The following is a 72,089-nucleotide window of genomic DNA, read 5'->3' on the forward strand; positions in this document are numbered from 1 at the left end:
AAGTGCACACTCGTGGAATTCTAAGAATGTTTGTAAGACTTTGGCTGACAACTTCATTACTAGTAAGGGAAAGTATATCTTAAGAGGCTTGAAATGGTACCTAGGATAATGTGGCAAGGAGAGAGGTAGATAAAAGTCTACTGAACACTAGTACATGCGGAGCATGAATTGAAACAGACATGAATAGTATGGGATGCATGTGTTGTCTACTCTCTTAGGTGTTGAAGGAAAACAAGGGTCTAAAAGGTCAAAGAAAACCTTATTGACATGGAAGTGACTATAAATTAATGAATTAATTGGCTTCTCCTCGTCGACTCTGCAGCTCCGACGGCTCCCTGCAAATAGCCATCTTCACCCTCTGCACGCCTTGGGACACGTGGTCAAAAGTTTGGATTAACCATAACTTGAACACCACTAATCCAAAATGAGCGCTTTATAGCTCTTTAGATTCCATTTTTCAAGCGCTTTCCAACGATAGGTCATATGATAGGGTTTTGAGAAACTTACAAACATGTTATCCATGTCCCCTTTTTTAAGTATTCAAAAATCGAAATTGGGAAATTCCCAAATTCACTAATATGGAGTTCAACACGCTTTTCGAGCATGGGATACACCATAAACGCATGAGATATGATGATGTTGTGTGATACCCAATGGAAGCATATGATTCCACATTAGAATTTATGTGATCAAGCATGATCAAGTAACATGCTTGGGTGATGGTTGTTAGAACAGAAACCCACCAATGATGTGTAGTGTGGGGCATTCCAAGTTGATATAACAACAAGCCGATAGTGTGGAATCGAGAAGGTATAACCCAAATTCCCATATCCAATGGTATATATATATTCGTTGTGTGGTTGAAAAAAATATGCCATGCTATGTTTCCTTTTGTTATCATTGGGAAAGTTCTCTTTAGAGTCTTTATCATCTTGCTCACTTTTACACATGTGTCGTATAATGGATTGGTGACAATATAGCATGATGAACTAGCTTTGAATGTTTTTAAATTAGGTACCCCATGACATGATATGGGATTTCCACTATTTTTATTATAAGTAGATAAAATTTTATATCTTGCCATGTGTTGAAAAAATGAGTGTTATTTTCTGTATGTAGATGAAAGTACTCTTCTTATGAAAAACTTTACAAAACTTACTGTGCTTTTCTCTAAAGCTAAAGTTTGAAATTTGAACATGGGAATCCTTGCATTTGCCTAAGGAGACGTTATATGTAGAAGTAGTATCAATTGTTATTATCTCAAGCCTCAAATATGAAAAGCAACCCATAATATATTCACTTTAAAGTGTAAATTTCAACGCACCCTTCTTCCAATTTCAAAGCACCTTTTTAGTGTTTTGAAAACCTAGCCTTGATGGATTTCTTCTTCTTCTTTTCTACTATGGACAATAGTTATATATATATATATATATATATTTATTTATTTATTTTCCAAAAACAATAGTTATATGTATATTTATTTTGGAGTTGGGTCGGAATTCACCCCTTCTCATCAAGGGTAGAATATCTCCTTCGAAACCTTCAAATATGACATGGATAGGGGCTCGCGCCTAGATATATGCATTACTTGCTTCAAAAAAGATCTACAAGATGATTAATGCAAAGAAGAGATTAAGCTCTAGCTAATCATGTCGTCATTGTCAGGGTCACAATCTTCCATGAAGTGCATGCAGCCGTATTGGTTGACCACTTCGATGGGGTAGGTTGGCCGGCATCACGGTAGGACTGCATGAGATTGAGGTGGTCGTTTTGAAAGTCGTTAGTCTTGTGAGGATTGTTGGGCACCCAGCGGGGGAAGAAGATGACTGGATATGGGCATTTGGGTTATACCTTCTTGATTCCACACTATAGGCTCGTTGTTATATCATCTTGGAATCCCCCATGCTACACTTCATTGGTGGGTTTTTGGTCTGACAACCATCACCCAAGGATGTTACCTGTTCATGCTTGATCACATAAATGCTAATGTGCAATTATATGTTGCCATTGGGTATCACACAATATCATCATATGTCATGTTTTTCTTGTGTATCACATGCTCCAAAAGCATGTAAGATGCTTTTCTACCATCATGTACCTGTAAGGGGCCTCAATATTTTTTCTACCTTTTAGGAATCATGAATACAAACTCTCAAGGAGAAATGTCACAAAAAAAAAGGAATCTTTAAGAGTATGATATCACAATTATCCTAATTTTCATTCCAAAATCAAATATAATTCATAATAAGCTAGATCTACTACAAAGCCAATCAATTCATCAATTTATAGTCACTTCCATGTCACGAGGGTTTTCTTTAAGCTTGTGGGCCCTTGTTCCATGAGGGTGCACTTACACACCTTGTTCTTAGCAAAGGTGTATACTTACACACCTTGTTCAACAAAGGAATGAACGTGGGGGCTTCATTTCCTTTGTCCTTTGCCTACGTGTTGTTTAGGGAAAGGTATATGTTCTTGTTTCCATGGATCATGTCACTAGGTGGGTAGAGGTCAAAGCAAACTGCTTCAAATGCTAAGGAGGAGTTGATGTTTATACTCGTTTTGGTTGCCCATTAGAAATCCTTTATACTTGGAGACTAGACTTTAGAGGGAATTTTTTAGAGCGTTTGATGGCTCAACTCAAAGTACAACACATAGACATTGTTCTCCTTATTATCCTTAATGTATTATTCTTGTTGAGAAGACCAATGATACTTTTCCTAGGTCTTCTTCAGGGAAGGTTATTGCCACAGACTATGCCACTAGCTGGGCAAAGGCCAAAGCCACTCCGAATGCTAAGGATGACTAGACTATGGTTAAGTGTTTTTATCTATGCTCATTATAATTACCCATTGGAAATCCTTTCTGATTGGGGAGGACCAGTATTTAGAGGGAATGTTTTGGAGGGTTGGATGGCTTAACTTAAGGTATAACATAAACATTCATCCCCTCATTAATATCCTCAAGGTATTGGTCTTGTTGAGAAGATTAATGGAATTTTATGTAGGGATCATCTCTAAAATAACCCAAGCGAAGAAGAGGGATTGGAAACATTGGTTTCCTTTTTATTTATGGGCTTAATATAAAATCATTTATGAGGAGTCATAGGGTTTTACTACTTCTCATCTAACTCATGGTTTATCTATGTGTTCGTGGACATAGATGACATTATTATTACTATATATGTTCATCCTTGTTGAGATATCGAGCTCATCTAGTGAGGCGGTGGACACTGACGACCCGCCTGGGGGATAGGCCCCACACTTACACCACTAGCATGGTTGGTGAGATAATGGGTGATATGCGGCTAGTGGGATGACAGGCTGTGTGACAGCCATTCTAGAGATTGGCATAGTTATAGCGCCAGCTCATTTAGTTGGGTTCACACTATAGAGAACCCGTGTATGTATTGGTTGAGTACCTTTCATATTATTGTGTACTCTTATCTTGTATATGGTGTGTTGAGTGTTGAGTGAAGAAGAAGAAGATTTCAGCCTCTCACCTTGTGTGTTCTCTATTAGGGTTTTGTGAGTGTGTGTGTGTGCTTGCAAGAGTTCAAGCTCTCTTCCCCCCTGCATCTTTTCATGGTATCAGAGCCTGGTTCTTCGTGCTAAGGGCTGAGCTGCAAGCAAGAGAACCACAGGAAGCGGTACGAGGGTAAGAGCTGCAACTACTCTTCCCTATTTGTGTTGGTGACTACACCCGTGTGGGGAGCTCGGGAGGCACCGCAATGATCTTTGATTGAGGAGCTTTCTTCGCGAGAGTAAAGCTATAGGGCAACTATATTGTCCTATCGGACTACATTTTCTGGGCCGAAAAAGCGTTTCGCACACATCTGGACCTCCGTTTTTCAGAAAGCAGGCGATTTCGAGCACTACGGGTAAGTCACTGATTCTCTGCAGAACTCTGTTTTAAGAACTGCAGGAAGACAGATTGACTGTGCAGACACTGTGGGTGCTGCAAAGAGGTCAACAGTTGCCATTGGGTGTATGCATGCACATTGAAGTCACTGGTTGTGACATTTGAGAGTACTACAGTACCACTGCAGAAAATACAGCAGTTTGTGCAGGAAAAACCAAAGTGCTGTTTCTGGTAAAATTGTGTGTCTGGCAAGATGTCAAATGATGGCATAACACAGATTGTGGCTGAGAAGCTTGATAAGAATAACTTCCATGCTTGGAGGTTCAGGTTGACGAATTTCCTGATGGGAAAGGGCTATTGGGACTACATAGAAGGTGAGCATGAAGAGGCACCCGAGATACCGGACATAAATCCGACTGCTGCATATGTGAAAGAGTTTAAAGACTGGAACCAAGGAGCCAGGAAAGTTATGTATCGGCTCTCCATTAGTATACAGGACACCATGATTGGACACATTCAGGATGCCAAGTCCCCCAAGGAGGCGTGGGACACCTTGGTAAAGCTTTATGAAACAAATACCAAGGCACATAAGATACAGTTGAAGAATGAACTTCATACTGTGGAGAAAAAGAGCATGTCTGTGAATGACTATGCATTGAAGATAAAGGGTATTGTGGAATCCCTTGCATCTATTGGTGTGTCAGTAGATGATGATGATAAGGTGGAGGTCTGTCTACGTGGTCTCGGGCCACAATACAAGGCATTAAGATGTCTATTCAGACTCAGGAAAACATTCCCAACTTTACAGATTTGGTGTCTATGCTGATTATAGAAGAGAAGAGCTTGGGTGAAGACCAACAGTCTTCACAAAACAAAAACAGTTCAGAGCAACAGGCCTTCTACACAAGTTCAGGAAGAGGACGAGGTAGAGGAGGCCGTGGACGCGGTCAAGGAGGCGGTCGAACAGGTAATCAGAATTATGGCCAGCAGCAGGAACAACAACAGTCCCAGAATACACTGGCAATAACAACAACAACACACAAGTGGAAGAGGCAAATTCAGAGGCAGTCAAAGAGGCCGTGGAAATTGGCAAAGGCAATATAATGATGCACGTGAATGCTATTATTGTGTGGTAAGCCTGGACATGTGCAGGCTGAATGTTATAAGAACCAGGCTGACATGCAAAATGGAAAAGTGCAGCAGAACAACTATGCATCCTCAAGCAGAAATAATGAGGATAATGAAAGGTTGTTTGTTATGCAGCATGTCGTGAATGCCATGTCTGAAAATGTTGATGCAGCACAAAAAGATGATGTATGGTATGTGGATTCAGGTGCTTCGAACCACATGACAAGTCATGGGGAGTGGTTCAAGGAGATGAAAAACCTGGAAAGACCAGGTTTTGTGGAAACAGGGGATGACACTACTCATCCAATTGCCCATGTTGGAGATGTGCCATTGTCTATGCAGGATGGCAAAGTGAAGTACCTTGCAGATGTACTTCACGTTCCGAACATAACAAAGAATCTGGTTTTAGTTGGCCAGATGATTGAGCAGGGTTTGCAGGTTCGGTTTAACCATGATGGTTGCTATGTCGAAGACTTTAAAGACAAGTGCAGGCTGGTTGCAAAAGGTAACAGAGTGGGCAGAATGTTTATGTTGAATGTAGACATGCCTGAAATGAGTGCTGCGATGTTTGCAAATGGTGCAGGAATTGTTGCAGACACAGACATTTGGCATAAAGAATTGGACATGTGAATGTGCAGAGCGAATGAAGTCTATGCAGACTAAAGGAATTGTGACAGGGCTGCCAAAGTTTAAAGTGGAAGGTATGCAGAGAATATGTGAAGCATGCCAATTTGGAAAGCAAACAAAGCATGTATTTCCACGTAATAGATATGTGAGCAGAAATGCACTAGATGTTGTGCATTCAGATGTATGGGGTCCTACGAAGACCGTGTCTATGGGAGGCTGCAGGTACTATGTCACATTTATTGACTACCACACAAGGAAAGTGTGGGTATATTTCATGAAGGAGAAAAGTGAGGTGTTCACTGACTTTCAGAATTTCAGAGTTTTGGTTGAAAAGCAAACAGGGAAATATGTTAAGTGCCTAAGGTCAGATGGAGGGGGAGAGTACTTCTCCAATGAGTTCTCTGAATTTTTGAAGCAGAATGGTATTCGGAGACAGTTTACATGCAGATACACTCCGTAGCAAAGGCTGCTATGGCAGCATGTGAGGTAGCTTGGTTGAGAAAGCTACTTGCAGATTTGGGTCTATCAGTGGATAGACAAGTTGTCATTGTCTATGACAACATTAGCAATATACAGTTGGCCAGGAACCCAGTCTTTCATGCTCGCATGAAGCATATAGAGGTCCACTACCACTTCGTCAAAGAGAAGGTCTTGGCAGGAGAACTTGACCTTGTTTATGTCAGCACAGAGGATCAGGTAGCTGACATCTTCACCAAAGCATTGGGTACAGAGAAGCTCTGCAGATTCAGGGTTTCGCTTGGTGTACATGAGATAAAGTTGAGCTCGAGGGGGGGAGTGTTGAGATATCGAGCTCATCTAGTGAGGCGGTGGACACTGACGGCCCGCCTGGGAGATAGGCCCCACACTTACACCACTGGCATGGTTGGTGAGATCATGGGTGATATGCGGCCAGTGGGATGACAGGCTGTGTGACAGCCATTCTAGAGATTGGCATAGTTATAGCGCCAGCTCATTTAGTTGGGTTCACACTATAGAGAACCCGTGTATGTATTGGTTAAGTACCTTTCATATTATTGTGTACTCTTATCTTGTATATGGTGTGTTGAGTGTTGAGTGAAGAAGAAGAAGATTTCAGCTTCTCACCTTGTGTGTTCTCTATTAGGGTTTTGTGAGTGTGTGTGTGTGCTTGCAAGAGCTCAAGCTCTCTTCCCCCCTGCATCTTTTCAATCCTCTTATCTTAGGCAAGATGAGATCTGGTGACACACTTAAGGGGTGAGGAGGTTGATTCTTTTGCAGGGGAAGGTGCGCTATGACGTCTTGTGAGCATCTATCCCCTACATTAAGGTTGTCCCTTGCGGGATAGTGATTTTGTTTTACTACTTGTGGATTAAACTTACTATAATATTTTGATGACTCATCGACCAATTTCTTACTTGTATGTTATGCATGGATTTAACACTAGGGCTTTGACAATATCCAATTACTTATACCTTTTTTGCTATGGTTCAATGCTTTATGTAGCATTCATTTTCATTTACATTCTTGAAGAGAATCTTGTGTAGTGAGTGAATTGTATGATTTCTTGAAATTCTTCATTTATTTTTTTGTGTGAAGTATTCTATAGAGGTAGGTGGAGCATTTGGTTGGGGATCCCCAATATAATCGAATCTCTTGTGAGCATCAAGGGAAACACTGCTTGTTTCTTGTCAATGACTACGACTCTATGTAGTCCAGTTTGCGATTAAAATCCATTGATTTGGAATAGGATTTGAATTTAGGACCATAGTTATTTTGATTGATGGCTAATTTGTAATGTTATGAACATAAAGCCTTCTTATTATGAGAGCCGTTTCACATGCTTTGTTGTATCCTTTAAATAAGAATTTCTTCACCACATAATGTGTATATCTATACGTATATATACAACAAATATATATATATACAACATATAGGCATGTTTGATACACTTTATAAAACTTAGTTAAGTCAACCAGAAAGGATCTATGCCCCTTTAAATAAGAATAATTTCTTCACCACATAATGTGTATATCTATACGTATATATACAACAAATATATATATATATATATACAGAAAGAGTATATGTTAGACTATATAGTATATGTTAGACTATATATATATCATCGATATATATGATGGAATTAGGTTGATCTCTTATAGTGATATATATATATATATATATATATGTTACATAGATATACATGGATATGTATATCTATATATACATATGTATATATATTTATATATCACTATAAGAGATCAACCTAATTCCATCATATATATCGATGATATATATATAGTCTAACATATACTCTTTCTGTAAGCATGCTCTATACTCTTTATAGATGCATAGAGTATTGAGTATGCAAGATCTATGCATGTATACTCCATGTTCTATGCTTTAGAAATACATAACGAGAGCATGGTTTATGCATGCATAGAGTATAGAGTATGCAATCTCTATACATGTGTACTCTATGCTCTATAATTTAGGCATGCATAGAGAAATCATAGTTTATGTATGCATAGAGTGTGTATGCTCTAAGCATGCATAAAGATTATGAATTCTCTATGGATGTAAGTTCTAAGGTTGCATACATAATGCATAGCTCTTTATGCATACTCTATATGTACTCTTTTTTTAGCCATAGAGCTTGCATACTCTTTATGCATGCTATTTATCCATAGAGTGTGCATACGCTTTATTCATACCCTTTATGTAGCCATAGAGAAAGCATGCATAAAGAGTATGCATGCTCTATCTCTATGCATAGAGTATGAATGCATAAAGCTTGCTCTCTTTATGCATGCAAAAATAAAAACCCTACCATGCAAAGTGAGAGATTAAGCTTACTAGCAAAAATGAAAACCCTGCCACCATCTATGAGCAGCTACCCTTAACCAAAACACTCTAACTTAACCAGCATCTCGGACTTCAACAAATAGGTTTGTGAGGTAATCTTTCTTTCCCTTCCTTTTATTGCTTATTTGGCTCCCCATGGAGTGGAAAAAGTAGGATTGTTAAGGTCTTTGAGTTAATTCCATAGATGCAAGTATGTGAAGTAAAGAAATAATTTCAAAGTCGAAGTGAAGTTAGGGTACACTTGAGCAAGTGGAAGAACTTGGTCTATATCTAGGTTACATGTCTCCTACAAGGCATCTTCAAGTCATAAAATATGGATTTCGTATGTAACGATGGAAATTTATGTACTACAACTTGATAACCTATAAAACAATCCTATATGGCAAGCTTAGTTAGATAACTATAGATAATAAGCAAGCTTTTATTCAATGTCACTAGGTTGATTTTCCCCCTTGCTTGGGTTTCCTAAAACATAATCTTCTACTGAGTAGGCTATGGTCTCAATGTATCCTAGCTATGGAAGGGCATAGGTACTACAAATAAGCTAGCCAAGCATCTCATTCCTTGAAAATCAACGATAAACCTTGGGGGGTTCACCTAAAAATATGTAAGTATACCACGTGAGTTCAAATTAAGGGATCTTTTAATTAAAAATTTTAACGGAAATTTATAGAAATACATTTACAGAAGGGGCTTTTTAAATCAATTTTGAAAAAAAAACCTTTTGTCCATAAAGAAAAATAGGTCATTTTATTCATAAAAAAATTCACATGTAAGGGGGTTTTTTAATACCCCTTAAATGCACATAATACATAGGGTTTGTTAGTAGTGCACCTCCCGAGCGATAAACTCACCTTCTACCCAGAATCATCACAAGGTAATATCGTCTCATAAAGTGGTGGGGTGAGTGCAAGGTAATGCTCTTGCCTCCATTGCTCACTTGACTCCTCTTTCTTTCTCACAAGGATAATCACTATTCTCTACTCTCACACTCATGAACACAAGCATAAGAGAAACATGCATTGAGAATGGATCTCTATCTCCTCTTAAGTCTCTCTTTCACACCAAAGACATAGGAGAGCAAGGAGATAAGACTGGACTCGATTGGCACAAAGGGGGATTATGTCTTGCATTATGAGAACGTTGATATTTATACAACTAGACCTTATTCACCCTTGAGCACCCAGAACTTAAGAAAAGATGAAGTATGTAATTACAAGATACATAGTTTTGAGGCCTTGCTAACCATTCTCATATTTAAAAATATTGTTTTATGACACTTATTATGCTATCTCGCTTATGTAATGGTGGAGAGATGCTAGGTTAACCTCAAAATGGGGTTAATATCCCCTTACCGTTGGGAGATTCCATCCTCGAAATCTATTTTTGTAGGGTCTATAGATACTCTTTGTAGAGTGGCTCTTCCTTGTCTAGAGGTACATGAAGGGTTCAATGAACAAAATAGAGTGACCTCAAGAACTTGGTATCAAATAATATTTTCAAAATTGGTATGCATACACAAGGGAAGACAACGTCGTACATATGATACCACTAAGAGAACGCCTTTGTGGAGGTCAAAGCGCATTCCCTCATGATTCTAGTAGTTGTGGGACGTAATCATCTTGAACATCAATAAGAAGGATGAGCATCTTGAAGAACTGCATAGTGGCCACTATTGTTGGATTGGCAGGGAGATTGACTTCCTTGCATTTACTATGGTGAACATGAACTATCATTGTTTCTTGTAAGCATAGGCATTCATGAACGCGATAGTGTGGATCTTGAAAAAATCAGCAAGCCACCATGGGTTGGCAGACCTTGAGCCTTTTGGCACATTTGACCATAGTGTCTCACGGTGATCCAACTACACCAACTCTCATGATTCTAGAATCTCTCCCACCAAAGGGTATGGTAAGCCTGTAGCTTGGTACAATACCCATATTTTCAAGAGGGCTTGGCACATAAGGTAGAGTTTAAGGAAAGGATTCTCTCATAATTAGTTGCATATTTTGAAGTTGGGAGATATAGGATTGGGTCCAAGGTGGAACCTGCGCCGCATCATGACCTTGCTCTATTGAGTGGTAGCATAGCTAGCCATCGAGGGGTTACTCTTGGGGTCAAGAGTGTTAGTTGGGAAATCAAAAGGAGAAGATGGAAAGTTGCTCTTGGTAGTTAATGATGCTGGAACATGACTATTATTTAGTACTAAAGCACTCTTAATTTGTATTTTCTCTTTAAAAATGTATTGATTTCCTAAAATTGGATCCTTGATACACAAAATATACTATGTAATGATAAATATTAAGTGCTTTGTGAGTGCTATTTATGACTCCTACAAGCACAAAAAATAATCCACCTTATCATGCTTCCATCCCAACATGAATATAGGGATGAAGATTGTCCATAAAAATTTTAAAGTTGCACCTCATCCACCTATATAACCAAATCCAAATCAACCTGGTCCTTTTAGAGTTTCCTTGATGGAGCTTATAGAGACCCAGGGTGGAAAAAGCTAAGGCCAAAATTAAAGAGGTGGAGGTTCTAGCCTAGAGGACAAAGCCAAAATTGAGACAAAGGTTAAAAAATAGGCCACTACAAAGAGAAGGAGAAATATTAAAGCTAGGAGAAGGCACATTACCATACATGATTTCTCCTTAAGAAAATGTGACAAGCCATGTGACCTATGTGATAATTTGAGAAACATGAAGTTTAATATTAAATTTCCACAACTTTTGCATTGGAGTTATTCTCTTAGGTAAAATAGGTTAAAGGAGTGAATAAGGAGAAGAAAGAAGAAAGAAGGTAAGATTAAGAAAGGGTGATGTAATGCCAATTTCCAATATGCATGTGAATGGTATGAAGGGTGTAAATATAAGGATGTAGAAATTGATCGCATGACTAAAGAGATAATGGAAAGTTTTAGGTCATAATGTGATGTGAAAAAAGGTGCAATAAATTGATATAAAGAAGGTTCAAACCGTAGTGGTATTAGTGACAGTTGAGGTGTCTTTCTTTTCATGTATTTGCTCTCTTAAATGGCACAAAAGAAGGTCAAGTTGTACCCTCTTGTCCTTGGGAGGCCTTGGTTGTTTCAATTAAATCTCACTCACAAATTAGGTTGAGGGGGCTTCCTCATTGATGATAACAAGATCAAGTACAAAAATCCTCTACAACACCATGACACCTCTAAGATGTCCTCTTCTAATGGATGAACACACTTCTTTAGGAATCGATGGACATTCTCTCTAAAAAACTAAAGAATTTTTTAATGATAAGATGTTGTTTGAAGACCTTTCTCATAAAGATGAAGAGGAGTATGTGAATGTGTTAACGTGGTTTCATGTTTACCAATAAATATGAGTATTTCTTGAGATGCTATTAAAGGGGTAGAGCATCACATCAATCTCGAGGAAGGCTCCAAACCTATAGTTCAAAAGTTGATGAGATTGGGATTAGTTAGGGGGGCACGGCTGAGGTCAACAAGCTGAGGTCAACAAGCTTTTAAATGTATAAATTATCTTCCCAATGGAGGATTTTTCATGAGTTTTAGTTGCAATGGTTTCTCCTAAGGAAAGTGGCAAGTGGGAAATTTGTATGACTTCAAACCACTTAATGCTTATATCAAGAGAAGCTGTTTTCCCCTTTGCCATTCTAGGATAAGATCTTAAATGAAGTTGTTGGGTATGAAAGGTACATTGTGTGTGATGGTTTCAAGGGCTATTTTTAGATCTATATCACAAAGGAGGACCAAAGAAAAACCACCTTTTGTGACACCTTTTCTTTTCGGGTTACTTACAAGAAGGTAATGCCTTTTGGGCTTACCAATGCAATAGCCACTTTGCAATGGTGTATGAACCATTCTTTATGCCATATTTGTGTAAGTGTTTCTTGATTACTTTTATGTTTATAGTTCAATAATGACTCGTATGGAATATATTTACCTTGATTTGAATATTTTGGATGATTCTTTGTGTTCTTTAAACATTGATAAGTGCCAATAGGGGAGAAGGAGGTTACCTTATTGAGGCATGTGATCTCTCAAAGGTATAGCAATGGATCCTGACAAAGTCCAAGCTATTGTAACTATAGATTTTCCTTGCATTCCTACATAACTCAAGTCCATGTTGCAGAAGATTAATTATCCTAGTCATTTCTTATGTGATTTAGATCATGTAGTTCATCATCTTTATCAACTCACTACCTAGGGAAAGGCTTTTGTGTCAGAAGTTGAGCATTAAGTGTCTTTCAAGGAAACCAAGGAGCTTGTTTCTAAAGCTCTAGTATTGACTTCTCCTAACTGGGTAGATGATTTCTATGTTAGTGTTAGTGCGGGCACTCATGCAATAATGGGTGCTACTCTTATTTAAGAAGGACAAGGAAGATCTAAGTAGCATATCTACTTTGGTAGCCTATCTACTTTCCTAGCAAGCAAAAGATGGCTAGTGAGCTTCACTATTCAAACATACAGAAGATATATGTATCCTATCTATTTTGCTAGTAAGTAAGTAAATCATGGCTCATGAGCTTCATTATTCATACATAGAGAAGATGGTCTATCAATGATCTTTGCGGTAAGCAAAATTTTGGTTGCCTAACCTCTTTTTTTAAAGTTCTTCAAAACTTATGCCTTTTCTAACCAAGAAATTTGAAACTCATGGTTGGTTGTTTAAATGTCTAGCTTCAAGGGTATTTTTATTTTCTCATTGAAGAGACATTCTAGATTATCTTCTTACTCATAAGGAGATTTAAGAAGAAATGTGCAAGGGTAAGAAGGCTCCCCCTTCTTTCAACAATAAGAGGACCATACGAAAGGTGCACTTGTTTTGTATTTTGAAGGGGCTTTTCCAAAGAATACAGATAAAGGTAGGATTGGGGTAGTGCTTAAAGATGCAAATTCAAAGGTGCTTGTTAAGAAGGCCAATTGTAGAAGAAATCCACAATAATAATGAAGTCTGAGTACATAGCCTTATTAGTTGGACTTCAAAGATTTGTTGATAATGGAGTTCACTAGTCCGTAGTAGTATGACACTTGCAAGGTCCTTAGTAGGTTAAAAGGCATGCACTTAAGTTCTTATATAGTCAGGTAATAGCCAAGGGGATTCACTCTTAGAAAACTTATGATGGTAGCTCATAACAAAAGCCAGCCTCCCATGGATGCAAATTCTTCTTTGTGATAAGGATGCTCCTAACAAGGTTGCTACGCCCCCTCCAAACTCACAAGATGACTCAGAGTATTCCTCTATTGGGGATACAGATGATAAATTTGTCGTATACTCTGAAAATAGATAGAACGACCTTGAAGATGTAGAAAAAATGATAGTAACTGAAGCCAAAGCCGTGTATCAACAAACGATCCTTCAGAAGACCCAAAACAAGCCAACTGAGGAAAAGCCTACTCAACAGGATAATTAGGAATTTTAGGAATGTTTTGTATTGAGGACATGGGCTCAAAACAACAAACGATCCTTCAGAAGACCCAAAACAAGCCAACTGAAGAAAAGCCTACTCAACAGGATAATTAGGAATTTTAGGAATGTTTTGTATTGAGGACTTGGGCTCAAAACAATTTGTATCTCAATGCTACCTTAATGGAAAATATCTTGTGACATTTTAATTTATCTTTGTACTCGTATTATACTTTGCTCTCTCTCTCTCTCTCTCTCTCTCTCTCTCTCTCTCTCTCTCTCTCTCTCTCTCTCTCTCTCTCTCAATTTTTTTGTAAATTGTTTTTAAAGCTGTCTTAAATTGCTAAAATAATGAGGGGTTCAATAAGAATTTTGGATATTTAAAAAAATAAAGATATGAGAAAAAAGCTCATATCAAGAAGAATCTTTACAAAATGAAATGTACTAATAAAGATCTACAGGCTAGGGCTGCTGGGGCTCCATGCCCTCAGGATTCTCTGTCTCTGGCCCTGCATCCACATCCTTTTCCTGGGTCTTATCTGTGGTAGAAGCCTTCTTGCCTGCGAATTGAAGCTTCTTCTTTGGAGTACCCTTTTTGCCAACCTTCTCAGGGGTTGCTTGCTTAAAGATAAAATGCTTAAAAGGTGAATGCATAGGCATTCTTTTCTTCTTTGATGTAGAGGCTTCACCTATTGGACGTGGCAAGTCAAGATCTTTTGGTGTACATTGTTAAGTATAATATTAATCGCCTTTGCCTGCACGCTCCCACAACCAAAAATCAGGCATACCAAGAGATTGCATTAAAAATAAAAATGGCACAAAATTGAATATTGTAAAAGACAAGAAAGCAACAAAAATGGGAGAACAAGTAACGTAACTTACATTGCTATTAAGTTTAGTATACTTGGAAAGAATGAATTTCCATACATTGGCAATAACATGCCACCCACAGGAGTGTGAATCCTTTTGAAGAGGAACGGGTTGGTTTAAAAACTTATACTATGTCTCCTTTTTTAACTGAGGATACAGAGTTTCAATGGTAGCAACAACTTTCTTAGATACCCTATAACAAAATTTCAATGTTCAAAATTAAAAGAACTCAAGTAGTATGGTACAAATCATACAAAGTAGTACTTACAATTTACATTGTCCATGCATTCTAACCATGCTATTCATTAATAGAACTCGACACTTTACCAAATTAATAATGCAGCCACTCCAGTGCCCTCTGCCATTTGAAAAAAATGAATCTAAATAATGATAAAAACTATAAAATAAATATGTGAGATTATATTAACAACAATGATGAAACATAAAATAAATAAAGTGGGTGCTTACTTCTATACATATGGAGAACCGCAAAGCAGCACGCCCTTGGATTCAGTCCTTTGAAATATGGAATAATATCTAAGGTGGTCCTTCTGGGGTCCGAAAGGAATAATGACGCAAGGGGATCACAAATGAATATCTCCTTTGCCTGGTTTGGTAGAAGGGATTTCAAAAGTGTCCTAAAATTAAAGAAAAGCTTTAGAAAAAAGGATAATACACATACAAAGCTTTAGAAAATACAGAGCCTTATATGGATGAAAGAAATATAAACCTTAGTAATCATCTTCCATTGTGAAGGATACATTACAAATGAGTTGCCCAAGTACTTTTGCAAGCCTCTCATCATTCTCTTTCTCTAACTATAGAAGGTTGGATAAACTCTCATCCACTTCAGATTCTCTTACATCAACATTTTGTTCTCTTTCCTCGCCCTTCAAGTCTTTCTGTCTTACCAACCTCCGAGTGGGGACGTGACTTCTTCAACCTTAACCTCATCTTTCTTTTTTCATTTAAAAGAAGGAGGAATAGCTAGGATCTCAACTGCCTTTCTATCTCTAAATGGCAAGGGCGTAATAATTTTATCAAACCTATACCTAACCCTACTCACACAACTATCATGATCTTTCTTGTGGGTTCGTCTGAGGGAACTAAAGGAACTTTTATGACTGTCTCTTTTGTACGAGCCAGCATCAACGATATTGAAATCATTAAAAAAGAGGATTGTCATAAGTAGACATCGATCAAAAGGGTGCATTGCAGTAAAGATAGAAATCACAAAAAAATTTCCCATCCACGGTGCGATAAGCATGTTTGTTGTTAGAGAACAAACTTCCATATCGCACCGTGGGAGGTGAATTTCAGAAGCGTGCAGTAGTAGAGATAAAAATCACACAAAATTTCCCTTTTCCCTTCCATGGTGCGATAAGCGAGTTCAAACAGAGAACAAACTTTCTTATCGCACCGTGGAAGGTGACTTTCAGTAGAGATAAAAAATAGTACAAATTTTCCCTTTTCCCTTCCACGGTGCGATAAGCGAGTTCGAATGGAGAACAAACTTCCTTATCACACCGTGGAAGGTGACTTTCAAAATGGCACATGCACTAGAGATAAAAATCACAAATCACATAAATTTTCCTTCACGGTGCGATGAGCTAAAGAAAATTCCTTATCGCACCGTGGAAGATGACTTTCAAAAGGGTGGAGAAGAGATAAAATTTTCCTTCTCACGGTGTTTTCCTTCCACGGTGCGATAAGCTTGTTTGGACAGAGAACAAACTGCAGAGTGAGAATGCTCCATAAGAGCCTTTTGTTTTAAAAAGTGAGTCTATAGGATGAAGAGGTCATGGACCTTTTATCTGATGATGACTGCATTCCAAGCACAGTGTTCGATGCGGCTCTGATGAAGGCATCTACAGTCATTGATGAGGGTTGTTCTATGTAGGGGGAGGGCTCTATGTAGGGAGAGTGCATAAAGTCAAATTTTGTCATCCCAGGGCCTCCCTCTTTCCTTATAAATTGGAAGAGTTATTTGCTTCTTTCCCATATTCAAAAGCTCTATAATTTTAGGGAATATTACAGCCTGCTCGCAGTTATAACAGATGGTTGACTTGCTTGAGGCCTAGACATGATGGTATTTATCTTATAATTCCAAGGACCGTGACTACCCATATATACCAAGGGTATAACTGCAGCTCTTTACTCGCAGTATATACGTGTAAATCTAAGACCTTAAAATTATAAGCAAAAATGCTATCCAAATGATGAATTCGAATGTGGTTGATATGATTTTAAAATTCTGGTTGAGAACTAATGAGTTGATTTGGATTCTGATTGAAAAATGATGATTCCTGAATTTTGGTTGAAAAGCGATAAGCTGAGCAAAACCACAATGAAGTTGAATGGGATGAGTCCTAGTGATGATGTTCGTAATTGGAATGACGATAATGACTTCAGCAAATTACTATGAGACTAGTGGATTGTGCTGACAGATTACTACTATTAACACTTGACCCAGTGGATCAAGTTAAGGGATGATAAATTAAAAACCTGTATAATTGAAATTCCCATGGAGGAATGTTCAGATGGAAATTTCGGTCTAATGGACCATTATTGTGTTAAGGACATGAATGATATGATCTGAATGAATTGTTATCTGATGATGAGTTCTATATAAGGGATCTTTATCCCAGGATTCTATTGGGATGACCAGACTATAAGGAACCCCAGAATTAGTTGGATCTTAAGGGAAAGAGTTGTCCTCTAGTTTGCGAGATGAGGACATCTCGCGTTTTTTAAGTGAGGTAGGATGTAAGATTCCTCCCTCTAGCTTCTGTGGTGTATAGGTGTAAGAACCTCCCCTTCTGATCTTATAATTATTTCCCTCTATGAAATAAAAGAAAGATCATGTTTTACCCTATTTTGGCCTGCAGAGAGAAAATATCTAGAGGGAGGTAATCCAAAATTGAGATATTTTTGGATATAAAAATCCTCCTAGTGACTAAAATGGTTTCCCCTGAAACGGAAATTCAAAAAGAACTTTCCAATGTGCAATTGGAATTAATTGAAAATAGGTATAAAGGACCTTAGCCTAAGGATTTAGATTTTTAGAAATTTTTGGATTATGGTGTGATTAAGGTTCCTATGGGCCAATAGGATCAATCCAAGTGTGGGGAGGAGATAAATCCAATTTATGAAAGAAAAATACCCAAAAATGAGTAAATGCCCACATAAGATGAAGAGTTGACTGAGTACAAGGTTTATTAGGAGAGGGGTCATAAAGCTCCATACAAAATTGAATATTGTAAAAGACAAGAAAGCAACAAAAATGGGAGAACAAGTAACGTAACTTACATTGCTATTAAGTTTAGTATACTTGGAAAGAATGAATTTCCATACATTGGCAATGACATGCCACCCACAGGAGTGTGAATCCTTTTGAAGAGGAACGGGTTGGTTTAAAAACTTATACTATGTCTCCTTTTTTAACTGAGGATACAGAGTTTCAATGGTAGCAACAACTTTCTTAGATACCCTATAACAAAATTTCAATGTTCAAAATTAAAAGAACTCAAGTAGTATGGTACAAATCATACAAAGTAGTACTTACAATTTACATTGTCCATGCATTCTAACCATGCTATTCATTAATAGAACTCGACACTTTACCAAATTAATAATGCAGCCACTCCAGTGCCCTCTGCCATTTGAAAAAAATGAATCTAAATAATGATAAAAACTATAAAACAAATATGTGAGATTATATTAACAACAATGATGAAACATAAAATAAATAAAGTGGGTGCTTACTTCTATACATATGGAGAACCGCAAAGCAGCACGCCCTTGGATTCAGTCCTTTGAAATATGGAATAATATCTAAGGTGGTCCTTCTGGGGTCCGAAAGGAATAATGACGCAAGGGGATCACAAATGAATATCTCCTTTGCCTGGTTTGGTAGAAGGGATTTCAAAAGTGTCCTAAAATTGAAGAAAAGCTTTAGAAAAAAGGATAATACACATACAAAGCTTTAGAAAATACAGAGCCTTATATGGATGAAAGAAATATAAACCTTAGTAATCATCTTCCATTGTGAAGGATACATTACAAATGAGTTGCCCAAGTACTTTTGCAAGCCTCTCATCATTCTCTTTCTCTAACTATAGAAGGTTGGATAAACTCTCATCCACTTCAGATTCTCTTACATCAACATTTTGTTCTCTTTCCTCGCCCTTCAAGTCTTTCTGTCTTACCAACCTCCGAGTGGGGACGTGACTTCTTCAACCTTAACCTCATCTTTCTTTTTTCATTTAAAAGAAGGAGGAATAGCTAGGATCTCAACTGCCTTTCTATCTCTAAATGGCAAGGGCGTAATAATTTTATCAAACCTATACCTAACCCTACTCACACAACTATCATGATCTTTCTTGTGGGTTCGTCTGAGGGAACTAAAGGAACTTTTATGACTGTCTCTTTTGTACGAGCCAGCATCAACGATATTGAAATCATTAAAAAAGAGGATTGTCATAAGTAGACATCGATCAAAAGGGTGCATTGCAGTAAAGATAGAAATCACAAAAAAATTTCCCATCCACGGTGCGATAAGCATGTTTGTTGTTAGAGAACAAACTTCCATATCGCACCGTGGGAGGTGAATTTCAGAAGCGTGCAGTAGTAAAGATAAAAATCACACAAAATTTCCCTTTTCCCTTCCATGGTGCGATAAGCGAGTTCAAACAGAGAACAAACTTTCAGTAGAGATAAAAAATAGTACAAATTTTCCCTTTTCCCTTCCACGGTGCGATAAGCGAGTTCGAATGGAGAACAAACTTCCTTATCACACCGTGGAAGGTGACTTTCAAAATGGCACATGCACTAGAGATAAAAATCACAAATCACATAAATTTTCCTTCACGGTGCGATGAGCTAAAGAAAATTCCTTATCGCACCGTGGAAGATGACTTTCAAAAGGGTGGAGAAGAGATAAAATTTTCCTTCTCACGGTGTTTTCCTTCCACGGTGCGATAAGCTTGTTTGCACAGAGAACAAACTGCAGAGTGAGAATGCTCCATAAGAGCCTTTTGTTTTAAAAAGTGAGTCTATAGGATGAAGAGGTCATGGACTTTTTATCTGATGATGACTGCATTCCAAGCACAGTGTTCGATGCGGCTCTGATGAAGGCATCTACAGTCATTGATGAGGGTTGTTCTATGTAGGGGGAGGGCTCTATGTAGGGAGAGTGCATAAAGTCAAATTTTGTCATCCCAGGGCCTCCCTCTTTCCTTATAAATGGGAAGAGTTATTTGCTTCTTTCCCATATTCAAAAGCTCTATAATTTTAGGGAATATTACAGCCTGCTCGCAGTTTTAACAGATGGTTGACTTGCTTGAGGCCTAGACATGATGGTATTTATCTTATAATTCCAAGGACCGTGACTACCCATATATACCAAGGGTATAACTGCAGCTCTTTACTCGCAGTATATACGTGTAAATCTAAGACCTTAAAATTATAAGCAAAAATGCTATCTAGATGATGAATTCGAATGTGGTTGATATGATTTTAAAATTCTGGTTGAGAACTAATGAGTTGATTTGGATTCTGATTGAAAAATGATGATTCCTGAATTTTGGTTGAAAAGCGATAAGCTGAGCAAAACCACAATGAAGTTGAATGGGATGAGTCCTAGTGATGATGTTCGTAATTGGAATGACGATAATGACTTCAGCAAATTACTATGAGACTAGTGGATTGTGCTGACAGATTACTACTATTAACACTTGACCCAGTGGATCAAGTTAAGGGATGATAAATTAAAAACCTGTATAATTGAAATTCCCATGGAGGAATGTTCAGATGGAAATTTCGGTCTAATGGACCATTATTGTGTTAAGGACATGAATGATATGATCTGAATGAATTGTTATCTGATGATGAGTTCTATATAAGGGATCTTTATCCCATGATTCTATTGGGATGACCAGACTATAAGGAACCCCAAAATTAGTTGGATCTTAAGGGAAAGAGTTGTCCTCTAGTTTGCGAGATGAGGACATCTCGCGTTTTTTAAGTGGGGTAGGATGTAAGATTCCTCCCTCTAGCTTCTGTGGTGTATAGGTGTAAGAACCTCCCCTTCTGATCTTATAATTATTTCCCTCTATAAAATAAAAGAAAGATCATGTTTTACCCTATTTTGGCCTGGAGAGAGAAAATATCTAGAGGGAGGTAATCCAAAATTGAGATATTTTTGGATATAAAAATCCTCCTAGTGACTAAAATGGTTTCCCCTGAAACGGAAATTCAAAAAGAACTTTCCAATGTGTAATTGGAATTAATTGAAAATAGGTATAAAGGACCTTAGCCTAAGGGTTTAGATTTTTAGAAATTTTTGGATTATGGTGTGATTAAGGTTCCTATGGGCCAATAGGATCAATCCAAGTGTGGGGAGGAGATAAATCCAATTTATGAAAGAAAAATACCCAAAAATGAGTAAATGCCCACATAAGATGAAGAGTTGACTGAGTACAAGGTTTATTAGGAGAGGGGTCATAAAGCATCTTAATGCCCTTAACCAAGAAGAGAGTTAGGAGGTATATATCCTATTGTTGAAAGACCAAAGCGGAATAGGGACGCAAGTAATAAAGATGAAGTTAATGGAAATGTGCCTAGATAGGGACAAGTGTAGCCCCAAGGTCCTTTGGGAAATGTGAGTATGATTGAAGCAATTGTGGAAGAGGAAGGTGAGGCTGATGTATTGGCTAATAAGAGGACAAGAATGCAAAGGTTGGAGTCAAAGGATGCAAGTAGGGGAACAAGAGGTAGAAAGAAGCAATAAAAGTGGAAGGCAACCGTAGAACAATCTAAATCTAGCAAGCAAGGAAAAGCTAGGGCTAGAAGAAGGAAGATTGGTATGGAAGACTTCCAATTGGGAGAGTGATTGTCCCCTTATAGTCTCCTGGCACATGTGTGTGTTATAATTGAAGAGGCCATGTATGATCTTGGATTAGAGGTGACAGAGGGAAGTCTACTTTTAGTGTGAAGATGGCCAATAATTCAAAGGTCAAGTGTCTTGGTGTGGTCAAGGAGATGGAGCTGCATGTTCTTGGGTAGAAAGTAGTGATTTATATGCATGTGTTTTATATGCATGTGATGCTAGTAAGGGTTGGGGCATATCCCATCATTTTGGGAATACCCTAGCAGATTGCTATGAGGTCAAGACAAGACTGGTATAGAGGTTGTAGTTTGTTTATTGATAGGACTAAAGAGAAGAGGATAAGATATGATCTAAGGATAGGCAAGATTTTAGAGATTGGAGAGGAGTTAGAGATAGACACAAGGGCTGATTGAACTTCTTTTGATAGCTATAATCCTTATTCAATAGGATCCTCAGTTGAAGATGATGATGATTTTGATCAGAGCTTGCTAAAGCTGGAGATGGACATGTGTGGGATACATGTAGGTGAAGTTAAAGAGGTTGATGTGGCTGGACATATGGTTGAACAAGATTGTGTAGAGCCTGATGTGCAAAAGGACAAATTGATGGAGATGCTTGCTAACAACTTGACTAGTGAGGAGAGAGAGCACTATGGAGCTTTGTTTGACAGGTATCCAAAGCTATTTGCTAAGAATTACAATCAAATGAAGGGATAATCAAGTGTGGTTTGTGAGATAAAGCTAAAGGAAGGTGTAAAACCAGTGGCTTAGAAGCTAAGGAGGCTATGTGTTATTCAGAGACAGGTTTGGGAGATGGAAGTCGCTAAATTGTTACAAACTAGTTTTATATACCTAATTGATGATGAAAAATGGGTTTCCCCTATGGGTCATTTCACCTACAAAGGGTAATAAGTGGAGGGTTTGTGTGGATTACAAACCTCTAAATGCAGCCACAAAGAGGCATCATTATCCTCTCCCATTCCAAGATGAGATACTAGACCAAGTTGTAGGGCATGAGAGATATTCAATTTGTGATGGATTTAGTGACTATTTTAATTTTAGAATAGCCCCAAAATACCAAAATAATACCTTCTTTCTTAGTCCTTGGGGGGTGTTTTGTTATAGGGTTATGCCTTTTGGGTTTCTTATTCTTAGGGGGTTCACCTAAAAATATGCAAGTATACCACCTGAGTTCAAATAAAGAGGTTTTTATATTCAAACTTTTAAGGTAAATTTATAGAAATACATTTATAGAAGGGCTTTTTTAAAATCAATTCTAATAAAAAACCGTAAGTCCATAAAGAAGAAGGGGTCATTTTTTTCATGAAAAATTTAAAGGTAAGGGGTTTTTTAAATACCCCTTGAACGCATGTGATACATAGAGTTTCTTAGTAGTGAACCCCCCGAGTTCTTAATGTATATGCTAGCTTTCAAAGGTGGATGGATAAGATTCTTGGTCCATATTTTAGATCCTTTGTTAGAGTTTTTATGGATTCTTTTTGTGTTTATATAGTTACAAATGGATACATGTGGAGAGGCTGGACATGGTGTTTAAAGAACTTGATGAAGATGGAGCGCAACTTAATCCAGCTAAGTGCAGATTAGCAAGGGCGAGGGTAATTTTCTTGGGTCATGAAGTGAGTGAAAATGGTATAGCTCTAGATCCTACAAAAGTGGGAAGTTTATTACAAATGGATAGCCCAAATTCAACCAAGGAGAATATAATTTTTGTCCAAAAGCTCAAGTACTTGTCTAGGTCTCTTTATATGCTTGTGGAGCATGTTTACCCTTTACAAAAATCTAGTAAATATGATCCTTTTATGTGGAGTCAAGTAGAGGGACTACCTTTGAGAACATCAAGGATATGCTTTCTATTCTTCCTATCATGATGCCCCCAGATTGGAGCCAGATATTGTATTTGAGCCTTAATGTTAGAAAGCATGTAGTAGGGGTAGTACTTATGTAAAAAGACACAAAGTAGTCATACATGAGGCTTGTCTACTACATTAGTAGGAAAATGATTGAGATAGAGAGGTCATGACATGAAGTTGAATTGCTAATTTGGACTACATTAGTAGGAAAATGATTGAGATAGAGAGGTCATGACATGAAGTTGAATTGCTAACTTGTCTACTACATTAGTAGGAAAATGATTGAGAAAGAGAGGTCATGACATGAAGTTGAATTGCTAATTTGGACTCTTGATTATGCTTCTAAAAGACAAAAGTCTTATTTGATTTACATATCTTTTGTGGTACTTACCCCTTTTAGCCTTTTTCCTCATTTCATGAGATAGCGAGCTGATAATCCTAAACTGCAGAGGTAGATTATGTCTCTTCAAGAATTTGATATGAGTTTCATCAAAGAGGATAGTGTGAGATATCAAATGGATTATATGCTCACCTATAGAGAAATTTAAGTAAAGCCCAAGCCTATCCGCGACGTTGAGAAGTAGATTGTACCTAGTCCTAACCTGCATGAGACGCTATGGGACATTGATGGCATATTTTTTTAATGGGTATTTTAAGAGAAGTGTGGGAAAAGGAGCAACAAGATTTGTTTTTTTTAGGAGAAAAGAAAAGAGATATGGTATGGATGTCAAGAGATAGAGGTAAAGAGTAATAATGAAGTTGAATATTTCAACTTATGCTTGGGTGTTGAAGAATGTAGAAGAAGAGGAGTGAAAAGGCTGATCATCAAAGGTGATGGTATGCTCATCATAAGGCAAGTACAGAGAACTTGGAAGGTCAACAAGGATGAAATTAAGGGATGGAAGATAAGAAGTCTTCTTAACATTTTTCAAGCTTTTCAAATATGGCATGTGTCCCAGTGATGATGAAAACAAGAGAGCCCATGAGTTGGTAGAGTAGGTCTTTACCAAAGATATGCATGATATAAAGGTCCAAGAGCCTTTGAATCAAGGTAGAGAGTCACTTCATGAGAGGAAGAGTATGTTCCTCTTACATGTTTTACAAGAAAGATCTTGGATATTTTAAAGAGGAAAGTAATTGATAAGAAAGCCATGAGGCATGTTCTGATTGGTGATTGCTTTTATTACAAAGGGGCTAGTGGTGTTATTAGAAAAGTTTTATGTCATGATGAGATTTAGGATTGCTTAAAGGCTTGTAATGTGGAGGCCAATATGGAGTTGGTATCACAAAGAGGAAGATCTTGAAAGCCAAGCTGATGTAGCCAAGTATGAACCAGGATGTTAATCATTGGTGCATGAGTTGTCATGAGTTCTAGGCATTTTAGAAAAGGGTGCTAATTCTGTTGGAATTAGGGTTGCAGGAATGCACACACAACTTCAAGAAGATAAGGAAGCTTGAGCACAACACAGTAGTGTATTATGAGTGCCAAAAATGAAAGATAACAAGCCCTAGAAGATAATGGGCGTATATACAATGCACGGGGGAAAAAACCTCCTAGTGAGGGAAAAAGTGCCCCGGCGGTCCTAAGTGTGTTCACACACATCACTACTATAATATGGTAACAAATCCCCCCTGGAGTGATGCGGTGAACAAGAGCTAGCACTCATGTATAGGGAAGTGTCTAGCTATGTGGACGAATCCACAAAAGGGAGTAAGCCCAAAGCTTTGCGAAAAGCTTCGAACTTCTCACGAGGCAGAGCCTTTGTGAAAAGGTCTGCCAGGTTATCCTGTGTTGGCACATAAGCCAAACTGATCTCTCCTGCAGAGAGTCTCTCCCTGACATAATGGTAGTGCACCTCAATGTGCTTCGTACGAGCATGGAACACTGGGTTCCGCGCAACTGCCAATGCGCTCTGACTGTCAGTGAAGATGGTGGTGGCAGATGGCTGTCCAACACCCAAATCAGCCATAAGGCGTCTGAGCCACACACACTCAACCGTAGCTGTGAAAGCTGCCCTGTACTCAGCTTCACAACTAGAAGTGGCCACAGTAGGCTGCTTCTTGCTCAACCATGATATGCATGAGCTTCCAAGCATGAAGCAAAAACCACTCGTGGACACGCGTGTGTCATAACAACCAGCCCAGTCAGAATCTGAAAAAGCATGTAAATCTGGCGACAATGATCCCCCCTTGGGATAAAACAACCCAAGATGCCGAGTACCACTCAAATAGCGAAAGATACGCTTCACTGCCTGCCAATGCTTAATGCCTGGGCTATGCATAAATCTGCTCACCTGTGAGACTGCAAACTGAATGTCTGGCCTCGTAATGCATACATAAATGAGGCAACCAACAGCTGTCTGATAGAGTGTGACATCAAAGTGATCTCCAGCATCATGAAGACTCAACTTCAAACCTGTCTCCATTGGAGTAGCAATAGGCTTGCAGTCTTCAAGGCCAAATCTCCGCAACAATGTTTCAATATACTTTGTCTGACACAAAGCAATACCTCCATCACACTGCTTAAATTGTATCCCCAAATAATGATGCAAATGCCCCAAATCTGACATCTCAAAAGAGGCATTCAAATCAGCCTTAAAATCAGCAATATGACTCTCATTTGGTCCTGTGAGCAGCATGTCATCGACATAGAGAGCAATGATTAGATGTACACCATCCACACGTTTACCATACAAAGTGCTTTCTGTTGGACTATTCTGAAACCCATGTGCAGTCAAATATGCATGTATTTTTTCATACCAAGCTCGTGGAGCTTGCTTTAAACCATATAAAGCCTTTTTTAACCTGCACACTTTGTTTTCCTGCCCTCTTTGAACAAAACCACGAGGCTGCGATACATACACCTCCTCATGCAAATCTCCATTTAAGAACGCAGTCTTTATGTCCAGCTGATGTACATTCCAACCATTATGAGCTGCTAATGCACAGATGCTACGAACAGTGGTCATACGACATGTGGGAGCAAAAGTCTCATCAAAATCAATGCCCTTCTCTTGAGCATAACCTTTTGCAACAAGCCTAGCCTTATGGCGATCCACTGTGCCATCAGGCTTACGCTTCAATTTGTATACCCACTTAGTGCCAATGGCCTTCTTGCCAGGGGGCAAGTCACATAAAGACCATGTACCATTCTTCATAATAGCATCGTATTCTGCTTGCATAGCAGCCATCCAATTTTCTGAACTTTGTGCCTCATCAAATGAAACAGGCTCACTTTCATCGCACATACTAGAAACAGCCAATGCATAACAATCTGACGCATAAGAGGCACCATGAGAGCCAGAACGAGTGCGACTAGACAAAGGGGCATCCAACTTGCTGTCACGCAAAGTCTGCACCAGCCATCTAGGCATATTCCTAGAGCCCTCAATCTCTTGTCTCTCATCCTCAAGTGCATCATGCACATCTGCATCAGATATAGGCTGATCTGTGCCATCATTTAAAACCTGCATAGGCTGAAAAACTGCCTCATGAGGTATTGCACTTGACTGTGCACCACTGAAAAGAGGCAACAATGTATCATAGACATCACGTGAGCTGATATCTGTCTCCTTAGTACATGAAACCAAGGGCTGAACTGCATCTTCCACAAAAACAACATCACGGCTAACCAAAATGCGCTTTGTCTGTGGATGATACAAACGATAGCCTTTGCTCTCAGCACTATATCCAACAAAAATACATTTGACAGCTTTGTCATCCAATTTTCTGCGATGTTGCACAGGCACTAATGCATATGCCAGGCAACCAAAAACACGTAAATGGCCAACAGATGGCTTGCGGCCATGCCATGCCTCATATGGAGTGACAACCTGTAATGCTTTGGTGGGACACCTGTTTAGTACATAAGTGGCACACATGACAGCCTCAAGCCAAAAACCATGTGGTAGACTTTGACTCTTAACCATACATCTTGCCATTTCCATGAGAGACCTGTTTTTTCTCTCAGCCACACCATTTTGCTGTGGTGTATACGGCACTGTACATTGGTGTTTTATCCCACGCTCAGCCAGAAATGCATTAAATTCTGAAGACATATACTCCCCCCCTCGATCTGAACGGAGGGTGCCCATCTTACTTTCTGACACATTTTCAGCCATAACCAAAAACTGTTTGAAGCACAAAAACACTTCGGACTTTGCCTTCAAAGGATATACCCATGCATGCCTGGTAAAATCATCAATGAAAGTCACGAAGTAAAGGTAGTTTCCAAATGATGGAGTTTGCATGGGACCACAAACATCACTGTGAACAAGCTGCAATCTGCGTTCAGCTCTCACTGATCCATCTTTGGGAAAGGAAGCACGCTGCATTTTACCCAATATGCAGCCCTCACAAACATGCTTGACAGGTGCCTCAAGCTTAGGCAAAGAAGACACCATTTCAGATTTCTGCAGGCGCAGCAAACTTGCAAAATTCAGATGACCAAAACGTGCATGCCACAGTTTTGCATTTGAAATAGCCTGCGTATCCATAATAGCACATGCTGAATCCTCTACACATTTGCCATCCATATTGAGCTTATACAGCCCTCGACATAGTGAACCAGATGCTACAATGATGTCACCACAAGAGAGATCATGAACAGTACATCTGTCATCCACAAATTTTACAACCAAACCTGTTTTGGCAAATGCGGAGACTGACAGCAGATTCTTTTTGATCCCTGGCACATATAATGCATCAAAAAGTGTAAAGGTGTTGCCATTTGCAACATTCAGCACAATCTGTCCAACTCCTTTAACGGGATAAGAGGAGTTATTGGCACAAGTGACAGTATTCCCTGTGGGAGCAGACTCAAGGAAAGTGAATAAACTGCGCTGCGAGGTGATATGCTTAGTGGCACCACTATCAAAGTACCATACATCTGAATCTACTGCAGACATACATGTGTCATGCAAAGATGGGTCATAACTGCACTGCGCATTGAATGCCCATTCTGTATCTAGCACAACATTAGCAGATTCATTGTTAGAAGGAGAGGCATCTGCAACAACCATACCAGCCTCTTTCTTCTTAGCCTCTTTCGCAGCCAGCTTAGGACACGTTTTGATGACATGATCATTTCCCTTACAGTACTTGCAAAATGTCTTCTGTTTGTCACCCTTCTTCTCATCTTTGTCTTCCTTCTTTGGTTGCGCAGCATTTGCAGATTTCTGCTTACTAGAAGAAAAGCCAGCTTTACCTTTCCCGCTTCTCTGACTAGCACCGAAAGCTTGATCTGCGACACGCATAATATTCCTGTTTTGCCTTGACTGGTCTTCTTGCAGCAAAACAGAAACTAACTCCTCAAATGATAAGGCATTGGGATTGCCTTTCATCATCAAGCGAAGAGTGGAAGCAAAACCCTGATAAGAATCTGGTAGACCATTCAAAACAGTCTGCACAAGTGAACTGTCTGACAGGATTTCATCTGCAGAAATGAGCTGCTCTTTGAAATCCTTGATCTTTGTCAAAAAGCTATCCATAGAATCACCTTCGTTCATATGCTCATTCTCCAACTGTTTTCGGAGATAAGCAACACGAGCCTCATTTCTTGCCTGATACAATGTGGCAAGTACATCCCAAGCATCCTTAGAAGTCCTGCAGGAGCGAATATGTGGGATAATGGTACGTTTGACAGACAGCGCAATCAAGGCATGAGCCTGCGCATCTCTACCATCCCAACGAATCTGCTCTGCTGAAAGTGGTGGTTCTCGAACAGCTGCTACAGCACTTGTGCCTGCACCATCATCAACAGTACCTGTTTCTGATGTGTTTGCAGCATTCCCAGCCACAATAGGACGTGCATCAATACCCTGCACAATATTCCATAACCCCTTTGCTACCAATACATGTCGCATCATATATGCCCACAATGGATAGTTGGTGCCATCCAACTTATCCTCAGCAGCCAACATGCGGAATACATCATTGTTGTCAGCCATGGCCAATGACTGTACTACTAGATGTAAATGCTGTCTGGAAGAGGTAAACCTGTATAAAATCGACCTGTGCTATGTAGCACAGCCCAAAACAGACGAATGGGCACGTGTCCTGCAGATTTTAATCTTGACAGAAAATCTGCACAGTAGGACGGTTTTGCCTGCGCAGTACTTGGAATGCAAAAACGGAGGGCGAAACGACTTCAGATCAAAATTCTGAAAAAAAACGAGCCCTACGGGTTCTCCCACGGCATATACTAACCTGCAGACGCTCGTGAAACCTCGTTGCAATCGGAGGAGATGAAGCGGCAGGTGCCGGTGATGCTGCCCGGGAGGAGGAAGGCTGCTCTGATACCAATTGTTGGAATTAGGGTTGCAGGAATGCACACACAACTTCAAGAAGATAAGGAAGCTTGAGCACAACACAGTAGTGTATTATGAGTGCCAAAAATGAAAGATAACAAGCCCTAGAAGATAATGGGCGTATATACAATGTGCACGGGGGAAAAAACCTCCTAGTGAGGGAAAAAGTGCCCCGGCGGTCCTAAGTGTGTTCACACACATCACTACTATAATATGGTAACAAATTCTAGAACCCATACATCATATCATGAGTTATGGAGCTTTTGAAAAGTGGGGTATGGGTGTTATAGGACCCTTCCAAGGACCAGAAACAAGAAGCATTATATTATTACTGCAATGGATTATCTAGCTAGGTGGCTAGAAACCAAGGTAACAAGCAATGCCACAACAACACAGGTGTGTAAATTCCTTTATGAGATGATTTTTTGTCATGTTGAAGTCCCTCTAGATTCGATTAATAATCCAGGCAAAGAGTTCAAGGGGGCTGATTGGATGAAACATCCCAAGATGCTAAAAATAAAGCACATGTTCACTCCTCCTTATCATCCCCAATGCAATGGGCTTCTAGAGAGAGTTAATGGTATCTTATAGAAGTTGTTCAAGCATGTGGAAGAACATCCAAGATATTGGGATATGTATTTAGATAGAGTTATGGGTATAGAGGGTGTCAAGAAAGAATTCAGTAGGGTTCACTTCCTTTCATCTAGTCTATGATGTAGTTTGTGTTGCGTATTAATATCATGCTCCCTTCACTTGATTGTATCTTATAGCATGATGTGACATAGGAGGAACAAAAGAAACAAATATGGATCAGCCTGCATTCTCTTCGGATTTAGTTTCTCTTTCGCACCATACACATAAGAGATCAAGGAGATAAAGCATACTCTTTATGCATGCTTGGAGATTGCATACTCTATGCGTGCATAAAGAGAGCGAGGTTTATACATAGAGCATAAAGAGTATGTATTATCCAACTCCATGCATAGGGTATGCATGCATAAAGCTTTCTCTCTTTATGCATGCATAAAGAGTTAGAGCATGCATACTCTTTATGCTCTATTCTCTAATTTTTATGTATGCCATATGCTCTACGCTATATGTTGTATGTTTTATGCATTGCTCTATGCTAGGGTTTAGGATTAGAGAGAGAGAGAATGTTTAGAGCATTATTTATGCATGTATAAAGCATAATCTTTATACATGATTTGATCTTGCAAACTCTGTACATGCAAGCTTACATACTCTATGCATGCTTGTGGAGCTTACATACTCCATACTACGGTTGAGCGGTTGAGCGGTTGAGAGAGAGAGAGAGAGAGAGAGAGAGAGAGAGCATGCTCTATGCATGCATAAAGCATACTCTTTATGTATGCTTGGAGCTTGCATACTCTATGCTACATGCATAAAGGGAGCAAGGTTTATGCATAGAGCATAAAGAGTATGTATGCTCTAACTCCATGTGTAGAGTATGCTTGGAGCTTGCATACTCTATGCTACATGCATAAAGGGAGCAAGGTTTATGCATAGAGCATAAAGAGTATGTATGCTCTAACTCCATGTGTAGAGTATGCATTCATAAAACTTTCTCTATTTATGCATAGAGCATAAAGAGTATGTATGCTCTAACTCCATGTGTAGAGTATGCATTCATAAAACTTTCTCTATTTATGAATGCATAAAGAGATAGACAATACATACTCTTTATGATCTATGCTCTATGTTTTATGCATAATCTATGCTCTATCTTTTTGCTATTTATGCTTTTCTTATTTTCATCCTTGGGTGCTAGGGTTTAAGATTAGAGAACAAAGAGCTTGCATAGAGCATGCTCTATGCATGCAGAAATCATACTCTTTATGCATGCATGGAGCTTGCATACTCTATGCATGCATAAAGAGAGCGAGCTTTATAAATAGAGCATAAAGAGTATATATGCTTCAACTCCATGCATAGATTATGCATGTATAATGCATAATCTATGCATGTATAATGCTTTCTCTCTTTATCCATACATAAGAGAGAAAGATTTATGTGTACATACTCTATACATGCATAAAGAGAGAAAGCATTATGCATGCATACTCTATGTATAGAGTTAGAGCATGCATACTATTTATGCATGCTCTTTATGCATGGAGTTAGAGCATGCATAAATCTTGTATACTCTTTATTCACGCTTTCTCTATGGCTAAATAAAGGGTATGAATAAAGAGTATGCATGCTCTATGGATAAAGAGTATGCAAACTCTATGGCTGTATAAAGAGTACACATAGAGTATGCATAAAGAGCTATGCATGCATCGAGTATGCATGCTCTATGCAGCCTTAGAACCTACATACTCTATGTATGCATCCATAGAGCATTTTAATCTTTATGCATGCTTAGAGCATGCATACTCTATGCATACATAAACTTTACTCTCTTTATGCATGCCTAAAGTATAGAGCATAGAGTATGCATGCATAGAGCTTGCATAATCTATACTCTATGCATGCATAAACCATGCTCTCTTTATGCATGCCTAAAGCATAGAGGATATAGTATAAATGCATAGATATTGCATGCTCTATACTCTATGCATGTATAAAGAGTATAGAGCATGCGTACATAAAGAGTATAGATGCATACAAAGAGTATGCATGCTATGTATGCATAGAGCATGCATACTCTTATGTATGCACAAAGCATGCATAGAGAATAAATATACATATATAGAGTATGCATAGTTTATGTGTAGAGCATATTTTTCTTAGCATTTCTCTCATGCTTGCCTCATTTTCTTGTATTATAGGTCTCTTACCTTTTTTGAGCCGTTAGCTCATCTTGACCACTTGAGGTAAGCTATTACACACAAGGTATTTTTCTATTTATGCTTTTGTATGTATGAATATGAGCCTTATCTATGTTTTTTTAAAAGAAACCATGTTTGGTAATAGATAGGCCTTTTCTTTATACATGCTCATACTTTTTGTAAAGGCTATGTTCGTTATTTTAGTAAAAGCACTAGCTTTGCTCATTATTTCTTTGTTATAAGAGAACTTTCAAAATCCCTAAAGTTTGAAGGTTTTTCCAAATTTCCTAATACAGTGTTTGGAGTTCTATATTACTTGTGAGGTATCTTAATGTCAATGAGTTACCATATCTTAAATACCAATATTTGTGTACTTTTTCAATTTTCTAAATTTTATGCATAATTTTGATCATCTTTTCTACATCTTTGTCTTTAATGTATTTAGATTTAAAGTACCTTGCTAGATACTATGGGCAAAATGGACCAAGTTTTGGAAAATTTCCCCAATCTATCCCATTCTATCCAAAAAAAATTCTTATACTAGTGCCAGTATGTATGTCAATATGAAAGTTGGTATATATGTTAATATATGCATCAATAAAAGCTTGATATGCTTGACACATATATCAACATTTTGTTTCAGGGAAAAGCATTGATATAACGATCGGTAAAGACATTAGTTTGGCCGATGAGTATATCGAGGACGATTATATCCATGGTCTTGTACCAACTGTCATATCAATAGTAATTCCGACATAGTGGGTAGTTTTAGGTAAAAAACTAACTCTAAATCATCGATATATATGAGGAGATTAGGTTGATCTCTTATAGTAATATATGTACATACATACACACATACATACATACATGCATGCATATGTATATATATCATCGATATATACGACAAGATTAGGCTTATCTCTTATAGTGATATATCTATATATACACATGTATATATAGATATACATATATATGTATATCTATGTAAGATATATATATATATATATATATATATATTGTATATATACGTATAGATATACACATTATGTGGTGAAAAAATCATTATATACATATATACGTATGTTGTATATATGTATGAAAATATACATTATATGGTGAAAAATTTATTCTTATGTGAAGGGAATTGCATCCATTTTTTAAAGGGGCACAGATCCCTTCTAGTTGACTTAACTAAGTTTATAAATTGTAGAAGGAGAAGTGTCATTAGGGAAACTTTGGACTCACTTTTGGGCCTTTCAAGATCTTTGAGATTCTAGGGAATATTCCATAAGGACCAAACACACCTGCCTATATGCGATTTCAACCCGTTCCTAATAGAAACCAAACAAACTCATCACAAAACTGACGATTATGTACATTACTTGTGAAATCATAAAAACTAAAGTCTAAGTTTTCCCAATGATATAATTGTTGCCCACATGTTTTCCTTTGTGGGGTTGGCATTTACAAACCTTGGTAATACTTAGAGATTATCGAAATCACTTAAAGAGAGGTACACCGAACAACAAGCAAGTGGGAATGAGCGACATAAAGAAGGAGAAAATCTTGTCAATTGTTGAAGCTTAAAACATAGAGTTGGCAATTGAGACGCCATTTGTTAGAATCTTGCCACAATCAAATTTTCCAAGTCCTCATTGCAAGGACCTTCAAGGAAAATTTCGATGTCCAAACTTTGCAAGCCACAAAAAATAGATTGGATGGCACCATTTAATGTTAATCGTCTCAAAGATACTCCAGCAAAGTTCAAATCTAATTTATAGCCAACATTTTTATACCAATATTAATACACTTTAAAAACATTTTTTAATTACTTCTTCATGCCCTAATATATGCAAAATATTCCATCAAACATATGAATTATGGATCCATCAAGGATCCATTCATATTTGCAAGACCCCCAAAGAAGAAGATACAATAAAGCACGAGAACCTACTCTCATAATAAGAATACTTTATGTTGATAACATTACCAAGTAACCATCAACCAAAATAATTGTGGTCCTAAACTAAAAAAAAGTTCAAATTAATGGATTTTCAATCACAACTGGACTACATAGAGTTGCAATCTGACAAGAAACAAGTAGCATTTCCCTTGATGCTCTCACGAGAGATCCAATTATATCGGGGATCCCCAACCATACGCTTTGCAACAACTACCTCTGTGTACTCCTGCAGAATACTTCACACAAAAAAAATAAATGAAGCATTTCAAGCAATCATACAATTCACGCGCTGCTCAATATTCTCTTCAAGAATGTAAATGGAAATGGATGCCAAATAAAGCATTGAACCATAGCAAAAATGGCATAAATAATTGTATATTGTCAAAGACCTAGTGTTAAACCCATGCATAACATACAAGAAAGAAATTGGTCAAGTCATCAAAATATTACAGTAAGTGTAATCCACAAGTAGTAAAACAAAATCACTATCCTGAGGGAGAACATTAGTGTAGGGAGGACAGGTTAACACAAGACGTCATAGCACACCTCCCCTACAAGAGCATCAACCTCCTAACCCTTTAAGTGTGTCACCAGATCTCATCTTGCCTAAGAGAAGAGGATGAACATATATAGTAATAATAATGTCATTCATGTCCATAGACACATAGATAAACCATGAGTTAGATGAGAAGTAGTAAAACCCTATGATTCCTCAAAAATGGTTCTATATTAAGCCTATAAATAAAAAGAAAGCCAATGATTCAAATCCCTCTTTTTTGCTTGGGTTAGTTTTGAGATGATCCTACACAAAACTCCACTAATGTTCTCAACAAGACCATTACCTTGAGGATATTAATGAGGAGAAGAATGTTTAGGTTATACCTTAAGTCAAGCCATCAAACCCTCCAAAACAGTCCCTCTAAATATTGATCCCCAATCAGAAAGGATTTCCAATGGGTAAAATGAGTATAGATGAAAACACCTAGTCCTCCTTAACATTTGGAGTGGCTTTGGCCTTTTCCCACGTAGTAGCATAGAGTGTGGCACAATAAGAACATATACCTTCCTTGAAGAAGACCTAGGCAAAGTATCATTAGTCTTCTCAACAAGACTAATACATTAAGGATAATAAGGAGAACAATGTCCATGTTGTACTTTGAGTTGAGCCATCAAACCCCCTAAAAAACTCCCTCTAGATTCTAGTCTCCAATCAGAAAGGATTTCCAATGGGCAACCAAAATGAGTACAGATGTCAGATCCTCCTTAGCATTTGAAGCAGCTTGCTTTGGCTTCTGCCCACCTAGTGGCATAATCCATTATGGAAACAAGAACAGATACCTTCCCTGAATAAGCCCTAGGCAAAAGACCAAAGAATTCAAGCCCCCATTGTCATTCCTTCATTGAAAAAGGGTGTGTAAGTACACACCTTTGCTAAACAAGGTGTGTAAGTGCACACTCATGGAATTCTAAGAATGTTTGTAAGCCTTGTGTTGACAACTTCATTACTAGTAAGGGGAAGTATGTCTTAAGAGGCTTGAAATGGTACCTAGGATAACATGGCAGGGAGAGAGGTACATAAAAGTCTAGTGAACACTAGTACATGGGGAACATAAATGTTTGTAAGCCTTGTGTTGACAACTTCATTACTAGTAAGGGGAAGTATGTCTTAAGAGGCTTGAAATGGTACCTAGGATAACATGGCAGGGAGAGAGGTGCATAAAAGTCTAGTGAACACTAGTACATGGGGAGCATGAATTTAAACAGACATGAATAGTATGGGATGCATCTGTTTTCTACTCTCTTAAGTGTTGAAGGAAAACAAGGGACTACAAGAAGGTCAAAGAAAGCCATGTTGACATGGAAGTGGCTATAAATTAATGAATTAATTGGCTTTGTAGCAGATCTAGCTAATCATGAATTACATTTGATTTTGGAATGAAGAATAAGATGATTGTGATATCATACTCTTAAATATTCCTTGTTATTTTTGTGACATTTATCCTTGAGAGTTTGTGTTCAAGGTAGAAAAAATTATATTACAGCCTTACAAGTACATGATGGTAGAAAAGTGTCTGACATGCTTTTCGAGCATGTGATACACTAGAAAAGCATGGGATATGATGATGTTGTGTGATACCCAAGTGGAAACATATGATTGTACTCCCTTTCCCTCAATCATTGACACTCCCATTGGGTATCCCCACTCATCATCGTCATCACTTGATTCACTCTCAAACTCATCTTCATAACTCTCATGCAATGCTTCACATGCTTTTTGCAATCTAGCTACCCGCAGAAAATGCAATTCGGATACCTACTTTAAACAGACATATAGGATAGTATCTGTGATCTGTGATGTCCTCTCCATTAAAGTTCTGACGTCCACAATGTCAAGAGAGAGCTGTCACTCACCATCTTCCATATTCAGGAAGACAAAAATGCCCCTCTGCAAGCTCCTTAGTATCTCCAGGAGGTTGATTGACTCCAACTCTTCTGTTTCTTTGATGTACTATTTGTAGAGATTCTTTGGGTTTGATTTTACTTGTTGATCCTTGTCTTTTCTTGCCTTCTTCTCTTCCTCTCGTCTAGCGTCCTGTTCTACCCTGGCTCTTGTGTTAATATCATGTGTAATATCTACAATTTTTATTTTATCCTAACGAGCTCTTGCTGGTGGAATCATGAGGATGTTTTTCATTTTTGGGTTTGTAATCTCTGTAGGGTGTAGAAGCTTCTCATACCTCCACCTAATGCTCTTCAGTGTCTCACTATCCTTGGGCATTATAGTCATCCGCCGATGTGCGTGGGCACACACAACACACAGGTCATTGAAGTACTCTACCTGTAATAATAAGTGCGATTTGGCACGACATCAAACAAGCGTTAGACATGCAAGTGCCATATTGTGCCAAACCGAAAAAATACCTCTCTCTCTCTCTCTCTCTATGTGTGTGTGTGTGTGTGTGTGTGTGTGTGTGTGTGGATGTCATGTAAGTATATATGTGTGTGTGTATGTGTTTGCGGTTTGGCACGAGAGAGCTCTTTATTTTGGCTTCAAAGCACCTCAAATCGTAAAAACATTGCACTCTCTCTCTCTCTCTCTCTCTGTAGCATTACTGGATGTGTATGTCTGTGTTTCTCCTTGTGTGTGTGTGTGTGTGTGTGTGTCCCTTTGTGTGCGTGTGCATGAGTGTGTGTGTTTGTGCGAGTGCATGAGTGTGTGCAAGAGAAACATATACCAAAGCTGTTGGTGGCTTGATGGATCACTGTCATGGTCGATGGATCACTGTCGTGCTCTGTGAGATCCCTGTCTCCACCGCGCAATGGATTCGGGGTACTTTCCTTGGTCCCTCATCCATCGTACCGGAAGCTCACCATTTAAATCGAACCGAGGCTGGTCAAGACCTCGATCGACCTTGCTACGCGAGACGTCCTCCATTGACTCTCCGTCAACAGTTGCAACTTTATCAGTTCGGTCTTCATGACCTTAATCCTCAAGACGGTCAAAATGCTTCCCCAGCATTCTTGACATAAAACAGTCATTTACAAACAGTCACAAAATACAGTTTCTATAACGAACTCTCGTCTTTCCACATTATCCACTCTCGAACCACATTACTTATTCCACATTCCATTCAATGTGTACTCATTCTCATCCATTCACTCATATAGACTACACATTATTTCACATACACCTTCACATTCATTATTCTACATACATATCCATGTTCGTACGTCCACATCATACTTCCAATTTCACATTCATACATACGTATCTACATGCATACATCCACATCCACATTCATACATCCATACTTCCATTTCCACTTCCACACATCCACATTCACATTCATACATCCACATTCACATGCATACATCCATTTTCACATCCTCATTCATACATCCACATTCACATACATACATCCACATCCGTATCTACATCCACACATCAACATCCACATCCACATCCACATCTTCATTCACATTCACATCCATACATCCACATCTACATACATACATCCACATCTACATACATACATCCACTTTCATCTCCTCATTCATACATCCACATCCACATACATACATACACATCCGTATCTACATCCATACATCCACATCCACATCCACATTCACATTCATACATACACATCTACATGCATACATCCACATCCACATTCATACATCCACACTGCCATTTCCACATCCACACATCCATATTCACATCCACACATCCATATTCACATTCATACATCCATATCTACATTCATACACCCATATTACATCCATTCTCGCCCTAACATATCCCATATACATCTTATCCCATCAGATACACTCTCTACCTCATCCCATACACATCTTAACACATCCTAACTCATCTTAACACATTCTATCACATCTCATATACCTCTTATCATATCCTATCACATCTCATACACATCTTTTCACATCTCATACACCTCTTATCACATCCTATCACTTCCCATACGCATCTTATCACATCTTATCACATCTCATACACCTCTTATCACATCCTATCACTTCCCATACGCATCTTATCACATATTATCACATCTCATACACCTCTTATCACATCTTATCACATTTCATATCTTTTTATAGAATACAAGAGAATTCTTATATTTGATATAAGATTTCTCTACACATTTATTTATGCATAAATTCGAGTTAAGGAGATTAACACTTTCGAAATAAAAATCAATCTTTTATGCATCTTCCTATGCAAAAATTCATTTTAAATGAAAATGACACTTTTGAATTAAAATTCAATCTTTTATGCATCTTCCTATGCATAAACTCAATTTAGATGAGAATTGACACTTTGGAATTAAAAATCCATCTTTTATGCATCTTCCTATGCATAAATTCAATTTGGATGAGAATAACACTTTTGAATTGAAATTCCATTCTTTTATGCATCTTCCTATGCATAAATTCAATTTAGATGAGAATGACACTTTGAATTAAAAATCAATCTTTTATGCATCTTCTTATGCATAAATTCAATTTGGTAGGAATTACACTTTTAGAATAAAAGCATTTCTCTTATGCATCTAAGTTATGCATAAAATCCATTTATGATGAAAATCACACTTTTAGTATAAAAAGAATATCTTTTATGCATACCTCTATACATGAAATCCAATATGATAAAAGTAACACTTTTACAATAAAATAATCAACTTTTATGCATACCTCTATGCATGAAATTCAAATATGATAAAAGTCACACTTTTATAATAAAATAATCAACTTTTATGCATACCTCTATGCATGAAATCCAAATATGATAAAAGTCACACTTTTATAATAAAATAATCAACTTTTATGCATAGCTCTATGCATGAAATCCAAATATGATAAAAGTCACACTTTTATAATAAAATAATCAATTTTTATGCATACCTCTATGCATGAAATCCAAATATGATAAAAGTAACACTTTTATAATAAAATAATCAATTTTTATGCATACCTCTATGCATGAAATTCAAATATGATAAAAGTAACACTTTTATATTAAAATAATTAACTTTTATGCATACCTCTATGCATGAAATCCAAATATGATAAAAGAAACACTTTTATATTAAAATAATAATCTTTTATGCATACCTCTATGCATGAAACCCAATATGATAAAAGTAACACTTTTACAATAAAATAATCATCAATTATGCATAACATAAAAATCAATTTCTCCATGATTACAATAAAATTCTTTCAGTTAATCTAGGATGATAATTCCTAGAATATGGTAGGAAGTTCTCTTTTCATGCTTTGAATGAAATTATTTTATGTGTAATTTTTATAAAAATTTTGCCATAGCTCCGCTACTATGACTGATAAATCTCAATTTATTTTGAAGGATAAAGCTTATCATTAAGAGAATGATTAGAATGATCCCTAATTGGATCATTAACCCAATAATGGATTGAATCATCAATATTCATGAAATACATAAACTAAAAGCATAGAAAAAAGTCATTAATTTGCAAGCATAGATTAATCTTGGATTAAGGAAAAGCTTTATGAAAAGCTTCATTTGGATTGAGAATGGGTCATGAGTATGACCATTTCTTGAGTGAGAGAGAGAAATTACATAAAAAAACCATTAGATTTAAGCATAAATGAAAATTTATGTAATTCTTTACTATCATTAATCAATTAACTTCAATAGCATTCATCAAATTATGTAATTCTTCACTACCATTCATCAATTAACTTCAATAGCATTCAAAAGCCATTCCAATTAAGCTTCTCAAGCTTGAGAGGGGTTGAGAAGAGAGAAACATTGAGAAATTATAGAAAAGATCAAAATTCACCAATTACCTTACAAATTGCTTGATTCTTTATTCACGGTAGAGGCCCCCAACCAATCAATTGGTTTAGTATGTTCATGGATCCACCAATGGGGATTGAAGAAAGAGGGAAGCTCCAATTTCCCCAATTTGGAGAGAATTTTAGAGAATAGTATAAATTAGCATTATTTCAGCATAACTTTAGTATAGTAAAATTCTCTTTTTTTTTTGAAAGGACTCATCTTCTATTTATAGGAGAGGGAAGATCTAACCAAAGCTAACTGAATTCTAGAATTTTCCAGATTTAGTTTGGTTGAATTTGGACTAGATTTGGACCTAGTTTGGTTACTTTTTGATTCGGTTTGGCTCCATTTTGATTTGGTTTGGTTTAAGAGAGACGAGAGATAAAAATATCACATTATTTTTGAGTTTAAAACTCATTCAAGCATGTGAAGTATGCACCTCATTTAAGGGACTCCCCTTCCTTACATATGTGTCAAGATGGAATCATTATACCCAAAATATCTCATATTTTTTATATTACTCATAGTTTCTTACTAATAAACCTTGTACATAGTCAACTCTTCATCTTATGTGAGTATTTACTCATTTTTGGGTATCTTCTTTTACAAAATTGGATTTATCTCCTCCCCACACATGGATTGATCCTACTGGCCCACAGGAACCTTAATTGGACCATAATCTAAATTTTTTGAAAATCTAGACCCTTAGGCTAAGGTCCTTTATACTCATTTCCAATTAATTCCAACTGCACATTGGAAAGTTCTTTTTGAATTTCTGTTTCAGGGGAATTCATTTTAATAAGATGAGATATTTTTCTATCCAGAAATATTCAAAATCTGAATATTCTCTCTCTAGAATATTTTCTCTCTCTATGCCAAAACAGGCAGAGACAAGATCTCTTATATTTCTGAAGAGGGAATTGATTACAGAGGAATATGCTGGACATTTTGAGAGGCTGGGGACAAATCTTACATTCTCTCCCACTTGAAAAACGCGAGATGTCCTCATCTCGCAAACTTCGGATATCTTCGCAAGATGCACGAATATGAGACTTAGAGAAAAAATTTAATTAAGATAAACCACCAAGAAAAGTCTTAAAGAGAGCAAGATTCAAGACAAGAACAAGATTTCAACTTTATTCATTCTTGGAACATATACAGTAAAGATAGAAGAACTCTTTACACTTCCATAAGCCCGTCCATCATATGGTCACAAAAGCAGCACTCACAAGCTGCTCACGTATAAGGTAACTCATCTATGGGAATAATTCGGCTGGTTATTGCCGCACCTACCTCAGTGGTATGAGGTGATCTAACAAAAGGACCTCTAAGAGGCAAGCCAAAAATGGGGTAAAGGCATATCTTCTGATGAGGAAGAAAACACGCCAGTAAGAAGACCCGCTCAGAAAACCCAATATGCCTTGATCTCATCACGCAATAGTATCGGGGACCCAAACCCAAAGCTTCAATAACCATAGCCAAGCGGACATTATTACAAAAGTGCTGTTGACCGCAGGGTGTTACCCTAGTTATGTCTTGATAGGTCCGCCATTTTGTCTGAGCTACAGAAGTTCCCAAGTGAGGGAAAAGTGAGCGCTCATACAGTTCTATAAAATCCTTCTTCACAGACTCGCTTGCATCTTGAAGGTGAGAAATCATCATGGATAAAACCAATTCCTGCTGCCAAGCCATGAAGGAGATTAAGAAGAAAGGAGATCGATGGAAGTAAGATTACTGCGAGCGGCAAGTAAAAGTTACGACTTATATAAAGGAAGGAGCTAGTGTAACTTAGAAGCCAACGGTATCTTGCCACTGAAGTTTTACCGTCTTTCCATGATTTGGTTTTGGCACATTTTTCTATAGAAGGCATTAAGAATTTTGAGATGAGGAGATAAAAGAAGTTTGTAGGCTGTCACCTACTTTCTTTGGTCCACAATATCTGGGGGATAACTACTTATACTCCCCAAGAGATAAAGAACTTCTTTTGGTCCGTACCCAATGAAGACCATATCTACTTCTTTGAATTCTCTGACTGTCCTCTTCTTATCTGTATACTATTTCTGTCGATCCTGGGTAGCTTTTATATCTTTATGAATTGCTTGCATCTGTTGCTCTATGTCGCCAAGCATTTGACTGGTCATCTCGACCCTAATCAATGGGTCGGAACTAGATAATGGAGTTAAGTAATCTTGTCCGAGACGGACCCTGATTAGATTGGTATGAAGGAATTGGTCTCTGAATTTGGGTTCTAGACTTCCCTGTGCCCTTTTTATGGTAGGAGTCGGGTAGTCTTTTAACTGTTGACCAAAACCTTGGCATCCAAAACACCGGTTCTCACTTCTGAACTCATCGTTCTGAATCCTTAAAACAGGTGGGCTCCTGAGAAGTATTCTGGGAAAAGTGTCTTCCCTTTTTAAACAGAATCTTTCTTTTATTTTAGAGAGGAAAGGGAGATTCTTACTCCTGCATACCTCGAAGGCTAGGGGGAGGAATCGCATATTCTACCCCACTTAAAAAGTGCGAGATGTCCTCATCTCGCAAAGTAGAGGACATCTCTTTTTCTTAAGATCCAATTTATTCTAGGGTTCCTTATATTTTGGTCAACCCAACAGAATACGGGGATAATTATCCCTTAAATAGAACTCATCATAAAATAACAATTCATTCAAATCATATCATTCATCTCTTTCACACGATAATGGTCCAATCGACCGAAAAATTTCTTTATGAACATTCCTCCACGGGAATTTCAGACAAGTAAGTTCTCAATTTGTCATCCCTTAACTTGATCTACCGTGTCAAGTGTTAACAATAGCAATTTGACAGCACAATCCACTAATCTCATAGTGATTTGCTGAAATCATTATCATCATTCTAGTTATGAATATCATCACAAGAACTCATCCCAATCATCCACATTGGGGTTTCGCTCAATTTATTACATTTCAACCCATTTTCAGGGGTAATCATTTTTCAATCAGAATCCCAATCAATTCATCAGTTCGCAAACAGAATTAAAAATCATATTAACCACATTCGAATTCATCAACTGGATAGCATTAATGCTTATAATTTGAAGTCTTAGATTTACTCGTATATATTGTCGGTAAAGAGCTGCAGTTATACCCTCGGTATATACGGGTAGTCATGATACTTGGAACTATAAGGTAAATACCATCATGTCTAGGCCTCAAGCAAGTCAGGGTTCCATAGAATTGCGGTACTTCCATTTGAAGACCCAATTACTAATTTACGAATTTTTCAGTTTGAATATCAATTTGTATGAATTATATCACACAATTACAACCTTTTTGTGCTTCTTGATAAATTTTTGACATATTTGGCTTCTTAGATGATCTTTATTAGCCAATTTGCTTTGATACCAACTGTGAGATCCCTGTCTCCACCGCACAATGGATTCGGGGTACTAGCAGCGGAAGTAGCACATCGTGCGCGGGGCAAGGGTCCCACACTCGGGGCCTCGCCCACGGATATCCGGACAAGAGACTAATCCGTCGGTTTATCCAAAATCGAAACCGGAAAAACTTCCTTTACCCCGAAAGCACGGGCGATTCCACCAGGATAACTCTTTACTCTAACGTAGTCAAGATCATTACTGATCAAACTGATCCGACTGCACCTCTAACAGTACTTGGTCAGATCAAGGAAGAAACTTGCACTTGGATCATTGGGATCAACGCTTTTTTTCCCATCAAGAGGCACAGCCGTTGTTTCCTATCCACAGAACAATTACTATTCGGGATTTACTTCATCTATCGTAATAATAGAATTTAAATCTCGATTTACGGATCCATCAGTCCAGCCTAACCCCATCCAGTCCCATGGGTTAGCCAACCTCCCAACCACTGTAGTGATGGGATCCAATTAGGAATTTGGTTAGGTTTTGTCTCGGGTATCAGGGAAAAGAGTTCCTAGGCCCCCTAGTCGGAAGTTCATGCAAACATAAAACTAGTCACACCACTTACACACCAATATGAAATTGCCTTTTTCTCAACATCAACTAACTTTCAAACAATCCTTTAATGAAACCATTATGTCACTGATGACAATCCTCAAAGTCTCTGGTTGAATCCTTATTTCCCGTTATTCATTCTCATCGGTGTAATAATGACATCATTGGCAACCAGAACGCTCACCACCTGTTCACTCATCAGGGGTCTTTTCCATAGTTCCTAGCTCATAGTAACTGGCAATATATTCATATAACAGAATGGAATCTCTGTCGAAGATCAGCAAGATCAACCCACAGATCCATATAAAAGAGCCATGGACTCATCCGTTGAGGACCAGCAAGGTCAATCAACCAGATCCATGCTCGGTTTCAGAAAACAACTCTTACTCCTTGTTCCAATATCTTTCACGACGCACGTGTGGGTATCTTCGGCGACCCAGAGCCCGAGCACCGTATGGTCAGCACCCTCTAGGATCCTTCGCAGGTGACCTAGCGCTTCACTCATAGGCCGCTTCCTTGGTCCCTCATCCACTGTACCGGAAGCTCACCATTTAAATCAAACCGAGGCTGGTCAAGACCTCGATCGACCTTGCTACGCGAGATGTCCTCCATTGACTCTCCGTCAGCAGTTGCAACTTTATCAGTTTGGTCTTCATGACCTTAATCCTCAAGACGGTCAAAATGCTTCCCCAGCATTCTTGACATAAAACAGTCATTTACAAACAGTCACAAAATACAGTTTCTATAACGAACTCTCATCTTTCCACATTATCCACTCTCGAACCACATTACTTATTCCATATTCCATTCAATGTGTACTCATTCTCATCCATTCACTCATATAGACTACACATTATTTCACATACACCTTCACATTCATTATTCTACATACATATCCATGTTCGTACGTCCATATCATACTTCCAATTTCACATTCATACATACGCATCTACATGCATACATCCACATCCACATTCATATATCCATACTTCCATTTCCACTTCCACACATCCACATTCACATTCATACATCCACATTCACTTCCATACATCCACATTCACATGCATACAACCATTTTCACATCCACATTCACTTCCATACATCCACATCCGTATCTACATCCACACATCCACATCCACATCCACATCTTCATTCACATTCACATCCATACATCCACATCTACATACATACATCCATTTTTATCTCTTCATTCATACATCCACATCCACATACATACATACATACACATCCACATACATACATACACATCCGTATCTACATCCATACATCCACATCCACATACATACATACACATCCGTATCTACATCCATACATCCACATCCACATCCACATTCACATTCATACATACACATCTACATGCATACATCCACATCCACATTCATACATCCACACTGCCATTTCCACATCCACACATCCATATTCACATTCATACATCCATATCTACATTCATACACCCATATTACATCCATTCTCGCCCTAACATATCCCATATACATCTTATCCCATCAGATACACTCTCTACCTCATCCCATACACATCTTAACACATCCTAACTCATCTTAACACATTCTATCACATCTCATATCTACATCCACACATCCACATCCACATCCACATTCACATTCATACATACACATCTACATGCATACATCCACATCCACATTCATACATCCACACTACCATTTCCACATCCACACATCCATATTCACATTCATACATCCATATCTACATTCATACACCCATATTAAATCCATTCTCGCCCTAATATATCCCATATACATCTTATCCCATCAGATACACTCTCTACCTCATCCCATACACATCTTAACACATCCTAACTCATCTTAACACATTCTATCACATCTCATACACCTCTTATCATATCCTATCACATCTCATATGTTGAGATATCGAGCTCGTCTAGTGAGGCGGTGGCCACTGATGACCCGCCTGGGGGATAGGCCCCACACTTACACCACTAGCATGGTTGGTGAGATCATGGGAGATATGCGGCCCAGTGGGATGACAGGCTGTGTGACAGCCATTCTAGAGACTGGCATAGTTATAGTGCCAGCTCATTTAGTCGGGTTCACACTATAGAGAACCCGTGTATGTATTGGTTGAGTACCTTTCATATTATGTGTACTCTTATCTTGTATATGGTGTGTTGAGTGTTGAGTAGAGAAGAAGAAGATTTTCAGCCTCTCACCTTGTGTGTTCTCTATTAGGGTTTTGTGAGTGTGTGTGTGTGCTTGCAAGAGCTCAAGCTCTCCTCCCCCCTGCATCTTTTCATGGTATCAAAGCCTGGTTTGTGCTAAGGGCTGAGCTGCAAGCAAGAGAACCACAGGAAGCGGTACGAGGGTAAGAGCTACAACTACTCTTCCCTATTGTGTTGGTGACTACACCCTTGTCGGGAGCTCTACGAGAGGCACCGGCAAACGATCTCTGATTGAGGAGCTTTCTTCGCGGGAGTGAAGCACTAGGGCAACTATACAGTCCTTTGGACTACAATTTTCGGGCCGAAAACGCGTTTCGGGCGCGTCTGGACCTCCGTTTTTCAGAAAGCAGGCGATTTCGAGCACTGCGGGTAAGTCATCGATTCTCTGCAGAACTCTGTTTTAAGAACTGCAGGAAGACAGATTGACTGTGCAGACACTGTGGGTGCTGCAAAGAGGTCTACAGTTGCCATTGGGTGTATGTATGCACATTGAAGTCACTGTTGGTGACATTTGAGAGTACTACAGTACCGCTGTGCAGAAAATACAACAGCTTGTGCAGAAAAACCAGAGTGCAGTTTCTGGTAAAATTGTGTGTTTGGCAAGATGTCTAATGATGGCATAACACAGATTGTGGCTGAGAAGCTGGATAAGAATAACTTCCATGCTTGGAGGTTCAGGTTGACGAATTTCCTGATGGAAAAAGGCTATTGGGACTACATAGAAGGTGAACATGAAGAGGCACCAGAGATACCGGATATAAATCCGACTGTTGCAGATGTGAAAGAGTTTAAAGACTGGAACCAAGGAGCCAGGAAGGTTATGTATTGGCTCTCCATTAGTATACAGGACACCATGATTGGGCACATTCAGGATGCCAAGTCCCCCAAGGAGGTGTGGGACACCTTGGTAAAGCTTTATGAAACAAATACCAAGGCACGTAAGATACAGTTGAAGAATGAACTTCATACTGTGTAGAAAAAGAGCATGTCTGTGAATGACTATGCGTTGAAGATAAAGGATATTGTGGAATCCCTTGCATCTATTGGTGTAAGATCCCTGTTCCCACCGAGCAACGGATTCGGGGTACTAGCAGCGGAAGTAGCACTTCTCGCGCGGGACAGGGGTCCCACACTCGGGGCCTCGCCCACGGATATCCGGACAAGAGACTAATCCGTCGGTTTGTCCAAAACCGAACCGGAAAAACTTCCTTTACCCGGAAAGCACAGGCGATTCCACCAGGATAACTCTTTACTCTAACGTAGTCAAGATCATTACTGATCAAACTGATCTGACTGCACCTTTAACGGTACTTGGTCAAATCAAGGAAGAACTTGCACTTGGATCATTGGGATCAACGCTTTTTTCCCCATCAAGAGGCACAGCCGTTGATTCCTATCCATAGAACAATTTCTATCCGGGATTTACTTCATCTATCGTAATAATAGAAATTAAATCTCGATTTACGGATCCATCAGTCCAGCCTAACCCCATCCGATCCCATGGGTTAGCCAACCGCCCAACCACTGTAGTGATGGGATCCAATTTGGAATTTGGTTAGGTTTTGTCCCGGGTACCAAGGAAAAGAGTTCCAAGGCCCCCTAGCCGGAAGTTCATGCAAACATAAAACTAGTCATACCACTTACACACCCAATATGAAATTGCCTTTTTCTTAGCATCAACTAGCTTTAAAACAATCCTTTAATAAAACCATTATGTCACTGATGACAATCCTCAAAGTCTCTGGTTGAATCCTTATTTCCAGTCATTCTTTCATCGGTATACTTATGGCATCATTGGCAACCAAAACGCTCACCACCTGTTCTCTCAGGGGCCTTTTCCATGGTTCCTAGCTCATAGTAACCGGCAATATATTCATATAATAGAATGGAGTCTTCGTGGAAGATCAGCAAGATCAACCCACAGATCCATATAAAAGAGCCATGGACTCATCTGTTGAGGACCAGCAAGGTCAATCAACCAGATCCATGCCCGGTTTCAGAAAACAACTCTTACTCCTTGTTCCAATATCTTCCACGACGCACGTGTGGGTATCTTCGGCAACCCAGAGCCCGAGCACCGTATGGTCAGCACCCTCTAGGATCCTTCGCAGGTGACCTAGCGCTTCACTCATAGGCCGCTTCCTTGGTCCCTCATCCACCGTACCGGAAGCTCACCATTTAAATCGAGTCGAGGCTGGTCAAGACCTCGATCGACCTTGCTACGCGAGACGTCCTCCATTGACTCTCCGTCAGCAGTTGCAACTTTAACAGTTAGGTCTTCATGACCTTAATTCCACAAGACGGTCAAAATGCTTCCCCAGCATTCATGACATAAAACAGTCATTTACAAACAGTCACAAAATACAGTTTCTAAATCGAACTCTTGTCTTTCCATATTATCCACTCTCGGACCACATTACTTATTCCACATTCCATTCAGTGTGTACTCGTTCTCATCCATTCACTCATATAGACTACATTATCTCACATACATCTTCATATTCATTATTCTACATACATATCCATGTTCGTACGTCCACATCATACATCCAATTTCACATTCATACATACGCATCTACATGCATACATCCACATCTACATTCATACATCCATACCTCCATTTCCACATCCACACATCCACATTCATATTCATACATCCACATTCACATGTATACATCCATTTTCGCATCCTCATTCATACATCCACATTCACATACATACATCCACATCCGTATCTACATCCATACATTCACATCCACATCAACATTCACATTCATACATATACATCTACATACATACATACACATCCGTATCTACATCCATACATCCACATCCACATCAACATTCACATTCATACATATACATCTACATGTATACATCCACATCACATTCATACAACCATATTACATCCATTCTCGTCCTAACACATCCCATATACATCTTAACACATCCTAACTCATCTTAACACATTCTATCACATCTCATACACATCTTATCACATCTTTTTACATCTCATACACCTCTTATCACATCCTATCACTTTCCATACGCATCTTATCAAATCTTATCACATCTCATACACATCTTATCACATCTTTTTACATCTCATACACCTCTTATCACATCCTATCACTTTCCATACGCATCTTATCAATTCTTATCACATCTCATACACCTCTTATCACATCTTATCACATTTCATATCTTTTTTTTTTAAAAGAGAATTCTTATATTTGATATAAGATTTCTCTACACATTTATTTATACATAAATTCCATTTAAGGAGACTAACACTTTCGAAATTAAAATCAATCTTTTATGCATCTTCTTATGCATAATTTCAATTTGGTAGGGAATTATACTTTTAGAATAAAAGAATTTCTCTTATGCATCTAAGTTAAGCATAAAATCCATTTATGAGGAAAATCACACTTTTAGTATAAAAAGAATATCTTTTATGCATACCTATATGCATGAAATCCAATATGATAAAAGTAACACTTTTGATATAAAAATTTTTCCTTTATGCATACTTCTATGCATGAAAATTAAAAATGATAAAAGTAACACTTTTGATATAAAAAAATTTCCTTTATGCATACTTCTATGCATGAAAATTAAAAATGATAAAAGTAACACTTTTGATATAAAAATTTTCTTTATGCATACTTTTATGCATGAAAATTAAAAATGATAAAAGTAACACTTTTGATATAAAAAATTTTCCTTTATGCATACTTCTATGCATGAAAATTAAAAATGATAAAAATAACACTTTTGATATAAAAATTTAACCATTATGCATACTTCTATGCATGAAATAAAAATGGTAAAAATAACACTTTTGATATAAAAAATTATCCTTTATGCATACTTCTATGCATGAAAATAAAAATTGATAAAAATAACACTTTTGATATAAAAATTTATCCTTTATGCATGATATTAAAATTCAATGTCTCCATGATTATAATGAAATTCTTTCAATTAATCTAGGATGATAATTCCTAGAATATGGTAGGAAGTCCTCTTTTTATGCTTTGAATGAAATTATTTTATGCATAATTTTTATAAAAATTTTGCCATAGCTCCGCTGCTATGACTGATAAATCTCAATTTTTCTAAGGGATAATGCTTATCATTAAGGAAATAATTAAAATAATCTCTAATTGGATTATTAATCCATAATGGATTGAATCATTAATATACATAAACTAAAAGCATAGAAAAAAGCCATTAATTTGGCCTCAAGCATAGCTTAATCTTGGTTTAGGAAAAGCTTTATGAAAAGCTTGATTTGGATTGAGAATGGGTCATGAGTATGACCATTTCTTGAGTGAGAGAGAGAATTTACATAAAAATCATTAGAATTTAAACATAAATAAAAATTAACTTCAATAGCATTATGTAACTCTTCACTACTATTCAAACTTCAATAGCATTTAAAAAAAAACCATACCAATTAAACTTCTCAAGCTTGAGAGGGGTTGAGAAGAGAGAAACATTGAGAAATTATAGAAAGATCAATATTCACTAATTACCTTACAACTTGCTTGATTCTTTGTTCACGGTAGAGGCCCCCAACCAATCAATTGGTTAAGTATGTTGATGGAGCCACTAATGGGGATTGAAGAAAGAGGGAAGCTCCAAAAACTAGTGAATTATTAAATGAATTCACAGTTCTTGGCTTAGGTGGAGTAGAGTAACGATGCATAAACACTATATATTTTTCAACAAGGGGGAGGCTTCTATTTATAGGAAAAATTGAGCTCCTAACCAAACAAACTGATTCTAGAATTTTCTAAATCAGTTTGGTCAATATTTGACCATTTTTAGGTCAGTTAAGCTAACTTTTTGGAACTAGACTTAAATGAGGAGAGAGGAGAGATGAAATATCTCAATTTTTATGAGTTTAAAACTCATTCAAGCATGTGAAATATGCACCTCCTTTAAAGAACTCCCCTTCCTTACATATGTGTCAAAATGGAATCATTATACCCAAAATATCTCATATTTTTAATATTGCTCATAGTTTTTTTACTAATAAACCTTGTACATTTTCAACTCTTCATCTTATGTGAAATATGCACCTCCTTTAAAGAACTCCCCTTCCTTACATATGTCATACTTTTAATATTGCTCATAATTTTTTACTAATAAACCTTGTACATTTTCAACTCTTCATCTTATGTGAAATATGCACCTCCTTTAAAGAACTCCCCTTCCTTACATATGTCATACTTTTAATATTGCTCATAATTTTTTTACTAATAAACCTTGTACATTTTCAACTCTTCATCTTATGTGAGCATTTACTCATTTTTGGGTATCTTCTTTTACAAAATTGGATTTATCTCCTCTCTACACATGGATTGATGCTATTGGCCCATAGGAACCTTAATTGGACCATAATCCAAAAATTTCTGAAAATCTAGACCCTTAGGCTAAGGTCCTTTATACACATTTCCGATTAATTCCAATTGCACATTGGAAAATTCTTTTTGAATTTCTGTTTCAGGGGAACTTATTTTAATAGGATGAGATATTTTTCTATCCAAAAATATTCAAAATCTGAATATTCTCTTTCTAGAATATTTTCTCTCTCTAGGTTAAAACAGTTAGAAACAAGTCTTTTATATTTCTGAAGAGGGATTGATTACAGGGGAAGATGCTGGACATTTTGAGAGGCTGGGGAGGAATCTTACATTCTCTCCCACTTAAAAAACGCGAGATGCCCTCATCTCGCAAACTGGGGGTAATTTCGCAAGATGCATAAGTTATGAGACTGAGAGAAAATTTTTTAATTTAGATTAACCACCAATTAAAAAAATCTCAAGAGAGCAAGATTCAAGATAAGAACAAGATTTAAACTTTCTTCATTCTCGGAACTTATACAGTAAAGATAGAAGAACTCTTTACACTTCCATAAGCCCGTCCATCATATGATCACAAAAGCAGTCCTCACAAGCTGCACAAGTATAAGGTAACTCATCTATGAGAATGATTCTGTGGGTTATTGCTGCGCCTATCTCAGTGGTATGAGGTGTTCTAACAAAAGGACCTCTGAGAGGCAAGCCAAAAACGGGGTAAAGGCATATCTTCTCATGAGGAAGAAAACACGCCAGTAAGAAGACCCGCTCAGAAAACCCAGGATGCCTTGATCTCATGACGCAGTAGTATCGGGGACCCAAACCCAAAGCTTCAATAACCATGGCCAAGCGGACATTGTTACGGAAGTGCTGCTGACCCCAGGGTGTTACCCTAGTTATGTCTTGACAGGTCCGCCATTTTGTCTGCGCTACAGAAGTTCCCAAGTGAGGGAAAAGTGAGCGCTCATACTGCTCTATAAAATCTTTCTTCACAGACTCCCTTGCGTCTTGAAGGTGAGAAATCATCATGGATAAAACTAATTCTTGTTGCCAAGCCATGAAGGAGATTAAGAAAGAAAGAAGATCGATGGAAGTAAGATTACTGTGAACGACAAGTAAAAGTTGCGACTTATATAAAGGAAGGAGCTAGCGTAACTTAGAAGCCAACGGTAACTTGCCACTGAAGTTTTACCGTCTTTCCATAATTTGGGTTTGGCATATTTTTCTATAGAAGGCATTCAGAACTTTGAGATGAGGAGATAAAAGAAGTTCGTAAGCTAAATCACCTACTTTCTTTGGTCCACAATATCTGGGAGATAACTTCTTATACTTCCCAAGAGATAAAGAACTTCTTTTGGGCCGTACTCGAGACCAAAACCTTGATATCCAAAACATCGATTCTCACTTCTGAACTCGTTGTTCTGAATCCTTAAAACAGGTGGGACTCTTGAGAAGTATTCAGGAAAAAGGTTCTTCCTTTTTAAACAGAATCTTTCTTTTATTTTAGAGAGAGAATAATTATAAGATCAGAAAGGGAGATTCTTGCTCCTGTATACCTCTAAGGCTGGGGGAGGAATCTTACATTCTACCCCACTTAAAAGGTGCAAGATGTCCTCATCTCGCAAGTAGAGGACAACTTTTTTGCTTAAGATCCAATTTATTCTGGGGTTCCTTATATTCCGGTCAACCCAACAGAATATGGGGATAAATATCCCTTATATAGAATTCATCATTAAATAACAATTCATTCAAATCATATCATTCATATCTTTAACACGATAATGGTCCATTAGACCGAAAAATTTTCTTCTGAACATTCCTCCACAGGAATTTTAGTCAAGCAAGTTCTCAATTTGTCATCCCTTAACTTGATCCGCCAAGTCAAGTATTAATAGTAGCAATCTGATAGCACAATCCACTAATCTCATAGTGATTTGCTGAAATCATTATCATCATTCCAGTTATGAATATCATCACAGGGACTCATCCCATTCATCCTCATTGAAGCTTATTACATTTCAACCAAATTTCAGGGATCATCATTTTTCAATCAGAATCCAAATCAATTCATCAATTCTCAAACAGAATTAAAAATCATATCAACCACATTCGAAATCATCCTCTGGATAGCATTAACGCTTATAATTTCAAGTCTTAGATTTACTCGTATATACTGTCGGTAAAGAGCTGCAGTTATACCCTCGGTATATACGGATAGTCATGATACTCAAAACTATAAGGTAAATACCATCATGTCTAGGTCTCAAGCAAGTCAGGGTTCCATACAATTGCGGTACTTCCAATTGAAGACCCAATTACTAATTTACGAATTTCAATTTGAATTAACAATTTGTATGAATTATATCAAACAATTACAACCTTTTTGTGCGTCTTGATAAACTTTTGACATAATTTGCTCCTCAGTTGATCTTATTGGAGATCTATGACTTAAGTCTGATAAATAGATTTTTCTTTATCCGATCGTCCGTAAAAAAAACATTTGTATATTTATATACAAGTTGCAATAATTACATAGAGTGGCTCGGCTCCAAAATTCAAAATCTCTTCGAGAGACGCATAAGACGACGGTACTGGGCCATAGTCATGCCCTGTTACATAAGTTCTCTAACTGCGAAGGGAGTTATTATTTTCTCCTTAGGGATAAATCGACTAAGGAGTCTATAAATTCGACATGAAAGTCTAAAATTTCGAGGTGTCGAATGATATAGAATGACACCACGCACCATTTTCAGCTTTAACAGGATCATAGTCAATGAGAGATTCTGCCACAGCATTGTACGGCGGTTGCAATGGGCGTGGACATATTGCCCTGCAAACCACTTATGTTGTATTCTCTCCGCTGGGGTAGGAAAATATAAATCCGCGAAATGGCGTGCGAGTCTTGCTCGGCTTGTTTGAGTTGAAGCGGAAGAGATGAGATGCTCGAAGGCAAATGCAATCATATCTTGAGACTGGGTGAGGTCGGAAATACCAGATAAATGTGGAACTTCCATCTATAAAAACAATTTCTTTGATTAAAATTTCTCCATTAAAGAAGCTTACGGAATGAAAATACATTATGAAAATGCTGTTTCTGAATTCTTATTACCAATTTCAGATAAGAATTTAATTATCCTTATTAGCTTTCAATTTCGCTCTGATACCAACTGTAAGATCCCTGTTCCCACCGAGCAACGGATTCGGGGTACTAGCAGCGGAAGTAGCACTTCTCGCGCGGGACAGGGGTCCCACACTCGGGGCCTCGCCCACGGATATCCGGACAAGAGACTAATCCGTCGGTTTGTCCAAAACCGAACCGGAAAAACTTCCTTTACCCGGAAAGCACAGGCGATTCCACCAGGATAACTCTTTACTCTAACGTAGTCAAGATCATTACTGATCAAACTGATCTGACTGCACCTTTAACGGTACTTGGTCAAATCAAGGAAGAACTTGCACTTGGATCATTGGGATCAACGCTTTTTTCCCCATCAAGAGGCACAGCCGTTGATTCCTATCCATAGAACAATTTCTATCCGGGATTTACTTCATCTATCGTAATAATAGAAATTAAATCTCGATTTACGGATCCATCAGTCTAGCCTAACCCCATCCGATCCCATGGGTTAGCCAACCGCCCAACCACTGTAGTGATGGGATCCAATTTGGAATTTGGTTAGGTTTTGTCCCGGGTACCAAGGAAAAGAGTTCCAAGGCCCCCTAGCCGGAAGTTCATGCAAACATAAAACTAGTCATACCACTTACACACCCAATATGAAATTGCCTTTTTCTTAGCATCAACTAGCTTTAAAACAATCCTTTAATAAAACCATTATGTCACTGATGACAATCCTCAAAGTCTCTGGTTGAATCCTTATTTCCAGTCATTCTTTCATCGGTATACTTATGGCATCATTGGCAACCAAAACGCTCACCACCTGTTCTCTCAGGGGCCTTTTCCATGGTTCCTAGCTCATAGTAACCGGCAATATATTCATATAATAGAATGGAGTCTTCGTGGAAGATCAGAAAGATCAACCCACAGATCCATATAAAAGAGCCATGGACTCATCTGTTGAGGACCAGCAAGGTCAATCAACCAGATCCATGCCCGGTTTCAGAAAACAACTCTTACTCCTTGTTCCAATATCTTCCACGACGCACGTGTGGGTATCTTCGGCAACCCAGAGCCCGAGCACCGTATGGTCAGCACCCTCTAGGATCCTTCGCAGGTGACCTAGCGCTTCACTCATAGGCCGCTTCCTTGGTCCATCATCCACCGTACCGGAAGCTCACCATTTAAATCGAGTCGAGGCTGGTCAAGACCTCGATCGACCTTGCTACGCGAGACGTCCTCCATTGACTCTCCGTCAGCAGTTGCAACTTTAACAGTTAGGTCTTCATGACCTTAATTCCACAAGACGGTCAAAATGCTTCCCCAGCATTCATGACATAAAACAGTCATTTACAAACAGTCACAAAATACAGTTTCTAAATCGAACTCTTGTCTTTCCATATTATCCACTCTCGGACCACATTACTTATTCCACATTCCATTCAGTGTGTACTCGTTCTCATCCATTCACTCATATAGACTACATTATCTCACATACATCTTCATATTCATTATTCTACATACATATCCATGTTCGTACGTCCACATCATACATCCAATTTCACATTCATACATACGCATCTACATGCATACATCCACATCTACATTCATACATCCATACCTCCATTTCCACATCCACACATCCACATTCATATTCATACATCCACATTCACATGTATACATCCATTTTCGCATCCTCATTCATACATCCACATTCACATACATACATCCACATCCGTATCTACATCCATACATTCACATCCACATCAACATTCACATTCATACATATACATCTACATACATACATACACATCCGTATCTACATCCATACATCCACATCCACATCAACATTCACATTCATACATATACATCTACATGTATACATCCACATCACATTCATACAACCATATTACATCCATTCTCGTCCTAACACATCCCATATACATCTTAACACATCCTAACTCATCTTAACACATTCTATCACATCTCATACACATCTTATCACATCTTTTTACATCTCATACACCTCTTATCACATCCTATCACTTTCCATACGCATCTTATCAAATCTTATCACATCTCATACACATCTTATCACATCTTTTTACATCTCATACACCTCTTATCACATCCTATCACTTTCCATACGCATCTTATCAATTCTTATCACATCTCATACACCTCTTATCACATCTTATCACATTTCATATCTTTTTTTTTAAAAAGAGAATTCTTATATTTGATATAAGATTTCTCTACACATTTATTTATACATAAATTCCATTTAAGGAGACTAACACTTTCGAAATTAAAATCAATCTTTTATGCATCTTCTTATGCATAATTTCAATTTGGTAGGGAATTATACTTTTAGAATAAAAGAATTTCTCTTATGCATCTAAGTTAAGCATAAAATCCATTTATGAGGAAAATCACACTTTTAGTATAAAAAGAATATCTTTTATGCATACCTATATGCATGAAATCCAATATGATAAAAGTAACACTTTTGATATAAAAATTTTTCCTTTATGCATACTTCTATGCATGAAAATTAAAAATGATAAAAGTAACACTTTCGATATAAAAAATTTTCCTTTATGCATACTTCTATGCATGAAAATTAAAAATGATAAAAGTAACACTTTTGATATAAAAATTTTCTTTATGCATACTTTTATGCATGAAAATTAAAAATGATAAAAGTAACACTTTTGATATAAAAAATTTTCCTTTATGCATACTTCTATGCATGAAAATTAAAAATGATAAAAATAACACTTTTGATATAAAAATTTAACCATTATGCATACTTCTATGCATGAAATAAAAATGGTATAAAAAATTATCCTTTATGCATACTTCTATGCATGAAAATAAAAATTGATAAAAATAACACTTTTGATATAAAAATTTATCCTTTATGCATGATATTAAAATTCAATGTCTCCATGATTATAATGAAATTCTTTCAATTAATCTAGGATGATAATTCCTAGAATATGGTAGGAAGTCCTCTTTTTATGCTTTGAATGAAATTATTTTATGCATAATTTTTATAAAAATTTTGCCATAGCTCCGCTGCTATGACTGATAAATCTCAATTTTTCTAAGGGATAATGCTTATCATTAAGGAAATAATTAAAATAATCTCTAATTGGATTATTAATCCATAATGGATTGAATCATTAATATACATAAACTAAAAGCATAGAAAAAAGCCATTAATTTGGCCTCAAGCATAGCTTAATCTTGGTTTAGGAAAAGCTTTATGAAAAGCTTGATTTGGATTGAGAATGGGTCATGAGTATGACCATTTCTTGAGTGAGAGAGAGAATTTACATAAAAATCATTAGAATTTAAACATAAATGAAAATTAACTTCAATAGCATTATGTAACTCTTCACTACTATTCAAACTTCAATAGCATTTAAAAAAAAACCATACCAATTAAACTTCTCAAGCTTGAGAGGGGTTGAGAAGAGAGAAACATTGAGAAATTATAGAAAGATCAATATTCACTAATTACCTTACAACTTGCTTGATTCTTTGTTCACGGTAGAGGCCCCCAACCAATCAATTGGTTAAGTATGTTGATGGAGCCACTAATGGGGATTGAAGAAAGAGGGAAGCTCCAAAAACTAGTGAATTATTAAATGAATTCACAGTTCTTGGCTTAGGTGGAGTAGAGTAACGATGCATAAACACTATATATTTTTCAACAAGGGGGAGGCTTCTATTTATAGGAAAAATTGAGCTCCTAACCAAACAAACTGATTCTAGAATTTTCTAAATCAGTTTGGTCAATATTTGACCATTTTTAGGTCAGTTAAGCTAACTTTTTGGAACTAGACTTAAATGAGGAGAGAGGAGAGATGAAATATCTCAATTTTTATGAGTTTAAAACTCATTCAAGCATGTGAAATATGCACCTCCTTTAAAGAACTCCCCTTCCTTACATATGTGTCAAAATGGAATCATTATACCCAAAATATCTCATATTTTTAATATTGCTCATAGTTTTTTTACTAATAAACCTTGTACATTTTCAACTCTTCATCTTATGTGAAATATGCACCTCCTTTAAAGAACTCCCCTTCCTTACATATGTCATACTTTTAATATTGCTCATAATTTTTTACTAATAAACCTTGTACATTTTCAACTCTTCATCTTATGTGAAATATGCACCTCCTTTAAAGAACTCCCCTTCCTTACATATGTCATACTTTTAATATTGCTCATAATTTTTTTACTAATAAACCTTGTACATTTTCAACTCTTCATCTTATGTGAGCATTTACTCATTTTTGGGTATCTTCTTTTACAAAATTGGATTTATCTCCTCTCTACACATGGATTGATGCTATTGGCCCATAGGAACCTTAATTGGACCATAATCCAAAAATTTCTGAAAATCTAGACCCTTAGGCTAAGGTCCTTTATACACATTTCCGATTAATTCCAATTGCACATTGGAAAATTCTTTTTGAATTTCTGTTTCAGGGGAACTTATTTTAATAGGATGAGATATTTTTCTATCCAAAAATATTCAAAATCTGAATATTCTCTTTCTAGAATATTTTCTCTCTCTAGGTTAAAACAGTTAGAAACAAGTCTTTTATATTTCTGAAGAGGGATTGATTACAGGGGAAGATGCTGGACATTTTGAGAGGCTGGGGAGGAATCTTACAATTGGTGTGTCAGTAGATGATGATGACAAGGTGGAAGTCTATCTACGTGGTCTCGGGCCACAATACAAGGCATTTAAGACGTCTATTCAGACTCGGGAAAACATTCCCAACTTTATAGATTTGGTGTCTATGCTGATTATCGAAGAGAAGAACTTGGGTGAAGACCAACAGTCTTCACAAAGCAAAAACAGTTCAGAGCAACAGGCCTTCTACACGAGTTCAGGAAGAGGACGAGGTAGAGGAGGCCATGGACGCGGTCAAGGAGGTGGCCGAATAGGTAATCAGAATTATGGCCAGCAGCAGCAACAACAACAACAGTCCCAGAATCAACAACAACAACAACACGTAGGTAGAAGAGGCAAATTCAGAGGCAGGGGGAGTCAAAGAGGTCGTGGAAATTGCAAAGGCAATATAATGATGCACGTGAATGCTATTATTGTGGTAAGCCTGGACATGTGCAGGCAGAATGTTATAAGAAGCAGGCTGACATGCAAAATGGGAAAGTGCAGCAAAACAACTATGCATCCTCAAGTAGAAATAATGAGGATAATGAAAGGTTGTTTGTTATGCAGCATGTCGTGAATGCCATGTCTGAAAATGTTGATGCAGCACAAAAAGATAATGTATGGTATGTGGATTCAAGCGCTTCGAACCACATGACGAGTCATGGGGAGTGGTTCAAGGAGATGAAAAACCCGGAAAGACCAGGTTTTGTGGAAACAGGGGATGACACTGCTCATCCAATTGCCCACGTTGGAGATGTGCCATTGTCTATGCAAGATGGCAAAGTGAAGTACCTTGCAGATGTACTTCATGTACCGAACATAACAAAGAATTTGGTTTCAGTTGGCCAGATGATTGAGCAGGGTTTGCAGGTTCGGTTTAACCCTGATGGGTGTTATGTTGAAGATTTTAAAGACAAGTGCAGGTTGGTTGCAAAAGGCAACAGAGTGGGCAGAATGTTTACGTTGAATGTAGACATGCCTGAAATGAGTGCTGCGATGTTTGCAAATGGTTCAGGAGTTGTTGCAGACACAGACATATGGCATAAAAGAATTGGACATGTAAATGTGCAGAGATTGAAGTCTATGCAGACAAAAGGAATTGTGACAGGGCTGCCAAAATTTAAAGTGGAAGGTATGCAGAAAATATGTGAAGCATGCCAATTTGGGAAGCAAACAAAGCATGTGTTTCCACGTAACAGATATGTGAGCAGAAATGCACTAGATCTTGTGCATTCAGATGTATGGGGTCCTACGAAGACCATATCTATGGGAGGCTACAGGTATTATGTGACTTTCATTGATGACCACACAAGGAAAGTGTGGGTATATTTCATGAAAGAGAAGAGTGAGGTGTTCACTCACTTTCAGAATTTCAGAGTTTTGGTTGAAAAGCAAACAAGGAAATATGTAAAGTGCCTAAGGTCAGATGGAGGGGGAGAGTACTTCTCCAATGAGTTCTCTGAATTTTTGAAGAGGAATGGTATTCGGAGACAGTTTACATGCAGATACACTCCGCAGCAAAATGGAGTTGCTGAGCGGAAAAACAGGCACATTGCTGAGATTGCGCGAGCATTGATGGAAGAGAAGAATATGCCGCATTGCTATTGAGCTGAGGCTGTTTCTACAGCAGTATACATTTTGAACAGGACTCCAACTGCAGCCATACATGATGTAACTCCAGAGGAGAGGTTTACTGGCAGAAAACCAGATTTGTCTCATCTGAAAGTCTTTGGATGCATTGCATATGTGCATGTGCCAGATGAGCTGCTGAGAACTAAGCTGGACCCAAAAGCTAAAAAATGTGTGTTTATTGGATACTCCCTTGAGCAAAAGGGATACAGGTGTTATAACCCTACTACACGTGAGTTGAGGGTAAGCAGGGATGTTGTGTTTGATGAGATGAGCAGCTGGTATGTTGCTGAAAAAGAAGCTGTTGGGGCTGATGTGAGTGGAAGTGTGGTTGCACAGAATGCAAGTCAGCAATCACAGTCTTTGAGTGGACCAGGAGAGTCCTCATCTAGTGGGTCTGTTGATAGACCATGGAGTGGCAGGCTGCGTCATAATACCAGTCCTGCAAATGTGATTACTACATCACGTAAAGGAAAAGAGAAAGTGGTTGAGCCCCTTGGTATGCCTGACATTTCTGCAGGGCATTCTCATGTTGATGGAGAGTCTAGTGGCTCAGATATGAGCCTTGATGAGGAGCTTGGGATCCCAGCTATGAGAACACCTGGTGTAAAGAAGGCTATGGAAGCCATGAATGAAAAGCTGCGAAGATCTGGGAGAGTGAAAAATCCTGTGCAGAGATTTACTTATGATGGTTATGTGGCACATCACTATGCATATATGGCAAAGGTTGTGCAGGTTGTTGAGCCCACGTGCATTGATGAGGCTGTTGGAAATGTGTGTTGGGAGAAAGCTATGGATGAGGAGATGGATGCACTACATGGAAATGAAACTTGGGATTTAGTGCAATTGCCTGAAGACAAGAAAGCCATTGGATGCAAGTGGGTGTACAAAGTTAAACATAACAGTGATGGAAGCATAAACAGGTACAAGGCTAGGTTGGTAGCCAAAGGATATGCGCAGACATATGGGATTGATTATGAGGAAACTTTCAGCCCAGTTGCCAAGATGGCAACGGTAAGAGTTGTGATAGCAGTGGCTGCGTTAAAGCAATGGTCTTTACATCAGATGGATGTGAAGAATGCATTCTTGCATGGGGATTTGCAAGAAGAGGTGTATATGTTGCAGCCACCTGGTTATGAGGATGTAGGTCACCCCGAGTATGTTTGCAGGTTGAAGAAAGCCTTGTATGGCTTAAAGCAAGCACCAAGAGCATGGTCTGACAAGATTTCTGACTATCTTGTCACTATTGGCTTTCATGTAGCCAATGCAGATTTCTCATTGTATGTGAGACATGGTGATAGAGGGGTTGTGCTTGTTGTCATCTATGTAGATGACTTGATCATTACGGGGGACCATGATGCAGAGATCTTTGATGTAAAGATCTTGCTTAGACAGAAGTTCGAGATGAAGGATCTGGGGGAGCTCAGATATTTCTTGGGCATTGAGGTGATTAGGTCACCACATGGTATTGGATTACTGCAGAGACAGTATGGCTTGGACATGTTGTCCAAGTATGGTATGACAGGCTGTAAGCCTATTTCTGTGCCATTGGATCACAATGGCAAGTTGAGTGCAGATTCAGGAGAGCTCTTGGAGGATCCTACTATGTACAGACGCATAGTAGGAAGTTTGATCTACATGACGATCACCAGACCAGATTTGAGCTATGCTGTTGGGTTGGTGAGTCAGTTTATGCAGGTTCCACGGAAACCGCATTTGGATGCAGTGAGACGCATACTGAGGTATGTGAAGTCTACTTTGCATTGTGGACTATTCTATGAGACTGGGACAGAGATATGTGTACATGGGTACACAGATGCTGATTGGGCTGGTAGTATCTCAGATAGAAGATCTACTAGTGGATTCATGTTTTCTTTGGGGAGTGCTGCTATGACTTGGAGCAGCAAGAAGCAGCCTACGGTTGCTCTATCGAGTACGGAGGCCGAGTACAGAGGAGCTGCTATGGCAGCATGTGAGGTAGCTTGGTTGAAAAAGCTACTTGCAGATTTGGGTCTATCAGTGGATAGACAAGTTGTCATTTTCTGTGACAACATTAGCAGTATACAGTTGGCCAGGAACCCAGTCTTTCATGCTCGTACGAAGCACATAGAGGTCCACTACCACTTCGTCAGAGAGAAGGTCTTGGCAGGAGACCTTGACCTTGTTTATGTCAGCACAGAGGATCAGGTAGCTGACATCTTCACCAAAGCATTGGGTACAGAGAAGCTCCGCAGATTCAGGGCTTCGCTTGGTGTACATGAGATGGAGTTGAGCTCGAGGGGGAGTGTTGAGATATCGAGCTCGTCTAGTGAGGCGGTGGCCACTGATGACCCGCCTGGGGGATAGGCCCCACACTTACACCACTGGCATGGTTGGTGAGATCATGGGAGATATGCAGCCAGTGGGATGACAGGCTGTGTGACAGCCATTCTAGAGACTGGCATAGTTATAGCGCCAGCTCATTTAGTTGGGTTCACACTATAGAGAACCCGTGTATGTATTGGTTGAGTACCTTTCATATTATGTGTACTCTTATCTTGTATATGGTGTGTTGAGTGTTGAGTAGAGAAGAAGAAGATTTTCAGCCTCTCACCTTGTGTGTTCTCTATTAGGGTTTTGTGAGTGTGTGTGTGTGCTTGCAAGAGCTCAAGCTCTCCTCCCCCCTGCATCTTTTCATCATACACATCTTATCACATCTTTTCACATCTCATACACCTCTTATCACATCCTATCACTTCCCATACGCATCTTATCACATCTTATCACATCTCATACACCTCTTATCACATCCTATCACTTTCCATACGCATCTTATCACATATTATCACATCTCATACACCTCTTATCACATCTTATCACATTTCATATCTTTTTATAGAATACAAGAGAATTCTTATATTTGATATAAGATTTCTCTACACATTTATTTATGCATAAATTCCATTTAAGGAGACTAACACTTTTCGAAATAAAAATCAATCTTTTATGCACCTTCCTATGAATAAATTCATTTTAAATAAAAATAACACTTTTGAATTAAAAATTCAATCTTTTATGCATCTTCCTATGCATAAACTCAATTTAAATGAGAATTGACACTTTTGAATTAAAAATCCATCTTTTATGCATCTTCCTATGCATAAATTCAACTTGGATGAGAATAACACTTTTGAATTGAAATTCCATTCTTTTATGCATCTTCCTATGCATAAATTCAATTTAGATGAGAATGACACTTTGAATTAAAGATTAATCTTTTATGCATCTTCTTATGCATAAATTCAATTTGATAGGAATTACACTTTTAGAATAAAAGAATTTCTCTTATGCATCTACGTTATGCATAAAATCCATTTATGATAAAAATCACACTTTTAGTATAAAAAGAATATCTTTTATGCATACCTCTATACATAAAATCCAATATGATAAAAGTAACACTTTTACAATAAAATAATCAACTTTTATGCATACCTCTATGCATGAAATTCAAATATGATAAAAGTCACACTTTTATAATAAAATAATCAACTTTTATGCATACCTCTATGCATGAAATTCAAATATGATCAAAGTCACACTTTTATAATAAAATAATCAACTTTTATGCATACGTCTATGCATGAAATCCAAATATGATAAAAGTCACACTTTTATAATAAAATAATCAACTTTTATGCATACCTCTATGCATGAAATCCAAATATGATAAAAGTCACACTTTTATAATAAAATAATCAATTTTTATGCATACCTCTATGCATGAAATCCAAATATGATAAAAGTAACACTTTTATAATAAAATAATAAATTTTTATGCATACCTCTATGCATGAAATTCAAATATGATAAAAGTAACACTTTTATATTAAAATAATCAACTTTTATGCATACCTCTATGCATGAAATCCAAATATGATAAAAGAAACACTTTTATATTTAAATAATCAACTTTTATGCATACCTCTATGCATGAAATCCAAATATGATAAAAGAAACACTTTTATATTAAAATAATAATCTTTTATGCATACCTCTATGCATGAAATCCAATATGATAAAAGTAACACTTTTACAATAAAATAATTTATGCATAACATAAAAATCAATTTCTCCATGATTACAATAAAATTATTTCAATTAATCTAGGATGATAATTCCTAGAATATGGTAGGAAGTTCTCTTTTCATGCTTTGAATGAAATTATTTTATGTGTAATTTTTATAAAATTTTTGCCATAGCTCCGCTACTATGACTGATAAATCTCAATTTATTTTGAAGGATAAAGCTTATCATTAAGAGAATGATTAGAATGATCCCTAATTGGATCATTAATCCACTAATGGATTGAATCATCAATATTCATGAAATACATAAACTAAAAGCATAGAAAAAAGCCATTAATTTGGCATCAAGCATAGATTAATCTTGGATTAAGGAAAAGCTTTATGAAAAGCTTCATTTGGATTGAGAATGGGTCATGAGTATGACCATTTCTTGAGTGAGAGAGAGAAATTACATTAAAAAACCATTAGATTTAAGCATAAATGAAAATTTATGTAATTCTTTACTATCATTAATCAATTAACTTCAATAGCATTCATCAAATTATGTAATTCTTTACTACCATTCATCAATTAACTTTGTAAGATTCCTCCCCCAACCCCCTTTTTGATGTCTAGTATCTTCCCCCGTAATCAATCCCTCTTCAGAAATATAAAGACCTTGTTTCTAACTGTTTTAACCTAGAGAGAGAAAATATTCTAGAGAGAGAATATTCAGATTATGAATATTTTTGGATAGAAAAATAACTCATCTTATTAAAATAAGTTCCCCTGAAACAGAAACTCAAAAAGAAATTTCCAATGTGCAATTGGAATTAATTGGAAATAGGTATAAAGAACCTTAGTCTAAGGGCCTAGATTTTCAGAAATCTTTAAACTATGGTCCAATTAAGGTTTCTATGGGCCAATAGCATCAATCCATGTGTAGGGAGGAGATAAATCCAAATTGTAAAAGAAGATACCCAAAAATGAGTAAATGCTCACATAAGATGAAGAGTTGAAAATGTACAAGGTTTATTAGTAAATAAACTCATATGTAAGGAAGAGGAGTTCTTTAAAGGAGGTGCATATTTCACATAAGATGAAGAGTTGAAAATGTACAAGGTTTATTAGTAAATAAACACATATGTAAGGAAGGGGAGTTCTTTAAAGGAGGTGCATATTTCACATAAGATGAAGAGTTGAAAATGTACAAGGCTTATTAGTAAAAAAAACTATGACACATATGTAAGGAAGAGGAGTTCTTTAAAGGAGGTGCATATTTCACATAAGATGAAGAGTTGAAAATGTACAAGGTTTATTAGTAAAAAACTATGAGCAATACAATTTTGACACATATGTAAGGAAGGGGAATTCTTTAAAGGAGGTGCATATTTCACATGCTTGAATGAGTTTTAAACTCATAAAAATTGAGATATTTCATCTCTCCTCTCTCCTCATTCAAGTCTAGTTCCAGAAAGTTAGCTTAACTGACCTAAAAATGGTCAAAAAGTGACCAAACTGACTTAGAAAATTCTAGAATCAGTTTGTTTGGTTAGGAGCTCAAATTTTCCTATAAATAGAAGCCTCCCCTTGTTGAAAAAAACATAGTCTCTTATGCTTTGTTACTCTACTCCACCTAAGCCAAAATATATAGTCTCTTGTGCTTTGTTACTCTACTCCACCTAAGCCAAAATATATAGTCTCTTGTGCTTTGTTACTCTACTCTACCTAAGCCAAAATATATAGTCTCTTGTGCTTTGTTACTCTACTCCACCTAAGCCAAAATATATAGTCTCTTGTGCTTTGTTACTCTACTCCACCTAAGCCAAAATATATAGTCTCTTATGCTTTGTTACTCTACTCCACCTAAGCCAAAATATATAGTCTCTTATGCTTTGTTACTCTACTCCACCTAAGCCAAATTAGATAGAGTCTTATGCTTTGTTACTCTACTCCACCTAAGCTAAAATATATAGTGTCTTATGCCTTGTTACTCTACTCTACCTAAGCCAAGAACTGTGAATTCTTTAATAATTCACTAGTTTTTGATACCTCTCTCTTTCTTCAATCTCCATTGGTGGCTCCATCAACATACTAAACCAATTGATTGGTTGGGGGTCTCTACCGTGAATAAAGAATCAAGCAAATCATAAGGTAAGTATATTGAATTTCGATCTTTTCTATGATTTCTCAATGATTCTCTCTTCTCAACCCCTCTCAAGCTTGAGAAGTTTAATTGGTATGGTTTTTTTTAAATGCTAATGAAGTTAATTGGTGAATAGTAGTGAAGAGTTACATAATTTAATAAATGCTATAGAAGTTAATTTCCACTTATATTTAAATTCTAATGGTTTTTATAATTTCTCTCTCTCACTCAAGAAATGGTCATACTCATGACCCATTCTCAATCCAAATGAAGCTTTTCATAAAGCTTTTCCTTAATCCAAGATTAAGCTATTCTTGAGGCCAAATTAATGGCTTTTTGCTATGCTTTTAGTTTATGCACATTGATGATTCAATCCATTATGGATTGATGACCCAATTAGAGACCATTCTAATTGTTTTCTTAATGATCCAATTAGAGACCATTCTAATTGTTTTCTTAATGATCCAATTAGAGACCATTCTAATTGTTTTCTTAATGATCCAATTAGAGACCATTCTAATTGTTTTCTTAATGATCCAATTAGAGACCATTATGGATTGATGATCCAATTAGAGACCATTCTAATTATTTCTTTAATAAATAGCTTTATCCCTTAGAAAAAAATTGAGATTTATCAGTCATAGTAGCGGAGCTATGGTAAAATTTTTATAGAAATTACGCATAAAATAAATTCATTCAAAGCATAAAAAGAGGACTTTCTACCATATTCTAGGAACTATCATCCTAGATTAATTAAAAGAATTTTATCATGCATGGAGATGTGGATGTTTGCATGTAGATGTAGATGTATAGATGTAGATGTGGATATGGAGGTGGATGGATGCATGTAGATGTAGATGTATAGATGTAGATGTGAATGGAGATGTGGATGTATGCATGTAGATGTAGATGTATAGATGTGGATGTGGATGTATACATGTAGATGTAGATGTATAGATACGGATGTGGATGTGGAGGTGGATGTATACATGTAGATGTAGATGTATAGATGTAGATGTGGATGTGGAGGTAGATGGATGCATGTAGATGTAGATGTATAGATGTAGATGGGAATGGAGATATGGATGTATGCATGTAGATGTAGATGTATAGATGTAGATGTGGATGTGGAGGTGGATGGATGCATGTAGATGTAGATGTATAGATGTAGATGTGAATGGAGATGTGGATGTATACATGTAGATGTAGATGTATGGAGGTGAATGTGAACGTGGATGTGGATGTATGCATAGAGATGTAGATGTATGCATGTAGATGTGAATGTACGCATATAGATGTGGATGTATGGATGTGAATATACGATATGCGATGTGAGGGAATCTGAAGTGATGAGATAGAAATGATGTGATGGGATGAGTATACATATAAATGGAATATGGAATAAGTAATGTAGATTGATAAAGGATAATGTGGAAAAATGAAAGTTAAAATAGAAATTGTGTTGTAAACTGTTGTAAAATACTGTTTGTAAATACTGTTTGTAAATGCTGTTTGTAAATGATTGTTTTATGTCAAGAATGCTGGGGGGAGCATTTTGACCGTCTTGTGATTAAAGTCGTGATGGTAAAGTTGCAACTGCTGACGGGGAGTCAATGAAGGACGTCTCGCGTAGCAAGGTCGGCCGAGGTCTTGACCAGCCTCGGTGCGATTAAAATGGTGAGCTTCCGGTACGGTGGATGAGGGGCCAAGGAAGCGGCCTATGCGTGAAGCGCTAGGTTACCTGCGAAGGATCCTAGAGGGTGCTGACCATACGGTGCTCGGGCTCTGGGTTGCCTAGGATACCCACGCGTGCGTCGAGGAAGATATTGGAACAGAGTTGGAGTTGTTTTCTGAAATCGAGCATGGATCTGGTTGATTGACCTTGCTGGTCTTCAATGGATGAGTCCATGGCTCCTTATATGGATCTGTTGGTTGATCTTGCTGATCTTCAACGAGAGTCCATCTTGTTAAGTGATTATATTGCCAAGTATTATGGGCTAGGAACTATCGAAACGGCTCCTGAGCGTTCTAGTTACCAATGATGCCATAGATACTCTGATGAAGGAATGATGGGAAATTAAGAATCAATTGGATAAATTGGAAGATGGTGATCAATGATACTATGGTTTTATTAAAGGATTGTTTTAAACTGGTTGAATCTGGTTGAAAAAAAGGCAATTTCATATTGGGTGTGTGAGTGGTGTGACTAGTTTTATTTTGCATGAACATCCGGCTAGGGGGCCTTGGAACTCTTTTCCTTGGTACCCGGGACAAAACCTAACCAAATTTTTAATTGGATCCCATCACTACAGTGGTTGGGCGGTTGGCTAACCCATGGGATCGGATGGGGTTAGGCTGGACTGATGGATCCGTAAATCGAGACTCAAACTTTTGTTTTTACGATAGAAAAAAATAATAATAAATCCCGGACAGAAACTGTTCTATGGATAGGAATCAACGGCTGTGCCTCTTGAATGGGGAAAAAAGCGTTGATCCCAATGATCCAAGTGCAAGTTTCTTCCTTGAACTGACTAAGTATCTTATAGATGTAATCGGATCATCTCGATCAGAAATGATCTTGACTACGTTAGAGTAAAAAGTTATCCTGGTGGAATCGCCCGTGCTTTCCGGTAAAGGAAGTTTTTTCGGGTTCGGTTTTGGAACAACCGACGGATTAGTCTCTTATCCGGATATCCATGGGCGAGGCCCCGAGTGTGGGACCCCTGTCCCGCGCGAGAAGCGCTACTTCCGCTGCCAGTACCCCGAATCCGTTGCTCGGTGGGAACAGGGATCTTACAGTTGGTATCAGAGCATTTGGTTAATAAAGATCAACTGAGAAGACAAATATGTCAAAAATTTATCAAGAAACACAAAAAGGTTATAATTGTGTGATATAATTCATACAATTTGATATTCAAACTGAAACTCATAATTTGGTAATTGGTTCTCCAGATAGAAGTACCGCGATTATATAGAATCCCTGACTTGCTTGAGGCGTAGACATGATATTATTTACCTTATAATTCCAAGGGCCGTGACTACGCGTATATACCGAGAGAATACTGCAGCTTTTTACTGACAGTATATACGAGTAAATCTAAGACTTGAAATTATAAGCGTTAATGCTATCTAGATGATGATTTCGAATGTGATTGATATGATTTTTAATTCTGTTTGAGAATGAATGAATTGATTTGGATTCTGATTGAAAATGCTGATTGAAAAATGTTGATTTTTAAAAATTAGTTGAAATATAATGAAACCACAATGAGGGGGAATGGGACGAGTCCTTGTGATGATATTCATAACTAGAATGATGATGACGAATTCAGCAAATCACTATGAGATTAGTGGGTTGTGCTGTCAGATTGCTACTGTTAATACTTGACCGGTAGATCAAGTTAAGGGATGTCAAATTGAGAACTTGCTTAACTGAAATTTCCGTGGAGGAATGTTCCGAAGGAAACTTTTCGGTCTTATGGACCTTATCATGTTAAAGATATGAATGATATGATCTGAATGAATTGTTATTTAATGATGAGTTCTATATAAGGGATAATTATCCCAGTGTTCTGTTGGGTTGACCAGAATATAAGGAACCCCAGAATAAAATTGGATCTTAAGAATAAGAGCTGTCCTCTACCTTGCGAGATGAGGACATCTCGCACTTTTTAAGTGGGGTAGGATGTAAGATTCCTCCCCAGCCTTCGAGGTATATAGGAGTAAGAATCTCCCTTTCGGATCTTATAATTATTCCCTCTCTAAAATAAAAGAAAGTTTCTGTTTAAAAAAGGAATACCCTTTTCCTAAAATACTTCTCAGGAGTCACGCCTAATTTAAGGATTTAGAACAATGAGTTTAGAAGTGAGAATCGGTGTTTTGGATACCAAGGTTTTGGTTTTCATTCGAGTATGGCCCAAAAGAAGTTCTTTATCTCTTGGGGAGTATAAGAAGTTATCCCCCAGATATTGTGATCCTT

The sequence above is a fragment of the Cibotium barometz genome, chromosome 29 (assembly GCF_041138505.1).
Source record: "Cibotium barometz isolate CiBa-2024 chromosome 29, ASM4113850v1, whole genome shotgun sequence".
Taxonomy (NCBI): domain Eukaryota; kingdom Viridiplantae; phylum Streptophyta; class Polypodiopsida; order Cyatheales; family Cibotiaceae; genus Cibotium; species Cibotium barometz.